This window comes from Mixophyes fleayi, chromosome 6 (assembly GCF_038048845.1).
Source record: "Mixophyes fleayi isolate aMixFle1 chromosome 6, aMixFle1.hap1, whole genome shotgun sequence".
NCBI lineage: Eukaryota > Metazoa > Chordata > Amphibia > Anura > Limnodynastidae > Mixophyes > Mixophyes fleayi.
In genome coordinates, this window is record NC_134407.1 from 121,332,770 (window position 1) to 121,404,858 (window position 72,089).

The window sequence follows — 72,089 nt, forward strand, 5'->3', positions numbered from 1 at the left end:
CAATCCCTCTCTGCCAAACTCTACATTGGCTCCCTGTGACCTACATATTTACAAAGATCCTACATACAACCAATCCACCCCCTCCTACATCTCTAACCTCATCTCTACCCACACTCCTTCCTTCCTTCCAATGACCACCACCTCCCTACTACACTGATTACCTCTACTACACTGATTACCTCTTCCCACTCTTACCTCCAGAATTTCATCGGGATGCTTCCCACTTGTGGAATGCTCTCACGTTAGGCTCTAGCAAGGCTTCAAGCATTTAAACTCTTCTATTCAAGCCCATCCTTTCTCATTTGCCACGGCTATCATCCACTGCAATCCCCCATCCAGTACCACCCTATTTGTGTCTTTCCCTTTCTTTTAGGATGTAAGCTCTCATGAGCAGGGCCCTCTTTCCTTGTGTTCTCCTTCTACTATTTCATCACCCTCTGTACATTCAGGCCTTCTTCCCTAGCCCTGTATTCTTGAGTCCAGGACTACTTTACTCTCACTCACTGTCCAATAAATAGGTTGATCTGCATTACTAAGTTATCTGTGTGTGATTTGTTTAATCAGTAGCTCTGGTTTATGTATTATTTTGTTTTCCATGTATTATGTAATGGATCGTCGCTTTCTGTTTATTGTATACTATTTTAAATGTCATGTATGCAGACTTTTTGTGGTGCCTTATGAATTAAAGATAATAATAATAAATGTGAAGCAGCAGTTGTTTGAAACAGGAAGGAAACAGAGTTGTGTGGCAGATGTGATCATTACACAGATCATCACACTTTCTCCTGTCCCGTGAACGTAAAAAAATGTGATATCAGCAAAATATGTTTCATAAAAGCAAGGCAAAAAAGTAATGTTCTTAAAATAACGAGAGTGGTAAGAGAAAATACTGACTTAAGCAGAGAGAGGGCAGCTTGAAAAGCGGAATGAGGTATGAGCAGAGAAAGTACAATACTAAAGTAGCTTCAGTAATATAAACAAAAACACTAGTAAGTATATTTGGAAACTTTCAAAAAGGATAAAATACAATATAAAAAGGAAATTGTAAGCTGGATATGAAGGTGCAGATACTAGAATGTTTTGCATGATTAATTCACAGACTTTAGATGTTATATTATTACATTGCATTTCTGTGTGTGTTCGTTTTAGATGTAGTTATAGCTAACATAATTTTCTATAAGACAGACTGTGCTTGTATTTAACTTGAAGATTGATAATTAACATTGTTTTATATCTATAGATATAGGGTAGTATATCTTATTTTGGATGCTTTTTTTAGGTCACTGTTTATGTATAGATGTGTATGTGTCTCTGAAAAGTTATATTGGATTCATTGTAATAGGTGAGGGCCAATGTGCTCCATATAGTAAATGTTTCTCTCTGAGTTAATCAGCAAGGTAGAGTTTAATTAAAATATGAATTAAACATGAATACATGGACACAAATATTTATTTACTGTTTTGCTTTTGTGTTTCTTAAGCCCTGGAGAATCTGTGGGAAGAAGAGCCAGTCAATTTACTGAACAGGTTTAGATTTTATCCTTTTCAGTTATATTATTGTTATTATTATTATTATTATTATTATTATTATTATTATTAATGTACTTATCATACAATCCCTTCTCATGTACCTGTTCTGTTTTTCAATATATTGAACTCAAAACATTTTCTGCTTGATATTTGTTCTAATAAAGTATCTTTCACCTCCACATAGATGCGCTGCCAGCGTGTGCTGACCCTGATCACTGGGTTTATAGAATGCATTTGCTTTGCGGGGGTCACCTTCGGATGGGCATCCCTTGTGTTTGTGCTAAAGGAAGAAAGGTATTTTCAGAATCTGTGTCCGGACACTAGAAATCAAACTAGAAATGCTACTGCTGGTGAGTATTGTTAATTATAAATAGCTTTACTGGTAAAGTAGACATAGAAACTGTGTTGAGCACCCACTGTTATATTGTTTTTACTGAGGGGTCTTGGGGATTTCAAGTAAAGGGTTCACAGCCTTCTCAACACTATGGGCCTGATTTATTAAGGAAAGTAAGAAAGAAAATAGGAGTCACTTTTCTCATGGACAAAACATGTTACAATGCAAGTGGCAAAAAGTAGTTTATTATTTTGCACATAAATGAAATGCTGGCTGTTACTTCATACAGCACATGAATACTTGATAGCTTTATTCTTACACTGAAACATAAAGTTGATCTAGGACATGCATACCCCAACTATAAATCTATCATCAAATTTGAAATTTACCTCCCTCCAGGGGCGGGCTGGGCCGGGGGGCAGGGGGGCAGCTCAGTCCAACCACTGTTAGGGCCGGCCAATCGCCCCCCCCCCCCCCCGCCCCCAGAGGCAATATTACTTATTCACTACCTTCGGCCGCATCGCCATGTGATGCGGCCGCCTGTGCGCCCCCCAGGCTTAAACTTGCCAGCCCGCGCCTGCTTCCCTCTCAAATGCAACATGGTTTTGCCAAGGTGCAAAGTTACTCTTTTTTGCTTTACTTTTCTTAATGAATCAGGCCCTATGGCTATAAGTAATAAACCAGTGTTGGGACAACTTTTTCTGTTAAAGTCTAAAATTATAATTGTAAAATATACCTGTTAATAGTTTTTAAAAAATAAATACATATTTGGAACTTAGCAAAAAAAACGAGTTTTGGTCATAAGGAAAGCATTTTTCCCCGTGTATATGAAGCTTCCATCAGTAATTCTACTGAAGAACACAGAGCTTTAAAGACACAAAAGCGTATTTCTTTCCTGTGCAACTGACTAATTTTAAAAATGGTAGAAAATACTAATGCACAATAACTGTTACAGGGAGTGGTAAGTGTATGAGCTACAATAATAGGGTGTCCTCCATATAATATATCTGTTCATAGCCGTGGTGCTCAGGGCCGCTGAGGTAGGTGGAGCTGATACTAATTACCAAGGCCCGGACATGCCAAGGGGCCTAGCCCGGGCCCTCACTGCCAATATTTTTTTTATCTTTTTTTGTTTTTAATCTAATCCGATTTATATATTTTCTTATCTTTTTTTTTTTAGTAGTTTGTGCGGGTGTGGGGTGTGTAGCAGGCTATTTAAAAAAAAAACGGGAAAAAAAACAAAACACATACCCACATGATGACGACGCCGGTGTCTCTCCTCCTTCCTCTCTGGTCCGTTCGCACTGAATGTCGGGCGTGCTGTCTTCACGTCACGCCCGACATTCAGTGAGGAATGGTGTAGAGAGGACCCAGGCAAGACAGAAGATAGAAGATGAAAGAAGCCAATACAAAGGTAAGTAAAGGAATGGAGACAAAGGGAGGAAAACAGAGCAACAAAGCACCGAGTTATGAAGGAGAGAGGATGGGAGCAGCATGGCACAGTGATGGAGAGGGGGGAGCAGCATGGCACAAGGATGAAAAAGAGGGGGGCAGCATGGCACAGTGATGGAGAGGTGGAGGGGAGCAGCATAGCACAGTGATGGAAAGGAAGGGAGCAGTATGGCGCAGTGATGGAAAGGGGGGCAGCATGGCACAGTGATGGAGAGGGGGGGACAGCATGGCACAGTGATGAAGGAGAAGGGGTAGCAGCATGACACAGAGATGAAGGAGAGGGGGGAGCAGCATGGTACAGTGATGAAGGAGAAAGGGCTGAAGCAGCATGGCACAGTGATGAAAGAGGAGGAGGAGCAGCATGGCACAGTGATGAAGGAGAGGGGGGGCAGCATGGCAAAGTGATGAAGGAGAGGGGGAGCAGCCTGGCATAGTGATGAAGGAGGGGGGGAGCAGCATGGCACAGTAATGAAGGAGAGGGGGGGAGCAGCATGGCACAGTGATGAAGGAGAGGGGGAGGAGCATTGCACAGCGATGAAGGAGGGGAGGGGAGCAGCATGGCACAGTGATGAAGGAGAAGGGGGGAACAGCATGGTATAGAGTGATGAAGGGGGGGCAGCATGGAACAGAGTGATGAAGGGGTGCCAGGTGAAGGGGGGGAAACATGGAGGGCGCAGTGTGATCATAAGAGGGCACAGCATAGTTGTGATGAAGTGGCACAGTCTGATGTTGAAGAGGCACAGTGTGATCATAAGGAGGTACAGCGTTGCGATGAGGAAAGGGCACAGTAATGTGTGTTTGTGTGTTGGCACAGGGGGCTTGTGGTAGTGTGTGTGTGATGGCACAGGGGGATTTTGGTAGTGTGTGTAATGGCACAGGGGTCTTGTGGTAGTGTGTGTGTGATGGCACAGGGGGCTTGTGGTATTGTGTGTGTGTGTGTGTGATGGCACAGGGGTCTTGTGGTAGTGTGTGTGTGATGGCACAGGGGGCTTGTGGCAATGTAGTATGTATGATGGTACAGGGGGCTTGTGGCAATGTAGTGTGTGGGAGGTAGGTGGTGGCTAATTAATGGGTGCTCTTTTGTTTGTGGGGTGATGGTGGGACAATTTAATAGTGGGCACTATTAATTTAAGATGGGGTGGTTTGGGGGCTATTGAATGTGGGGGTGAGTTTGGGGAGAATGAGGTCTCTTTATAAAATGTGACTATGAATTATTTAATGGCAGTGATGGTTGCGGGAAATAGGTATATTTATGAAATGTAAATACTATTAATTTATTGCTGGGGCTGTTTGCAGGGAGGGAAATAGGTTTATTTATTAAATAGGTATACTATTATTTTAATGTTGGGGCTGGAGAAAGGCTAAATTATTACTCGTGAGTGCTATTGATTTAACGCTGGGGCTGGTTGGAATTTTCTAAATGTACCCATTTTTTTTCCAGATAGGGCCCCAAACATTCCAGACAAGCCGCAACTAAAGAAACCAGCAGCCACAGGTGGTGAAAGTGACAAAAACAGGTAGGAGAGAGCAGGACAGTCTGTCAAATGTTGTCATTCTAGTGGGACAATCCCAATTTTTGGTGACTGTTCTGCCCAATGTAAGGTGCAGGCCAAGACTGTGAACTCTTTATGTACACACTTCATTCCTTATGTTACTATGCTTGCACCCTGCTTACTATGCATTAGATGTCCATTGTTTTTTCTTCCTGTCCCATAGTCACCTTATATTAAGTGTTACAAAGGTTGATCATAGCTTGCAGTGAGGTAGAGAGCTAGCTAACATATGTCAAATATTTTTATATAGGGACATTTAAGTATGTAGTAAATTTGTATAGATTAGACTACGGGCTAGATTTACTAAACTGCGGGTTTGAAAAAGTGAGGATGTTGCCTTTAGCAACCAATCAGATTCTAGCTTTCATTTGTTTAGTACCTTCTACAAAATGATAGCTAGAATCTGATTGGTTGCTATAGGCAACATCCCCACTTTTTCAAACCCGCAGCTTAGTAAATCTAGCCCTATGACTTTTCATTTGTAAAGGTTATGTAAATTTATTGTATGTAAGGTTATAAAGTAAAATTATAAAATGCTTATGTATTCTTAAGGACACATACACATTCACCATGACAGACATCTGCTCCATTCACCATTAGGTACACAATGGAACACAGCGATTATCCCAGTTTTCTTCTGAACAGAATAACCTATTCCAAAAAAAAACACTGATCATTTATATAATAATAAGGATTTATAAATAAATAAAAATTTAAAAGGAAAAAGGCTAAGCACTATGGGCCCGATTCATTAAGGGATGTAAACTGTGAATTTGTGCGTTTAATCCATACACTTACTCTGTGCATGTCCAGAACCGGAAAGAACGCAGCAACATCCAATTCATCTTTGAGGACACTTACAACAGCCTACTATTTCAGGGAGAGAACGGGGCAGGGAAGGGCCATTTTCCCGTAGTCAATGTACAGTAAGGGCGTGCCAATCTCGAGCGCACACAACAGCGTCCGATTCAAGCTCTGGGCATCTCAAAGGTCCTTGCATTTTAGCTGTATCTCTTGCTCCAGCTGCAGGTCTAGTCTAACTGACAATTACTAGTGATGACGGCTGTGTATGTATGCTTGGACATGTGTTCGCAATCAGGAGCAACTGTAAAAATGTATTTTAAGTAAAGTAGACATTAATTACATCGTAAGAAATGTATTTCATGGAAAAAACTAAGAAACAAAACACTTTTTTAATTTTTATAATATGTTGACATTAATGACTGTCTTATTAATATGGAACATTATTGCATAGTTTTTTAAAATTTTCTGTGCATTCTTTTTTGAGTTTATATTCTTCATATGTATCGTATGTATTCTGCAGTGTCTAGTAGAGCAGAGCAGACTTACACCCGTACTCATCATAACACATATTTTCACATCTGCTCCTTGTTGAAGTCGGTCGTGCGTATAACTGATTCACATGCGTTTAAAAAGAAACAAACGCACATTGCATTCAGTATGCGTGTCTTAATGAATCAGGCCCTATATGTTTCTCTGTGGAATTTGAACAATTTATTAAATATTTAATATATAAGTAAAAGTTGTCAGTGAGCACAACTGGAATACACATTAATTAAAAGTGAATGTATTTTTTTTTCCAGTTCATGACACCAATTGGATGATTTCCAAGTTGTTATTTATCTATTTATCCTGTCGTCTGATAGAAGTAAAGCAGATGTTAACATTGTGTTTGAGAATTAAGAACTCCACCAAGTTCCCATACATTTTCATTATAAGTTGGCAAGCATCCATGATTAATGTTAGGAAAGATACTGTGGCATAATTCTTTACGGAGCCAAGTTTGAAAAAATTGAGCACAAAGCAGCAGAAAAATATAAAGGCCCACTCAATAGAAAACTAATATGTATACCCTGGTTTTACAAGCTGATATCGTTATCTTTATTGTTTACAAATGGGCAAAAATCTTAGCTTTAAGATTAAACAAGGTTATAGTCAAAATTTTTCATTCGGGCCAGACAGGGTCTATGAAATCTACCAATATCAACATTAGACAACCCTTTACATAGCCACAATTATCGCACAGGGCACATTCAGAAACGGTGGTGGTGTCCAAAGCTTTTTATTCTGTAGAATGGAAATATCTTTGAGAAAAATCGTATTCTGCTTTGTGATGGGTTCTAATCTTTGAAGATGCTAAAACTAATATATTCTGCTTTTTTTTGTTAGAATTTGCATCAATATCTCTTGAAAAGTCTTCCATTGGAGAGGGGAACTCGTCAAGGCTGTCCGCCATCTCCCTCTCTCTTTGCTTTACTTATAGAATGTTTAGCATGCCTAATTAGAAATAACTATTAGGGTTTTGGAGGGGAAGGGAGGGAGTCATTGCAGTGTATGCTGATGATATACTGTTATTCCTTGCAGAATTAAACAATTAATTACGTACCTTATTGCAGTTGGTTGAGAGATGGTTTATATTATTATTATTAAAATCAAATGGAGCAAATCTAGCATTTTTGCTATTAGGGGAGACTCAAAATACTCCACTAGGGCACTCTCTCCAATGAAACACTGAATTTAAATATTTATGTGCTTCATGTTATAATAATGATTACATTTTGTATAACATTCACCCCTGATTTATATATTAAAGATTAAAACTCACATTTGTAAAACATTGCCCCTGACTATGATGGGCAGGGATAAGTTTAAATGTTTGTACAACCTAAATTATTATATGTGCTTCAACATTCTCCTATACCTGAATATATTTTTAGGAGTATCGTCCAGCATTTATCTTTGTCTTGGTCTTGGTGGAAAAAAGATCCAGAAATAAATTAAATGTTTTGAGTGAACCTTAAAAATTTGGTGGTTTGGCTATTAAGCTTTACTACTATACCTAGCAGATCACTCATATTGGTCCATGGTTATGAAGTCCTCATGATAATAATTTGCACAATATACTAATTAAAAAAAATTGATATTGGAAAAACAATGATACAGACTTTATTGGAAGGTAATTTCAGAAGTAAGGGCCCTGATTGCGCAGGAAGATCATATATGGAATACATGTATTTCAGATTACAGCAGGAAGATATAGACACAGATACCCCTCACTGGTACAGTGGAAAATTCCCTAGACTTTCAATTTTGGAGGACAGAAATTTTTTTGTACAACAAATAATGTTTTACAGTGGGACAACTCTATGATAAGAATTATATAAAATCCTTTGAGCAAATTTGTAATGAACTTGACATTCTTAACTCTGTGCCGCCTCTGCTAGATGCCCCTATGAAACCGCATCTTCTATCATTAGGCCTAGAAAGTTAATCTTTTCCATTACAGTACAACTCTCAAAATGGGAAGTGGATCTAGCAGTTTTAACGAATAAAGAATGGATTTACTGTTTCAGCCATAAAGGGGGAGCTACTCTCTCGGCTAAATATCAACAAACACAACTAACCCTATGTAGTCTACATACTACATAGGGTTTATATTACCTCTGTTAGATTGGGGACATTTTGTTTAGCTGCTGCTAAAACCTGCCAAAAATGTGCTGGGTAGGAAACTATCTTCCAGGCTTTTGTTACATATACATAGCACTGTTATTTCTATTTCTTGCTATTTTTTTAAGTTCCCTAAAATCGCTATGTTTGCATTAACACTGTCCACATTGTTAGATAAATCTAGGCAACATGAAATTAACCTTACTACGTTGGTCAAAGTTTGTATTGCTTGAACTTGGCTTTCTCAGGCCCTCTGTTTAGAGTCTGGGTACATTTAATGAATGCGACTGTTGATCATAAGTGTTTTAGTTACACAAGTGTTTGGTTTAGATGAACTAAATCAATTTTTGTAATAGATGGAAAAATTAGTACACAATCCAGCTCCTGCATTTTTATTTAATTTATGCTTCATATTGTCGTCATCCTTACACCTATTCTTAATTTACTTTTGAATGAGAAACTTACAAATTTTATTTGTCTTTTTCTTTATGGAGACATCTTGCCTTTTCTCAATTGCAACTTTGTCTTTTATTTAAAAAAATACACTTGATAGTAAAAAATGAATGTGTAATTTATAATAATAACATTAACTGATTCTGGATTATAGTGTTCCTGCAGAATAGGTATCCTAATCAAAGACCTCTTTGCCTTTTAATGTCCCACATTTGTTTTTTTGTAGGTTGCTCTTCTCAGGATGAACAATTCTCAATTGTATTCACTGTGGCTGCTTTCACAAACAGTTTTATAGCTCTTCTATGTGGTTATATTTTTGATCGTCTTGGAACTGCAGTGACGCGCTCTCTTGCCATGTGAGTAAGAATCTTTTATGTTGTCTGTTTATATTAGCATTAGTGGGGCACAAAAAGGACAACTAAACACCAAAAATTAAATTGTCATAGTTTCATAATTCATGAAAGCAAAATATTTTATATGAAAGTTGTTGAAGTTTTTCAGTGTTAGGTTACCAACCATAAACTTATTTTACTGTGAAAATTTAACATCTCGGGTAGCCTGAGACTTTTGGGGGGCAGCTGAGGTCTGTGAGATTGGTCCCTGAACAATCAGGAAACATCTGAACTAATGTGTAATGTGTATGCATGCCTGACAGACTTGAGTATAATCCAATCAGTTACTTCAGGTGTATTACTTAGCCCAGTAATATACAAGCTTTTACAAAGTATTGTCCAAAAGTAACTAAACTTGGTTTTTAAATTATCATTCATTACACTGCTGTCCCACATGTAATGTTTGTTATAGAGTTAATGACACAGTTTAGTACATATTTATATGTGCTAGATGCATTTTTATTTAGTTTATAGTTTTTCGAAAAATATAGAAAATATAGCAAAAAATCAAGCTCAACATAAAATAAAATTATAGAAAGATAAAAGTGCTATAAAATATGTTATCATCTTCTATCATGTAATTGCTTAAACTTAATGACTTATGGATAAAGTGCTTAAACATATCTAATTTTTTAACTATTCCCACTCTGCTAATTCCCTAGACTGTTTTATACAACTGCCACCATTCTTATTGCGCTGTCTACAGCAGGTAAGTCTGCTTTTAAAGAACTGAGTGTAACATTCCAATGATATCATTGTGTACGTTATATTTGTTTCTGTTTTGCTATTTTACTGCATCATGTGCTTCTGACCCACTGTACTCTCTCCTAAAGTAACCTTATACTTCCTCACTTACCCTTTCATCACAATCCCATTTGCAGTAATAATACAAAACATGGTCACATTTCTATTGTGAATCACCATGGGCCTATTAATCACCAGGACTTGGAGGACTGGTGGCTAAGCCTGGACTTTGAGTTATAGGTCTATTAACTAAGCAACAAGAAAAGACATCTCTTAAAGGAGATGAAAACTTTTTTTACATTTGTAAATTTTAAAAAGCTCAGCTTTTCTGCAGCACTAAGTGTTAACTGTTTTCCAGAGAGCTGCAGCAATATACAAACTAGCATTAGTGTTCTATGGTAGGGTCAGAAACATCTTTAATAAGTACTTATTCTACTAACATAAAGCAACAGAAATGTTATTTTTATATTATTGTAGATACTTTTATTTTGATGGCAACTTGAAAACCGTAGGTGACTTAAATCAAACTAAAAGTAAAAAATGAATAAATAAAAAAGTAAAAAAAATAAAATAACCACTCACTCCTAGTTATCCCTCCCTCCCACCAGCAGTTATTCATCACCCCACACCCCTAGTCATTTATTGCTGCCACCCATGGTTGGCCAACCTCTCTCCCATTTGTTATTCATTACCCCCACCCATGGTTAATCATCACTCCCTCCCCAGTTATTCATCACTCCTCATGATCCCCCACTGTTTCTCTTACACAGTGGAAGCAGCTCTTATAGTAGCTGAAGTCTCATTACATGATGATGGTGCAGCTCCCAGACATCATCACCGCAGCACCACAATCTCAGCCTATCAAAGGGCATCATTATCATCATCATATGATTAGATACAGGGACTCCATATCTTACCACTGCTACTTTGTAAAATAACAGAAGGGGTCGAGACGTCCACTGCTGAGCAGGAAAATAGATTGGCACCGGCGGAGCTCTGCTCACGCAACACCTCTGGCCTTGTGTGTAATTAAAATCAAAATTTTCCCCATAAATCAAATCCTTAATAAAGGTGAGGTCTTAAAGTGTTAGGAGGTTGGACTTCGACATTTCACCATACCAGTGCCACAAAGCTAGATGGAATATAATTTTGTAAGAGGACTGAGAAGTTGACATGCACTTTGAAAGGCACACTTTTAGGTATATAATTATTATTATGTGTGTATATATATGAAGACTCAGATTCCGTTAGCAGTTTAGTATCCACAAATGCAAGCCAAGGTTGGGGCATCTGTGTTGTTGTAAAGGGGGCAATGGAAGGAGATTAGCAGTTCTAGGATGTTCCTTAGCAACTGCGGATTAGGTCTACAAGTGCGTCTTGTTTTCCACTAAAGTGCAGAAAAGTGATTTCATTTTGCAGTAAGGAAAATTCGATAAAGGGGTGAATATGGCCCATTTACAGATGCCTTCTCTGTTTTGCAGGAGGGCATGCAACATTTTCCTCCCTGCAAAAAACCATTAATTCTCAAGTCCCTTCATTTATAGTAAGAAACACTTTTACCCTTCCACTTGCAATTATACTTCAAAGCATATTTCTAGGCTCACTTCAACCAATATAATAAAATTCTTCAAACACACAATTGTAACACATGTAATAAACAAAGTCTCTGTGTCCCCTCACTCTCCTGATTAATTTAAGACATAGATGAAGCTAAACCAATCAATATAAGAAAAATGTTAAAGCTGATATTAATGAAGGGGGTGATACTAAACTTGTAGTAGGTTGAACTTTGACATTTCAATTTTCTGCTGTTTCCACCATGCGCATTTTCAGATGCATCCACCAATCTACAGGGTTTTTTAAAAGACCATGAAGTGGGTCTGCACCTCAAAATGTGCTTTGTGGACAAGTAGTAGCACTTTCTCACATAAAGAAGCTTTGCAAGACTGCAGATTTTGTGGTTCATAAATGATCTCTATCGTCAAGAGTGTACTGTGAAGGCAAACAATATGAGGTGGCAAATATAGCAATTTACTTGCCGAGTTTCAATGCTTTTGAGCACTAAATGTAGTGAGTATCCACATGTAAGAGACTCTGCATCTACCACCTGTCATTTGTTTTCATGGTGCTGCTGGTCCTCTCATGATCCTGTCTGCTACACCATCTTCAAATGGCAACCTAATTACTATTGAGCACTGCTTCACAAGAAGTAGTAAAGGTCAATTGAGTACATGACACCCACTATCAAGTCTGGGAGTGCTGGGTAGAGCAGTAGGACCTGACATTGAAGAAAGTGCAGAGTTAAGTAACAATATTCCTTATAGTAAGCATAGCAATTATTACTGCTGTGCTTATTGTTAGGCATAGTACATTTCTTGCTACTGCTGGGCAATGTTGGCATATCATCATTGGCATACTACTGGGCATTATCACTGGAATATTAGTGAGCATTAACACTGTTGGCTTATTACTAGGCATTAATGTTTGCATTTACTAGGATGCTACTTCTGGCGTATGATTACTTCGTTTTCATGTCTGCATTTATTTTGTCGATAAATTAGCATATCAATGTTATTTTAATGTTGGCATATTATTGCCATATCGTATTTCTACAGCTGGCATTCCTGAACATTAATGTTAGCACAGTGCTGGACATTATTATTAGGATACTAATAGATGTTTCTACAGCAGGTATATTAGGCATTACTCCTAGCAAATTACTGGTCTTTAATGTTGGCAGATTATTGAGCATTACTGCTGGCATATTACTGTTGGCATACTACCAGGATTTATTACTGCTGGCATATTATTATTGTGCTTATTTCTGTTTAGATATTACTGGACATAATTACTGATATGTTTATTCCTGGACTTAATTACAATTGTCCTTATAACATGGGCATATGTCTAAGCATGCAACTACTACTAATGGGCATAGTACTGGGATTATTACAGCCTTTGCGGATATATTGGAATGTTACAATGCCTGGGTATGATATTATTTATTGTATATGTCAAAAGAAACAACGGTCCCATCCTATTTTAAATATATGCTCACCAATCTTAAAGAATCTGTCAACTCAGGTTCTATTTCCAACTACAGCCCTATTTTTCTCTTACATTTTGCCCCCAACTATTGAGCAGCTTGTGTTCAATCGCCTTACTCACTTTCTCTTTTTCTCTCTTCTCACTCCTTCTGCTCTACTCACTCTCTGCAATCACATCTGCTCCCAACATTCCATTTAGATTGCCCTTACAAAAGTGATCATTGATTCACTTACAGCAAAGTCTAAGGTCTAGATTTACTTAGAATCGAGTTTGAAACCGCCACACATCGCTGGTGTTTTAGTGGTCCAAACCGCCGCATTTACTATAGGGCGATTTGAGGCTGCAATTTGAAATGGCTGGCAATGTGTGGCGGTATGGAGACAGCAAACCATCGTCAATTTGGTTAAAACCGTCATCAAAACCCCCATCCAAAAGAAAGGTTGTTAAATACCTGCCTATGATTGGCAACTTGCATGCTGTTTGACCTATTTTGCCATTCAGAACATAAGAGGAAGCATCAATCATATATAAATTATTGAGGCAATCATTATTTATTGATTAAGGTGCAAAATGAATTTAAAATGTACATTTTTTTAAAAAAAAAATTACGGGGCAAAATTATTGAATTATCATCATCATCACCATTTATTTATATAGCGTCACTAGTTCAGCAGCGCTGTACAGAGAACTCACTCACATCAGTCCCTGCCCCATTGGGGCTTACAGTCTAAATTCCCTAACACACACACACAGACTAGGGTCAATTTGTTAGCAGCCAATTAACCTACCAGTATGTTTTTGGAGTGTGGGAGGAAACCGGAGCACCCGGAGGAAACCCACGCAAACACGGGGAGAACATACAAACTCCTCACAGATAAAACCATGGTCAGGAATCAAACTCATGACCCCAGTGCTGTAAGGCACTAACCACTTAGCCACCGTGCTGCCCATTATATTAATCTGGCACTATGCAATGCCAAATTTTGCCAAAACAATAATATTCACCAGTAGCAATCACTTAATATTATTAATAATATTATATTTGTTGCACAATTTGTCATTACATAGTGCCAGAAAAATGTAATGATTAAAAAAAAAATCCCACTTAAAATTAAAAAAAAATCAATTTTTGTCATAAGTAAATTATAAATTAAGTTTGCACCTTAATAAATAAATAATGATTGCCTCAATAATTTATATATGATTTATGCCTCCTCTTATGTTCTGGATGGCAAAATAGCTCAAACAGCAGCAGTTTGAGCAATCTCGCCACTCACAACCACCTCTTTCACTTTGGCTGTTTGGATGGCTGTTTTGTGGCGGTTTTGAAAACCCTAGCTTAGCAAATCTGGTGGTTTACAAAGTGGCGGTTTTGATAAATGGGAATTCTGGCGGTTTAAACGGTGGTTTGAGGTTTAGTAAAACCGCCGGAAAAATAGCTAAAAACTGGTGGTTTGACCAAACTGCCCTTTAGTAAATCTAGCCCTAAGTGCTATATTTACTAAACTGCGGGTTTGAAAAACTGGAGATGTTGCCTATAGCAATCAGATTCTAGCTGTCATTTTGTAGAATCTACTAAATAAATGAAAGCTAGAATCTGATTGGTTGCTATAGGTAACATCTCCAGTTTTTCAAACCCGCAGTTTAGTAAATATACCCCTAAGAGTCACTTCTCTATACTCATCCTCCTGGACCTCACTAATGCTTTCAAGACCATTAATCACCCTCTTCATCTGCACATCATTTACTCAATAATACCACTTTCACACTGCCGCCCGGCAATATCTGGGGTTTATGAACCCATGATATTGTCAAGTGACAATACAGGACACCCCGGCATTTTCTCGGGTAGACCGTGTTGACAATGAACAAGGGTCTTCCCAGAGCTTTGATTGGCTCCTCTTGTGATGTTTTTTTTATAACTTTTCAATAGGTTTCGGTTCAGACTGGAGGTTACCCAGGTCGAACCTGGAAATAACCCTCCATCTGACCCGGGTACATGCCCCTGGACCTGTTCACACTGAGCTTCGACCCGATTCGTCGGGGCTTGCCCCTGCAATAACCCAGGTTTTTGAGGCAGTGTGAACGGGGTATTAGACTTTGTAGCACAGTTATCGTCTGGCTTGCTTCCTACCTATCCAACTGCTCCATCAGTATCTCTACATTTGGCACATACTCCACTCCCACAATCTGTTGGGTTCCCTCTTTTCTTTCTGTACACCTCTTCTTTTGGTAAAATAAGTCACTCATACAGCCTCCACCTCTACACTGATTACACCCGAATCTACCTATCCTCCCCTAACCTCTTCTCTACTATCTCATGTGATCAACTGCTTTTGTGTTATTTCAACATGTCCCAAAGCTACGTAAATCTAAACGTGTCTACAAGAGATATTATCACCCTGTCTCTTCCAACAGACATCACCATCCATCAAATCTGCCATAGTGTCATCAACACCACAATTTCCTCATATATATTCATATCCTGCAGCATACAATTCAAATTACTCACCTTCACATACCAAGCACTCAGCAAAACTACCCTTTTATACATATCAAACCTCATCTCAAAATAAACTGCCTAATGTTCTCTGACTTGCCTCAGCTCTGATTTCAAGCTGCTGGCCACCTACCTATAGAATTCCTACCACACCTGAACAGAGTCTCCTCAGCCTCCATAACTTTAAACACTTTCGGAAGACCCACTTCCTACTCTCACCTGTAACACTCACACTGATACTTCCCTGCTGATGTTCCAATCTATACCCTGAGTCACAGCTGCTTCTCTTTTCTCAGCTCTACTTTTTTTCTACTAGACTGTAAGCTCTCTCATGAACAGGGCCCTTCCTACCCTTTTAATTTTTCATGTCTGCTTTTAATATGCTGACTTTATATGTCCCTGTATTATGAATGTGTTGATTTCCCCACCGTCCAGCACTGTGGAGCACTGTGTCGTCTTACAAATCAACAACATTAATAATTATAATAATTGCATGATATGTGTTAAGTGATAATGTGCACAATTATTATTATGTATTTTACTATTATCATTTCTGTTTTCCTTTTCCGATATGTGCTAAAATAAAATGTAAATGATTCCTTAGATAAATAAAAATAAAATAGAGATAAGTATTTGATTTCATTAAATTAAACATTGTTAACTTTAAAGAAAGCATACCAAGCAAAGATTATTATATATTGTCATTATGCTGCTTTGTGTGTTTTGAGTATTTTGCATCCTATTTTGTAATACACTGCACTGTACTGCCAACCATATATATTTTACCTTGATGCTTTTTTTACATGTATGATATTATGTATTTATTTTACTAGATAGTGCAGTGCTTCTGTATCCTGCTATGTCTTTGCTGGCAACAGGCGGAGTTCTTTTTATTTTGACTAATATGCAGGTTAGTATGTGTATATTTTGCCGGACACTGCACAACAGACATGTCAAACTCAAAACCCCAATTTGGCCAAATAATCAAAGTCTAAGATTGTGTTGCCTGCAAGATAACTAAAAAGAAATAAATAACCATCAACAGCACAACTGTGCAATACATTTGGTAAACAATCGACAAACTGTAATAGAAACGTACTTAGACACCAACTTACCAAACGAATAATGATGATGTTTTGAGCACAAACAGTCAAAGATTTTCAAGTACTAAGCAATTCACTTAAAGTACTGTTCTGTGTGCTACAACATTTAGCGTGGGTGGAGGGAGACGAGCGGAATCGGTGCCGCATGTGTCACGTTATACTGACGGGGAATGGTGACTGAACTCACGCAAACTGTTATGTCCATCAGTGAATTTTTACGTCATTTAACCGAATAAAATTAAATATGGGCCACACATTACACTTGTTTTCCCATAGTAATGCATAGTCGCAAAAAATATGTGTTTGGGCTGCATGCAGCCCGCGGGCCATGAGTTTGACACTCCTGCTGTACAACAATCTCGACTTTAGGAGTGAATTAAAGTAAAAGAAACTGTCTGTTGATGTTATAAGATGGGTTATCAAAAAACACTTGTCTAAAAAAAATGTCAAATTCTTTAATCGATCAGATAAAACTGTCCCGGATCACAAAAGGGTTATGGGCCTAACAAGCATTGCCTGACAAGCTATTAAGTCTGTGAGACACTTATTAGCAATTAATTGACATGAGAGTCCAGAATACAAAGATTGGGTGTTGTCAGTCCACATTTATCTTGTGAAATTTGGCTTGGATTCTCTACTGTTATTATTTAACCAGACACATGTTATTTGAAGAACACAACATTTGTGGTACTAGACATTTGTAGGCAACTTGCACTGAATTGTAAGGGCCTACTTATTTATAGTAAATTAAAAAATCTTAGCCACCTAAGTATATATCAGGTGTAATACCGGTGTCGTTTCTCTTTCTGATGCCATCAAGTCAAATCAATGTAATCAAGATTAAGTAAATGGAGCACATACTTTCAATTAATCAATGTATTGAAGGCTCCCATACAGTAAACAACATGTTCTACACCGTTGGGGGTATATTTACTAAACTGTGGGTTTGAAAAAGTGGAGATGTTGCCAATAGCAACAAATCAGTTTATAGTTATCATCTATGTAGTACATTCTACAAAATGACATATAGAATTCTGAGGTTTCTTTACTGTGTGTGCGCATTTGATATCTCAGTATGTGTGTACACCTGAGGATACACCTCTCTGTGTGTGCACACCTAATGTTACAGAACTGTAATGGGAATCTTCAATATATATTGGCAACCAGAAAATGTGTCCTCCATATAATGAGGTAACAAAAGTGACCTATTTGCTAAATGGAGTTAATTTATTATTCAAAGACTATTACAAATAGTGCTACTATTTGGGTTGATGCCCTTGCAAATGATTTCTATTTTAATTTATGATAAACAAATAATTATTATTCTTTTTAATATTGCTTGCAATGTGGAATGTTTGCTTCCTCCTGAGCAGTGTGGCCCTAGCATATACATGGTGAGAGCTTCATATATATTGCATAGATATGCTCACAGGACACGTTATCAAAAATCAGAGATTGTTTGCACCTTAATGATCAGACCAATTTACTGCATATGACACTTTTTTCTGGAATAGCTTTTTGCCAGTTGAAACCTTAAAAGAAATGGGGAACTCTTGTAGTCAGGACTAATAGATCCAATATAACCATATATAGTATCTGATTTAGCAGCTAATATATTTTACAGCATACATATTATACTGAATGTTGTGCTTTGAATGCCAGGCCCCCTCAGATTCATTTGCCTGTAACTTTAGAATCCCTTGTAATATCACATAGTGATGACAAGGGAGTGTCCTTTAAAATTGTGTAAGAGCCTAGCTTAGAACAGTATGGGGTGTATGCACTAAGGCAAATACGGAAATGCGTAATTCTTTCCTTGCATATTTGCCTTAGCCCCCAATGCACATAACCCCCGTCCCCAATGTTCCCACTGTCTCTTTCTGCTACTTTGTGAGGCCGTCCCTTGCGGGGAAGGGGGGGGGGGTTCTTGTGGAAGAGTCGTAGAGGAGCTAAAGCGCATACATATGTTAATGATATTAATCATTACCATACAGCATGTGTGCCACTACTTCCTCTCCTCCATGCACCAAAATCTTTGCATGTAAGAAACAATTCTTACATACAACGCCACTGGAGCACTACATTATTACTTTGATCTCTATGTTTATTGATGAAAGGGACAGAAACTAGACATTTGTGTCATTGACAGCGCCACTCTAGTAACATGCTTAAAAGAACTCGGTCACCATGGTTAACATGACATTTACAAAGGTCATGCTATAGAGTGAAGCTACAAAATAGGACATTTAAAAACACCATACTATTAATTGGCATAAACATATGCAATCATTAAAATAGTTAAAGTTTGTATGCATTGATGGTTTGTGTATATGTATGTGTGTAAAAATCTGTCGAGTGAACAATCTCTACAACATGTTCAATATATAATAGAATAATGTTCTTCTCCATAGGTGGGAAATCTGTTTGGTTCTCAGCGTTCCACAATCATAACTTTTTACAATGGGGCATTTGACTCTTCTTCCGTTATATTTCTAATTGTTAAGGTAATGAATTCAACAGTGAGATCAAGGTTTCTCCAACTCCTATTTTATTGCATCATACATATTTGTGATTATTTATCTACATTAATACTACATTATAATCTACACTTAATGTAATTGAATCATAACATTTTAATATGAAGAAAGGCTTTATTTAATAAAATAAAGACTTTCTTCAAATATTCTGCCCTGCTTTTGCCATCCTTACTAAAAAGGCTTCCTCATGCAGGCGATAGCTAATACCGGCCAGGTGGTTTTAATAAGGAGTTAGAATCCCTAGAATCCCTAGAATCTTAAATAAAGCTCTAAATCATACCTCCCAACCATCCAAATTTAGATGGCACAGTCTCAATTTGTGGGCTCTGACCTACCATACCGATCAGGACAGATTTGTTTCACAGGTGGGAAAGTTGAGAAGTATTTTCTGTTCACTGCTGCTTTGCATGGCAGAGCAGCGGTGAACGGGTGCCGTGAGTATGCCAATGAAGGTGTTTGAAGGGGAGGGGAGGAGAGAATGTTGCAGCCTAGCTCAGCCTAGCTCTTCAAAAGCACTAGGCACCCCGGGTGTGGCTATACTGCCATCTTGGTGTGACCACACCCCTCTCATGCCATTGCCAAACCCCGTTCCCATGCCGCCTACCCAAATGTTGGGAGGTATGTCTACATGATAATGTTAATATGAGAAATACAATGTAACCATGTACACAATCCTGTGTTTGAAAGACTTCACTGTGGTATTACAACCCACTGTAAATGCACATAGTGCAGGCACGAGAACTCTTTAGAATTTTTTCCCTTTTTCACAAATACAATAGAAGTTACCCTGATCTAGACTAACATGTAGATTCCTATATATCTCTAGGTTCTGTACCAAAATGGAATCTCATTGAGGATTCAGTTCCTGTTCATTTCAAGCTGTAGTGTCTGTCACATTTTAAGGACAATTTTTCTGATGCCAAAGACACATATCCCATTTCCGCTTCCGCAGGAGTACAACTATGGGTATGTACAAAATATTTCTTTCACCAGAGCTAAACAAACCAATTGTACTGAAAGAGCTGTCTTGATTAACTCTTTTAAGCCTGGGAATACCATTTTGGACATAATTGCCAATTTCCTTTCTTTCCCTTTATACTTTTTTTGTGTGTCACATATGTGTGTGTGTGTGTGTGTGTGTGTGTTTCTGCATATTTACCCCAAGCCTGCTATTGATATTACCGACATGGCATAGTCAGTGCTGTAATTAGTGCACTCATTTATTAAAGTTTTGACACTATTGTGGATAAAAGTGCAATTCAGAAGTCTGAATGTTATGTAAACAATTATTATGAGGCAAAGATTAACAGAGTTGAACGTTAGGGAAAACTGGAACACATGACATAGAACACCACAAGGACAATTTTGCCTTCTGTTTATATTGGAAATCAAGTGAAACTCTCTTTACTTTCCCAGTTTGAGCTGTGCAAAACAGGACCCGAACACATCCAAATCAAAGCAACAATTTACACGATCTGATGCACAGACAGACACAAATTACCATTCTACAGACCATTCTGTGACCAGTGTCATAAAGCATGGTGAGTAATACAAGGGTTCTCTCATAGAACATTAAGGGTCAGATTCAGAGTGGAAGACACTCTTAAGCATAACTTGCGATTGAGAAAATCACACACAAGTGTATGTGTAGCTATGCCATAATCAGAGTTGAAGATGCATCCAGGTCTGACTGAGTAGCAGATGCGTCCACTTGACAACAGGCACACCCTCTGACATTTATGTCCAACTTGCTGACACGTACACAGGGGTGGCAGAACAGGTAAGCCCGATAAGCATGTCAGGAAGGCGTCATGCTTATCGGCACCTTCCTGTCGTGTTTACAACAGGTTCCGGGACAAATCATTAGCAGAACTCTAATTACAACTGGTTCACTAGTATGGGTGTTTGTTATCATCATCATCTGTTACTAATACCTGCCCTGAACAGCTGCAATTTAAACGGCTTTATCAGACGTACCTATGACTATGTACTGTCTTAATCCGTACACAATTGCTCAAACACATCCCACTATAATTTGGCTACGTTAGAACACCCCTTCCCTCCCCCCATCATTACTCATCAAGCTTAAGGAGTCATAATTACCAAAACTTTGCAGGTCTTGATAGCCAACCATTGTGTACATTCACTTTCTGAGCATGCGTCCACTTCATTGAATCAGGGCCCAAATACGCACCTCACACCATTATTTCTCAGTTTGTAGCCCTAATACAAAAAGTTTTCTTAAAACATAGATCAAATGTAATCATATTATGATCACTATTGCCTAAATGCAATCTTACTTAATACTAAGTCCAATGCTCTCCCTCTTTAGTTAATTATTCCACCAGAGGGATCTTGTTATATTTTTATATGGATGAAATTCTGCTTCATTTAACAGAATTACTACATTCAGTGCCCTAATTTCGGTAGTTAAAGTTCAGGTAATTCTAGGTGGTTATAATCCCCCTTAATTTAAACACCATTGTGCTTCACTGCTTTTCCCATCTGGATTAATAATTCACTCTCTATGCACTCTTTTGTTATTTGGTGCCTTTTATGACTGCCTGTAAGCTCAGCCCTCCATTGTCAATGACAATCAGAAGGTATGGTGGTGGGACACATTTTGGGTTCTAAACACACAATTACTTTGAACAATATTTGTTAAATTCTGAAATTAACAAATGTAAGTTAACAAATTCTTGGCGTTTTCCAAACAAAATAGGTGAACTAATGATGGAACAAACTGATCATACAGCAAATATTACTGGTATTTGAATGGATAAGAATAATTACAGTGCATTGAATTTAAAAGGATATAGCATGTTTATAAAGGACAATTAAAAATGTGTAAAGATGAGGGATATATATAATCTCTTAGTTTCCTTGCTGCACTGAAAATTATTTACAATAAATGTATAAATAATTCCCTGCAAATAAGCCATAAAAAATAAATAAAGTCCAAAGCCAAATAGCAACTCCCTTCTTCTAAACATCTAGGATCAAAAAACATAGGTAGTAAGGGTACTCATGGTGAAATAATTAATGTACAATGAAACTATTGAATGAAAGCAGCGTACATTTTTCAAATAAAGATAAAGTTTATCTGTTAAATGCTTGATACATGTACTACAGACAGAAGCCTCAGCTCTCACTTGTAATCACTTAATTATCTGTGAAGGGAGTACACATTAATAAGACAACTGCTTATCTGAGTCCACTGTGATGTTAATAACAAGGAGGAACACTTGAATCTGTCCGGATCAGCAGGTGTAACTGTTCCACAAATATCACACTGGCAGTAAAAAATCACTCTAAAAAATGACTCTTAAAAAATAACAATATAGTGAGGACAAATCCCTACATGTTTTTGTTCTCTTGATCAATACATGGACAAAAGGAAAGCAGTAAAGTTCTCGTTGGGGTGTGTTATAAGCCACCTATCATAAACTCAACTGTACTGAAATTCAAATACCATTACAAATTGAAAGGGCTTCAAAGAAAATATGCTCTCATGGGTGTTTTTAACTACTTAGAAATAAATTAAGACAAAGAAACTAGTGGTTTTGACAAAGGAAGTCAAATTTTATTTATTTTAGTAGAAAACTACCTTTCTCAAGTGGTATACTATCTAATAGAACATATATTATAATTAATGTACAGGTCACTTAGGGAATAGTATTCAAACATTTTAACATTTGACATGAGCACCAATAAAATATTTTGTAAATGAGCATGAATTTTAGAAGGTCAAATTTTAATCAGCTCTGAGCAGCTTTTTGTACAGTAGGAAAGCGTAGTGCACAGAAACCATATATGATTTTTTTTTAAATATTCCATATAAATACTGTTGAAAGCCACAAAAATTCTAGGAATAGATGGCAACGAATGTTGTTAAGTTAAAAAATATTGGAAGTGAAACAGTGAAAAATAGAGCATTTAAATTGTTGATACTAGAAGGGACATTAAATTATTTCTGAAAATGAAAGAAATTTAGTACCATATGTAAGAAGAAAATCAGGCTAGCAAAGGTGAAGTTGAAAAATGGATTGCTAGATGGAAAATCTAATCCCAAAACATTTTACAGATAGATAAACAAAGAGTTAAAATAAAGCTGATATTATTGGGCCACTAAAAGATAAACTAGAAAAAACAATGTGTAAAATATAGAAAGAACTGATCTTTTAAATATATATATTTGTATAATAAATATGTATTTTCAAAAAAGTTGTGTAGAAATAACTTATGCAGACTTGAATTCTACCAATATAGCAATAGGTACAGTTGTGCCTAAACAAGACCTGGCCCAGATGGCATCCAACCATGAGTGCTAAAGGAACTAAGTTCAGTAACTAATGGATCGTTATTTCTTATATTTACACCTTGATAATCGCCAATGCACAAGATTTACAGACAGTATATGTGGTACCAATCATTAAAAAGGGCATAAAATTGGTACCAGGAAATTACAGTCCTGTGAGCCTCACTTCAGTTGTGGTAAAGAAGAGATTCTGAGGAATGTAATTCTGAAATATATTATAGAAAATAATTTGATAACAAAGTGTTAACATAGTTTCATGAAGCATTGATCATGTCAAATACATATGATCAGTTTTATGCTGCGGTTAAGCTTCACATTGGATATTGGCAGTGCAATTAATGCTATATATTTGGATTTTGAAAAAGTGTTCAACATTGTTCCACATAACAGTCTGGTACATGAAATGACTAGATAAAAGGTAAGAAATGTGTAATGGGGAGAGGAGAGAACTGGTTTAAAAATAGAAAACAAAGAAAAGTTATAAATGGAACATATTTGGACTGGGATTACATTTTTAGGATGTGCCAGTATTAGGCCCTGTTCTTTTCAATCTTTTTATTAATGAGCCAAAAAAGTAAGATGTCCATGTTTGTTGATGAAACTAAGCTATGTAGGGTTATTAACACAGAGCATCAAAGTAACTTGTTACAAAAAGATTGAAACAAAATCGCAAACGAGGCCATACAATGGCAAATCAAATGTAATGTAGCTAAATGTAGAGTTATGTACCAAGCGTTATGTATCTGCTTACACATTAAATAGCATACAATTTTGGAAATATCACACTCCAGGCCTGCAATTGGGTCCTGGCATACTAACCTACTCCTAGCAGGAGTTTCTCCCAGCGCTGAGCACCACTTCTGTCCGATGGTTGCAGCTACCTTGGATTCGGGCATGCACATGCAAAGACCCAATCTCATTTTAAACCCCCTCCTTCCCTGCTACTGGTGCTCCATTCACCACCAAGATATTTAAGGCACCTGACCCTGCAGTGAGGTGTCTGTTCTTTGTGTGTCAAACCCTCACAGTGTTAAGATGTGGCTCCCTTTGCTCCTGCTTGTTCAGCTTACTGTTCCAGTTTTCCTCGGTTGCTGTTCAGTGCCACCTCCGCAATTAACACCTTCAGCTCGCTGTACCAGTGATTCCTTTTTTGCTGTTTAGTGCCACTCATCCACAACTATCACCTCCTCGGGGTAAATGTATCAAGCTGAAAGTTTTCCGGCGGGTTTGAAAAGTGGAGATGTTGCCCATAGCCGCCAATCAGATTCTAGCTATCATTTTGTAGAATGTACTAAATAAATGATAGCAAAAATCTGATTGTTTTTTCAAACCCGGCGACAAAAATCTCAGCTTGATACATTTACCCCCTCGTGTTTTGCTTGCTATCTTCTGCTCAGGTCCGCCCTGCAACTCTGCTGTATCTCTCTACGAGTTTCTCCTGTTCCTCTACTCTCCACACAGGTGTCGTCTAATACTCTCTAAGAGAGCTGTGACCTGCTGGGCAGTGGCTGCAACGCCCATACCTCCTTGCGAGGGTTCCTGGTGAAGACAACCTGTCTCCATAGGCAAACCGAGAGGGGGTTACCCAGTGCCTGACACCCCCCCCCCAAGCCTGGGGTACTGTATAATTGAGGTGTCTGGACCCTGTCCTCGCTTCACACTGCTCTGCTCGAAAAGAGAGCTGCATGCACCAAATAGTAGTGCACGCAGCATAGCCCATGTAGATTATGGGGATAGGAAGAGATGGAGAGCAGTCAAGCACTCTCTAAAATTATAGCTACGCTCCCATGCATGCTGGTCACACCCACTGGCGGCTTGGTGTGGAAACCCCCTCTATAAATCCTGTGTTTGCCCCTGTGTCCCGTTAGACTCCATGCCTCTGAGTAGAGTACTGCTAAGTTAGGTAGATATTTTTTTATCTGACCGTGACAGGAAAACTGCTGATAAAACATAGTAATGCTAGTTCGCAGAATGCTGAGTAGCGAGACACCGTGCCAGGCAGCAGCTGCAAAAACAAATAGATGCCTCGGGTGCTAAGATGAATAAATGCATGTAATCCAAACATAATATTATCACTGTATGGGGCATATTCAATTGTCGGCGGGTTATTACGGTAATCGTGCGTGGAAAAACAGTTAATACGGTAATTTACTCGCTGGATTTCAGCTCGCAGCTCCCTGAGCCGCGAGTTGAAATCCAGCTAGATTTTACCGTGTTACTTGTAGTAGTTATAACGCTGCGGGATTTTTTAACAATTGAATATGCCCCTATAAGCATAGCCGGATTAAGGGGGGGCACGTGCCCCGGGCCCCCCTCTCTCCAAGGGCCCAATGCCGCTGCACGAACTCTCCTGCAGCAACCGCTCCGGGCCCCCCTCTCTCCGCGGCTCCCCCCCCCCCGTCGCCCGTATGACCTAACCTGCTCCTGCTGTCAGTTGCTGTCTGACAGCTCTGCCCATAATTTTTTTTTGTTATATGTGGTGCGGTGGAGCGGCGGTGCGGGAGGGGGGGTCGGGGGGTTTGCGGGCGGGTTCTGGGCTGCTCCTCTTCGTTGGTGGGGGGGAGCAGGGGAGCAAAAAAAAATAAAAATAGAGATTTACTCACCTGATCACGGCCGCGCCGGCGTCCCTCCTTCCTCTCTGCTCTGTTAACACTGAATGACAGGCGTGACGTCATCAAGTCACGCCTGTCATTCAGTGAGAAGCAGCGCGGAGAGGAAGCAAGAAGACAGAAGACTGAAAAGGGGAGAAGAAAAGAAAAGCTAATAGAAAGGTAAGTGAAAAAAGGGAATTAAGCAGAAAGGCAAACTATGAGGAAAAAGGAGATGAGAGAGGCACAGTAAGGAATAAGGGGAGAGAGGCACAGTAAGGAATAAGGGGGGAGAGGCACAGTAAGGAATAAGGAGAGAGGCACAGTAAGGAAAGAGGAGAGAGGCACAGTAAGGAATAAGGAGAGAGGCACAGTAAGGAATAAGGAGAGAGGCACAGTAAGGAATAAGGAGAGAGGCACAGTAAGGAAAAAGGGGAGAGAGGCACAGTAAGGAAAAAGGGGAGAGAGGCACAGTAAGGAAAAAGGGGAGAGAGGCACAGTAAGGAAAAAGGGGAGAGAGGCACAGTAAGGTAAAAGGGGAGAGAGGCACTGTAAGAAAAAAGGGGAGAGAGGCACAGTAAGGAATAAGGAGAGAGGCACAGTAAGGAATAAGGGGAGAGAGGCACAATAAGGAATAAGGGGAGAGGCACAGTAAGGAATAAGGGGAGAGAGGCACAGTAAGGAATAAGGGGGGGAGAGAGGCACAGCATGAGAAAAAAGGGGGGAGAGGCACAGATTGAGGAAAAATGGAGAGACAGGCACAGTATGAGTGAAAAGTGCGGGAGAGAGGCACAGTATAAGGAAAAGGTGCGGGAGAGAGGCACAATAGTGGGGACTATTAATTTAAGATGGGGTGGTTTGGGGAGAATGAGGTCTCTATTAAATGTGCCTATGAATTATTTAATGGCAGTGACAGGTTCGGGAAATAGGTATATTTCTGAAATGCAAATACTATTCATTTATTGCTGGACCTGTTTGTAGGGAGGGAAATAGGTTTATTTATTAAATATGAATACTAATATTTTAATGTTGGGGCTGGAGGAAGGCTTAATTATTAATCGTGGGTGGTATTGATTTAACGCCGGGGCTGGCTGTAATTTTCTAAATGTACCCTTTTTTTCCCCAAATAGGTCCTCCAACATTCCAGGATCCAGACAAGCCGCAACTAACGAAACCTGCAGCACAGGTGGTGAAAGTGAGAAGAACAGGTAGGAGAGAGCAGCAGAGTCTGTGAAATGTTGTGATTCTAGTGGGACAATCCTAATTTTTGGTGACCATTCAATGGTGTAGAAAACAATGCAGGTTTTTTTGTCTGTAGGAGGGTGCATCAACACACCCAATAGCAATTTTGAATAAATATTGAATAAAATTGTAGTATATATATATATATATATATATATATATAATGTCAAAATTGGTGTTATGTTATCAATGTTTATTTTTTTATGTTAATTTTAGTATGCTGTATCATTGCTAGTTTTAGTGTGCGGTATAGTTGTATTTTTAATGTGTGGTGTCAATGCCCATTTTAATGTGGGGGTTTTGATGATTGTTTTAATGTGAAGTGTTTTAGTTTGTGGAAGTAATGACTTTTCTTGTGCAGACAAGCTAGACGAGCCCTCTGGGAGAGCTGTAAATGTCGTACTGCGGGCTATAGGTGTCGTAATGCAGAATGTGTCAATGCTTACAGCCTTATACCCAATGAAGACACTATGCTCTTAATTTTAGATTTTAGGGGCCCCCCTGTCTTAAGTGCCCCGGGCCCCCCAAAGCCTTAATCCAGCTCTGCCTATAAGTCACTAGTTACATCATTGAATATGGTGTATGGTTCGGGGTATCTCACTGTAAGAAGGGAATAGGAGAAATCAAGAAAGATCAGCAGTGGTCAACCTTATTATTAAATTGAATGAAAGGGTTAAATTATAAGCAAAGCTTGGAAAAACTAGGTTTGTTTACCTTGCAATAAAGGTGCAGAGGTGTCCTAATTAATGTGTGTATCCACATACAACTGTCACACTGGGGGGTTTGTATGACTTTCCTCTAGATCAACACAATTACCATTCATGGTCCTGTGCCTTTTTTAAACTTTACTATGTAACAGTGTAAAAAAATCAACACAACAAATTGCTGTTCATGTTAACAATCACCATTTTGCTATTCTGCAGAGAAGAATGCTGACGTTTCATTCATGAGTTGTGTCTGCTCATCACTTTTTATCTGGCATTTGGTATGGCTGTCTCTCATGCAACTTAGACATTATCTGTTCATTGGCACCCTGAACCCCGTCATCACCCGACTGAGTGGAGGAGACCCAGATATAGGTTTGTACAATACTGCAGTGTGCTGGTGCAGGGTTTTTACTCATTTAGAATAGGTGTATGTGCATTGATACTCATGTCTTCTCTGTACAGTTTTATGTATCACATGACATTTTCTGAACATCACGAATAGTCTCCCAATTGTCCTGTATCTGGTGAGTGTTTTACATGCATGAGAATAATTTTATTTTTATCATTTTTGTTACAGTAAGTAAATATACAAATGTCTTTGCGGTGTCTCAGTTCTTTGGTGTTTTGTGCGCTCCTTGGAATGGACTAATAATGGACAGACACAAAGGGAAACAGAAAGGTAATAGCCATAGGAAGAGCAATAAAAAGAGCAGTATTATTATACTTTTATTTATTATCATAGTTTATTTATGTAGTGTCACCATATTATGCAGCACAGTGCAGAGTATGTTTAATCATTTACATCAGTCCCTGCAACTTTAAAACTTACAGTCTAAATTACCTTCCACACATGCACACTAGTGACATTTTGTCAGCTTCCAATTAACTTAGCAGTATGTATGAAACCCATGCAATCACAGGGAGAACATACCACCACCACCACACTGATAGGGCCCTGTTCAGAATGAAACTAATGGCCCCAGTGCTGTGAGGCAGTGATGGTAACCACTGTACTGTCCATGTGCCCAGTTTGAGACCTATTCACCACGCACTGTTGCCATCAATACGATTTGTCAAACAATATACATGAAATTGTCCGAAACACTGGTCATGCGTCAGCCACCACAAGCCCTCACTTCCACACCCACATATCATTACACATGGCTGTTTTTTTTGAGGACAAGTTATTCCTTCTTGAAGTTATTTTCCTGGACTTCAGATTAATTTAGATTAAGAATATTTGATAAAAAGATTATTGTAAAGATGGCCTTTTTTCAGCATTTATATCCAAAAACACAAGGTTTAGGAACAGTGACATAGTTGAGATACACTTTTTGCAACTGGCATATCACCAACTCGGCATCTTTTGCACTTATAATAAGCCTTTCTAAACAGTACTGTATCCTGTGGATGCATGTTTTCATCACAATTATTAAATATCTATATATAAATCAGTAAAAAAAAAAAACTTTAAATCTAGTTAAGATGTTCTTGCAGTTGTAGCTTTTGATACATGTCCAAGCTTGACGTAAGAGCAACTGACATGACATTCTGGGACTTGTAGTTTGACTGCAGCTAGTTTATATATATATATACATGAATTACTTTGGACTTTGGATGCCTTGTGGAAACCTATGTATCCACAGTTCACAGTAATCTATATACAAGAGGACTTTGGATCATGGACAATTTATGAATGTAGTGGACCTGTGGGCATTGCTGGATCTCATAGCAAAATTTGGGGAAGGGCCTGGAGATGCAAGTCTACGCTCCCAAGGCCTCCCCTCTGCTCTTTTGAGCATGTATGGAAGAAGATGCCACTGCTCTGCTCTTTGGAGTATATGCAGACAAGTAAATGTACAAACTCAGGAGATCAGAACATGGGCTTTGAGAAGGTGGACTCGCATTTCCCAGTCTACAAAGACTCATAGGTGACAGACCCCCTCAAAGCCCATAGTAATTCAGCCACTTTGCTTGTCTTCCCCCTATATGTGATAATGGGAGAATGGTGTGGGAGCTTATATGCTCTGCTCTACTTTGACACCTATGCTACAGTTTCCCAAAATTGGCACTGCCTCACCAGAATCAGGAGAGTTGCCAGACTGTGCTGCTCTCTCCTATCTGTTCTTGTATCTTTGACTACCTCCTAGAGCTGCTGCTGCTATGGCTCTGTTGCTGCTTGCCTGCATTGTAGAATGTTGGGGCCTTATTTGGAAAAGATATAGTTACTATTCACCACATACAAAGTTAACAAAACATGCCTTCCTTCCCCAAGAAGCCCCAACATTAAATCAATAACATCCACATTAAATAAAAAAATAGGCCTCATTCTTTCCAGCTAGCCATGTCATTAAATTATTAGCTCTCATCAACCCCACATTATGCACATAGAGACCACATTTAAATAAAGAGACACCATATTAAATTATAACTTCTACCTGCTGCTACATTTTATGAATTGCCCTGGAATTAAATAAATAGCCCTCACATTACAGAAATAACCATGACATTTAATAAAAAGATACCCCATTCAATTAGTTATCATACATTTTGGTATTCTATCATGTCTGTGCAGTTGTATAAAATGTTCTTAAAGTTTAAAGTTGTGAAATAACAGTTCAGCAGTTAAAAGCTGCCTACATCAGTCACATAAAGCTTTCTGCTTAGTATTACAGAAACAAATTTAATAATTTGTACACATCAACTTTGATTACAATTTGTATCCTATTTTTCTCAGATACAGACAGGCTTGATGACATCCATTCCTCAATCCTATCTTTGTCACTGACGACTGTGCTGGGTGTGCTCTTCTCTGTGTGCGCCTCAATTCCCACACTCCCAGCACTGTATCCAACTTTCATCTTTCAAGTGATAAATCGTTCATTCCTTTATGGAGGAAATGCTGCATTCCTGTCTATTGTGTAAGAAGCAATATTTGAAAAACTAAATAAATGTGTTAAAAATACATTAATATTTTTACAAGAAATGTAACAAAGGATGGTATTTGGTGACTCTAGGAGGAGGGATAAATAACAAGGGAGGCATTTAGCTGGTAATATGCAGAGAAAGGATGCAAATAGATTTACACATTTGTACAGCGGTTTACCTAGTTTAAAGACAAACAGGTGAAAGATAGATGTGTGACAAAATAATAGTTTAAAGTCCTGGTTTAACTTACATGGTTTGATATGTGTTTTCCCACAGCAGGCTGACAGGGTGTGTCTGAAGTCAGGGCAAACAGAGCAGTTGATAAGAGCTCCCTTAGAAAGGGAAGGTGGGAGTGTCACCTAACCTTCAAGATAGGACTATGGGAGGAGTGTCAGGTATAAAAGCCTGTTTGTGTCTCTGTTCAGTGTGACCGATGCTAGAGAAGTTGGCCAGTGGATAGAGAGCTGGTCTCTGTTTAGCTTGTGTTTCAGATCACAAGAAACTGTGTAGAATATTTATATTATCAAGTACCTTTACCATCCTGATATTAAAACGAAGTAAAAGGCAAGAAGTTGTTTGTGTGTGTTTCACCAGAAGGATATATTTTAAATGTGTTAATGTTCAAGGTATACTCCATCAAAACTGGGTATACTGTAATTAATGTTTATGTGCAAATATGCTGCAGTTATGTTTAGTTACAGTGGTCATACAAGCCAATGACCTCTATGACCAGCTATATATTATATGTGCTATTTCTGTAACTGCACCATTGATAAACTTCAACGTGAGAATATGTCTATTTTTCTATAACTAGCATTTTGTACACAAGTACATATTTTATATCATTACTATTTTATTATTGGTGATATTCCTGCAGCTGTTATCAGCTCTAACTGCTTGCCAATTTTTAATATGTTGCAAAGCATCATGTAGATGTGTTATCTCTAATGAGCTGTCAGTAAAGGTCCATTACGAATCAGTAAAAAGTTGGGCAACAGCGCAAATGATGATTTGTGATATCATTTAAATTTTTCTGCATGGATAACCATATCAGGGGCAGCCTTAAGGGCATTTCCAGTTGCTAAGTAACCCCATACCTCCCAATTTAGGCAGGACAATCCCGATTTAAGATCTTTGTCCCGTCATCCCGATGGGTACAGCTTTGTTATGTGAAAAAGTTGGGAAGTATCTAATGTTCACTGCTGTTCTGCATGGCACCAGTGAGCACAGCAATCAATGTTTTTGGAGGGGAGGGGGGGGGGGGGGGGGTGGTGAAGGAGAAGAAAGGGCAGCCTAGCATTAGGGGCATCTAAAAGTTGGCAAGTATGTTTATATTATTATTACAGCAAGCGTCTTTTTTGCTTTTCTTCTGAAAACAAGCATTTGAAAAACTCCTTCTAGAACTTCTGCATTTGCCTCTGTCTGTTTACATAGGGATTTTTGGGCCAAGGTATTGGCATCTGCAGAGGTGCAAAATGTAGAGTTTAAGATGGGAGACGAGAGGCGGTTGGGGCATTTTTTGCTGTATATGTGTTATGTACACTTGTATTGTTGTGCAATATATATTTAAATGTGGTTTAAGGGATATATAATATAATTGGCTGGTCACTTTGAGGTGGCAGGCTGTTATTCTGCACTCTGCGACACCATAGCCAAAGCAAGTTTTAATATAAGTAATTATCACATGCATACATACATGTTCAAACTGTATTCTCTAATCTAATTTATATTTTCTGCCTGTTGGATATGATATTAGTATTTATAAGGTATATTAGCATTGAAATAGGTATTTACAAATGCACATTGGGGTATCTCTTTTTCGTGATTTCTCATATTATGCATATATGGATAAACAAACAAATACACTGTAATGAATCTCTTATTCCGGGGTCTATGCATCAATTATATGTGGTGCAACTAAATATGCATCGCTGCACAATGCATCATGCTGGGGCTACTCTGGGAGCCCCGGTAAAATGACCTCTATCCTGTGATCTCATTTTCCAGCTAACTAGCAGCTTAGCGCTGCCAGAGACAGAAAGAAGTGCTGTGCGAATGCGCACAGCATGGATTCTGCGAAGCTGAATAGGCTTCAGCAGAATCCCATAGAAAATGACAGGTAACGCCATCCTGTGATGGTGTTACCTGTCTGCGCAATGCAAAGCTTATCAAAGCTTGATGCATTGCGGAACATCGCAGTACCCATAGTGATCTATGGGGATGCAATGCTGAACGGTAATCGCCTAAACGGAGGAGATTTCTGTGAAATCTCCTCCGCTAGGCAGTTCTTGCATAAGAAACATACTTAAAAGATACGGAAACAGTGTTAATTCAGCTTGATGCATAGACCCCTCTGTATGCTGAATACCTTTTTATTATCGGTTTCATTCTGTATAACTGGATGACGACACTACTGTTGTTACTATTGTAGCTACTGGGGTAGTTTTTATTTATAATAATAATAATATAATGGTGACCCTTTTTCTTAATTTATATTCATTCAATCTAAACTTGACTAAAATTGTATTACTGTTGAGCAAAACTGCATCCGAACATGGCATGAATTGCATTTCCCAGTGGGAGAGGCCGAGGTGTAAATGTCCAGTGATACAAGTTACACTTTTCCTTCACCATTTCATGACATGACATTCCTCTTTGTATATGTAAACTCCACATTCCAGTGAATTTATAGTCTATAAATCGAGCTGTGACAGTGTCAATTCATTCTGACAGTTTTGACAATTTTGCTCATCTCTAAGAGACATATGCAGTGTCCACCTGATTAAAAAAAAGAATCCAATCCTAATCAATGTCTCACTACATATTTTTGATTTGCAAAACATTTAGGTGCATCATATTAGATGCATCTTACAGTGTTTTCATGCATATACCAGATAGTACTTATTCCAAGTGCATTGTAACACATAAACTTACATACTGCATGGGAAAGGATTTCAAAGCAATACAGGTGTTATTTTTTATTGTATTCTTTGTTCATGTATTGTTTTTGAAAACCCTCAATATTTTCCTAACAGTTGGCATTACATTTCCGAAGAGCTATTTCTTTAAAAATCTTTAAAAAACCTAAAACTGACATGTAACAAAATTTGAAAAGCTGACCTGGCATCCAGAGTGGCAGCATTTTCCAAACCATGGATCCTCAAAGGGGTAATTCAAGCTGATATTGGAGCTTGCTGTCTCTTTCTCTAGATGGCGACACGTGCTGTCCTTATTATTATTTTTTGTGTTTTAGATTTCCACCCAGATACTTTGGAAAGCTGTATGGACTGGTGATGGCTCTTTCCGCACTGATATCTACTCTGCAATATGCAGCATTTTATATCATACGGACACATCTGGGTGGTGACCCCTTCTATGTATGTAACCAGATATGTGGGTCCTGCAGTGTTTGGGGTGTTTACCTTTAGTGAGAATGAGATGTGTTACTGATGACTGTATCTTCATGTTTTTTTAAGGTCAACATCTTTCTCCTGATCCTGATGCTACTGACATTTGCCCACCCAATCAATATTTTCCATATTTGGAAGCAAGAGAAAAAAGCAAAGGAGACACCAGCACGAAAATATGGATTGTAATCAATGTAGCCTCCCAGTACCTCTGAATGCTATCACAGATCAATATTTAGTATTTAGGGAAATATTGCACCATGACACACTATACAGCACAGTATTATGAGAGAACAAATGTACAAAGAGCAGTGCAATATTTTTTTACTCAAGTGCATACCTCCAAAAGGTCCAAATTTATATGGGACAGCCCCAATATGAGGGTTCTGTTCCGCACTCCCATCCTTCTGATTCATTGCCCAATGGTCAAAATATTGCAAGGTATAACCCATTCACCATTGCTCTGACCAGCAGAGCAGCTGTAAAACATGTCCCGATTGCAGATTTTGAAAAGTTGGGAGATATGCAAATGAAGAGAGAGCATAATAATAAAATTTGGCACAGGGCAGCAAAAAGTAACTACATAGTATGCTGAAAGTTACATATTGTGATCTATTTATTAATTAGAGAAAAGACCTATCTCATGGTGTTTTCACTGGAGGCTGGGCTTCCCCCTATCAAAGGCGAAACAAAGTATGAGAAAGCCAAGTTAGCAAAATTCGGGTCCGTCACCACAATCCCCCTTCGTTATAGTCCTATCAGGATCGTAACTGCAGGATATTTTGAAAGTAGCCCTCTTTCTGCCCCCTCATTTTTCTGTAGTCTTCTCTTTGTGCCCCCCAGTTTTTCTGTAGCCCTCTCTTTCTGCCCCCTCATTTTTCTGTAGCCCTCTCTTTCTGCCCCCTCATTTTTCTGTAGCCCTCTCTTTCTGCCCCTCTCATTTTTCTGTAGCCCTCTCTTTTTGCTCCCTAATTTTTCTGTAGCCCTCGCTTTCTACCCCCCTTGTTTTTATGTAGCCCTCTCTTTCTGCCCCCTCATTTTTCTGTAGCCCTCTCTTTCTGCCCCCCTCATTTTTCCGTAACCCTCTCTTTCTGCTCCCTAATTTTTCTGTAGCCCTCTCTTTTTCAACCCCCCTTGTTTTTGTGTAGCCCTCTTTTTCTGCCCCCTCATTTTTCTGTAGCCCTCTCTTTCTACCCCCCTTGTTTTTATGTAGCCCTCTCTTTCTGCCCCCTCATTTTTCTGTGGCCCTCTCTTTCTGCCCCCCTCATTTTTGTGTAGCCCTCTCTTTCTGTCCCTTCATTTGTCTGTTGTAGCCCTCTCTTTCTGCCCCCTTCATTTTTCTGTAGCCCTCTCTTTCTGTCCCCCTCGTAGTCTGTTCTTACCTTCTTTTCTCACTTCTCTACTTGATCGCGGCTCCGGCAACATCGTGACATCATGCCGCCGCCAGTGAGAAGAGCCAGTGACTATTGTAATTTCCTCCTTACTACTCTTCCCAAAATCAGACTTGAGCCCCTTCAATCTATTTTGCATGCAGTAGCTAGATTGATTTTCCTTGCAAATCGTTTTTCATCTGCTGAGTCACTCTGTCAGTCTCTACATTGGTTGCCTGTTTTTCAAAGAATCCAATATAAAATTCTTCTACTAACATACAAGGTCATCAACATAATTGCACCAACATACATCTCTTCACTTGTCCAAAATATCTCCCAACTCGACACATCAATTCTGCACAAGATCTGTGACTCTCTTCCACTCTCATCACTTGCTCTCATTCTCAGTTATACAACTTTTTCGGGCTTCACTCACTTTATGGAATTCACTCCCTCATACCAGGAGACTTTCCTCTAGTCTTTAAACCTTCAAGCGTTCTCTGCAAACTCACCACTTCAGACAAGCTTATAATATTCCTCTACCATCCTCTTAATCTCCCTAGGTTACCCTATTACCATCCTCTACACAGCTAACACAAGACAACAACCCTCTGACCAACATTGCTGTGTGACTGATTATATAGCACACTCAATACTTTCTACCTTTGCATTCTTGCTGGACCAATATGCAATATGATGCAGCACTTACCCTTGTGTATCAATCTTCCATTGTCCCATAGATTGTAAGCTTGCGAGCAGGGCCTTACCTCTGTATATGTATGTATTTCCCAGTATTGTATTATTACTGTTTGTTCCCAATTGTAAAGCACTATGGAATCTGCTGCCGCTATATAAATAAATGATGATGATGATGCTTTTCGGAAGAGGATCAGATTTGGCTGCTGTTCGTCAGTAACTTAAACACGTATCTAGCAGTGTGTTTGGAGATCAACACTTAACTGAGAGCTGCGGCTTCTTTGAAGATTCCACCGATGAATACAATGGAATTAGGATCTGCATTTGGAATTAATTTCCTACGATTGTGCTTATTATTTTTCTCTAAACAATTCTCCAGAATATTGCTCATGGTGATCAGGTACGGACATCAAATTCTGTATTTGAGGATGAATAGATACAATACTTTATAAGACCTCCATTTGAGAAACTTAGAACGTGTGAGACTTTTTTATGGTGTGAAACACATTGTTACAATATAATAGAGATGGGCGGGTCCGGTTCCCCGAGAACCGAACCCACCCGAACTTTGGGTATCCGAGTACCGAGCTGAGTAGCTCGGTACTCTCCCACCCGTTCCGAATCCAAATCAAGGCCGAACGTCATTGTGACGTCGTCGGATCTCGGGGCTCGGTTCTCGCGATACTTCAACATTATAAATACATGCCTCCACAGCAATCCATCGCCATTTGACAGAGGGAGAGAGCAGGGTGTAATCACAGGCTGATTAGAGCAGGGACAGAGAATACAATATTCTTCTTGCAATTGCTCTAACAAAAATCGCTAGAGAAGAGAGGAGGATAGAGGTTTATTATTTTTTTTTAACACTTGGCACTCCCCAGTGCTTTTGGGGTGTCCTCCCTAATTGTGCATAAATATTTCTGGCTGTCAAAAGTCATATCTGTCAGCAGTATCTACCAACTAATTTTTAGCACTACAAGTGCTTTGCGCTCAGAATGGATTCAAAGCAGTCCACAAATACCAGAATTAGCAACCAGGTTCTGTCACCAGTCCTGATTTTAGTGTTCCCAGTACGTCATCTGGCCAAGGCGATGTCAAACAACAGAGTGTTTCCAAATCAGTGCAAAAAACAAAACACCCAAAAAAATGTACTGTATTGAAGCGAAAAAGAAGTGTTACTGAGCAAAAGTTAAGTGCCGATAAAAAAAAAATTGCAAACATGCCATTCTACACACGCAGTGGTAAAGAGAGAATGAGATCTTCACCTTTGCCTATTAGTGGCAGATCCCAAAAAGTTACCGAGCCTACAATTGGTGCACAACTACTGTTACGCGTCAAAGCCGAGCTGCAAGATAACAGGAAGGCATTAGAGGAGAAAGTTTGCTCTGATTCACAAATGACAACAATCCCTGTGGAGAGTCCATCCAACAGTGGGATGTCTAATCATGAGCATTCTGCTGATGTGTGCCTTAATAGCCCGAGTGCAGCCGGTGATACCCAAATTGAGGATGCCACTTTGGAATTAGAAGAGGATGAGGGGGAGATTTGTGTAGGCGACGAGGGCGCTAATGAGGATGTTGATGAGGATGAGGTTGTTTGTGTAAGTCCTGCACCAGTGGCAGCAGTTCTGGCACGTGACAAGAAAAAGGCCATTGTCATGCCTGGGCATAAAACAAAAAAATCCACTTCTTATGTGTGGAATTATTTCTACCCAAATCCAGACAACAATTGTATAGCCATTTGTAGTGTATGTCAAGCCACAGTCAGTCGAGGGAGGGACCTTAACCATCTTGGAACCTCGTCTATGTTACGCCATTTAACGAAAGTTTATGGCAAAGTGTTGGGAAAGCACTCCATCGTCAGCTAAGACCCTCTGCTCACAGACTTCCCGACGGCTACAAAATACACCCACCACACCATCCTCATCAATATCCTCAGTAGCGCTCGGAGTTAGCCCGGCATCCCACTTAAGGCTGGATGACTCCTGCACTATTATTGATTCCTCTGAAGAAAGCGTTAGTCCCACTGCTGCTGCTGTTGCTGCTGCTGGGGGTGAATCGTCATCCCAGAGGCAGGTCAAGAAAATGAGCAGTCCTACATTTCAGCAATTAACTGTGAAACAATTATTTGCGAGAGGAAGCAAATATGACAGCAGTCACCCAGTCGCCAAGCGAATCATAGAGGCCATGGCTGCAATGTTAGTGTTAGATCTGCGTCCAATCTCCACAATAAACGCAGCTGGTTTTTCACAGTTAATTGAGGTTTTGTGTCCGCGTTACAGAATTCCATCGCGACACCATTTCTCCCGTAAAGCAATTCCACAACAATACCAAAAAGTGTGTAAAAATGTAGAGATTGCGCTGAAAAATGACATTCTGCCCACTGTCCACTTAACCACAGATATGTGGACAAGTGGAAGTGGCCAAACCAAAGACTATATGACTGTGACAGCCCACTGGGTTGGTCATTCAACTTCACCAGCAGGAACAGCAGCAGCATATACACCACTACGTAACATTTGTCACAGGCCACTCTTTGTATCACCGGCTTCACTAACAGGCATACGGCTGACAATTTGTTACGCAAACTGAGAAATATGATTGATGCATGGCTTATACCACACGGACTCTCCCCAGGGTATGTCATTTCTGATAACGCCAACAATATAGTGCGATCATTACAGCTGGGTGATTTCCAACATATTCCCTGTTTTGCTCACAGCATCAACTTGGTGGTGCAGAGCTTCCTACGAAATAACCGTGAGGTGCAGGAGATGCTTTCGGTGGCCCGTAAAATTTCAGGCCATTTCAGGCATTCAGCCACAGCATGTAGGAGGTTACAGCAGCTCCAGGAGCAGTTTAACTTGCCCTGCCACCAACTTAAGCAAGAGGTGGTAACTAGGTGGAATTCCACCCTATACATGCTTCAGAGGATGGAGGAACAGCGCAAAGCCATCCAAGCATATTGCACAAGCCATGACATTGGGAAAGGAGGGGGGATGTATTTCACTCTTGCAGAGTGGGGAATCCTTTCAGTCCTGTGCAAGGTGCTGAAACCATTTGAAGTTGTGACGTGTGAGGTGAGTGCAGACTCTGCTAGTTTGAGCCAAGTCATTCCTTTAATTAGACTATTGGAAAAGCAGCTTGAGAAAATGAAGGAGGAGCTGAAAGCAAGCAATTCAGCAAAGTATGTTGGCCTTGTCGATCAAGTACCTAATTGGCTTCACAATGATCCTCGAGTTATTAAGATCTTGAACTCGGATCAGTACGTTTTGGCCACTGTGCTTGATCCAAGGTTTAAAACCTACATTTAGTCTTTACTTGTAAATGAGCGAGATGTTAACTTTTGCAAGGAGCTATTGCTCAGCAAGTTGTCCGCTGAACTGGACCTCGGCTTGACGACATGTCCTCCTTCACTTTCTCAAGCTGCTACTGCTCGTAAAAAATGAAATTTTCAAAAAAGAAGCAGGGAAGATGCAGGGGGCAGACCAGAACAATTTAACATCTGGGCTGGTTTGAAGGATTTTTCAAAAAAATGTGTCACTTTGCCCATAACTCCATCTAATACGAGTAAAAAACATGCAAAGGATGGTGGAGGATTACTTTCAAGAGGTAGTTGATATGGAAATGTCAGACAGTCCCTTTCCTTACTGGGAAGAAAAGCAGGCCATTTGGAAACCCATGTACAAACTTGCTTTGCAATACCTAAGCTGCCCACCCTCCAGTGTGTACTCAGAACGAGTGTTCAGCACAGCAGGGAACTTAGTCAGTGATCGCCGTAGAAGGTTACTTCCCAAAAATGTGGAGAAAATGATGTTTATAAAAATGAACTACATCTTCCACGAGGAAGGCCTTCACCATCCAAGACATCCAAACACTGACTGTTCTCTAATGGCGGATTCAAGCGGCGATGAATTGATAGTATGTGATGATGACGTACACACTGATGAGGGTGAGGATGAAGCTGAAGATGATGACGATAACATATTTTTAAAACTTTCTATGTAAGTGTAGGGTGCAATCTACCCCCAAAGAGGAAAGGGACTTGTGGCATTTCCATATCACGTACCGTCTTGAAAGGCTGCTGTTTGGGCAATTTCTCCTTAAGGGTAGGGTGTCATAGACAGAGTGACCCCAAACTGCCTTTGTCCCATTTCTATTAATATTGTACAGTCTATAACGACTGCATTTTTTTGTATTTTATACAAGTGGAGGGGAGCCTAGAGAGACAGAAACCAAACTGGCTTTCTCCATGTCAATTAATATTGTACAGTCTATAACGGCTGAATTTTTTGGTATTTTATACAAGTGGAGGGGAGCCTAGAGAGACAGAAACCAAACTGGCTTTCTCCGTGTCAATTAATATTGTACAGTCTATAACGGCTGAATTTTTTGGTTTTTTAAACAAGTGGAGGGGAGCCTATAGAGACAGAAAGCAAACTGCCTTTTTCCATTTCTTTACATATTTAACTATAAGTGTAGGGTGTAATATACATCCAAAGACGATGGCTGCATTGCCAATATGCATAGATGGAGAGGAAGACAATCTGTTTTGTGTGTAGAATAAATGAAGGCCTACCAACGAAGAATTAAACTGTTTTTTGGATGATTTATTACCTCTACAATTAGATTACTTATCTCTAAAACAGTTGGAGCACTAAATTGGGTTATTTTATGCCCAAAAACATTGATTTTCCAACAAAATAGCAAAACAAAACCAAACAAAACCAAAACACGCAATGGCGGTTTTGCAAAACCAAAACCAAAACACGACGGTAATCCAGATCCAAAACCGAATCCAAAACCAAAACACGGGGGTCAGTGACCATCTCTACAATATAACACCATTTAACTTGCGGCCATTTCTAATTTATTGGTCTATTCATCAAATATGTTACTAATTCAAATTTTGAAATAGCAAGATTGAGACATTGATATTACAAACTGTGCCCATTTGCAAAAATGGGTGTGTAAATTTTTATCAGAACAATACTAAATTATCAATTACGTTTAGATAGCGTTCACTTAAGATGCCAATTAAGATTCAGTAGATAAGTTGTGTTATAGGATTCTCTATTTTTATAGGTACTGGTGGATTCATTATATGTTTTAGAATTGTTTTAATAAAATATGTATTTTTAACTAAATATTTTCATGAACTCATTTATACACGAGTAGTTGGCAATTCAGTTTTCAGCGCTGTGATTTGTGTTTCACACTGGGAAACAGGTCTGACCAGCAGACTTGCATAAGGTTGGGCCTGTAAGAAAGTTAAACAGTGTGACCACGTCATGCCTGTCCCTGGCTTGTTGGAAAGAAGTCTTCTCGTTCCAAGCCCCATATCAGTCCAGAGAGTGAAGGGATAGGCAGCCACTCCATTTTGAAAGTTAGGGTTACTAAGCAAAGGTATTTGAACAGATAGCTATGGATTCAATTTTTGCCTATGTCACAATATGTGCCATAACTTTCTAGCTGTAATTAAAAGGGGATTATCAAGCACTTCCTCAGGTAACTCATGAGTATGCATGTGGAGGAAAGCCGTCTGTTTGAGAAATGTGAGAAAATTCTGTTCCAAAGAGGTTTTAGCATGATTGTCGGATCCCCATGAACAATCCCTCAGAGAGTTGGACAGCGGAGTTGGACAGCCTGATTATAAATTTCTATATTGGGGAGTTTAATGCCACCATTGGTCTTAGGCTGCTGGAGTCTAAACAATCTAATTCTAGGTTTAATTTTACTCCAAATAAAGTTGCGAAAAACTTTTTTAATATCAGCAATATCCTTGCAAGTCAATAACAGTGGCAAAGACTGGAGTGGGTAGAGGACTCTAGGGAAGGATACTATTTTAACCATATTGGCCCTACCCATAAAGGAGAAAAGAAGATGATACCAGCCCACTTCCTCCTTAGACTGGGTACACACTACAGTGTTTTCAGCTGATTATCGGGCCAATCAGACGATAAATGACCAGTTGGTCCGATATCACATTAGTTTGCTGCAACAATAAACAATTAACCAATGATCGTTCCCCACACTGGTATTTTTAAGATGAGCCAGGGCTAAACAAGCTCTAAGAATTTTAGGTCGTCTATAAACGATCTAAAGTTTGGCAGGCAGGCAGTTTTATCTAATCATTTGCCTGCCAAACTGCAGATCGTTTATAGACAACCTAAAACTCTTAAGGCTTTAGTTAACTCCCATAAAAGGTTTTTATCCATGTGGTCACTGCAAAGCATGTAAACAGGTGCATTGAGACCACAAAACTTTTTCGGATACATCTGCTCAAAAAACCTGGAATATAAAGTCTTACATGAATAGTTAGTTGTACTACACACATGGTTTACCTTCTTGAATGTAATTGTGGAAAGAAATATGTAGGAGAAACTAAGACCATTAAAAGTGCGCATATTTGAACATTTGAGGAATATTCGTCATAAGGTTGAAAATCACATTATCCCCAGACATTTCTCTACATGTCATAGTGCAGATCCTGGATCTTTACAGTCTAAGAAATTGAACAATAGAACACATAGAGGTTGATAAAAGAGGGGGAGACTGTCTTTTGAAATTAGTACAAAGGGAAACATATTGGATATATACTTTAAATACCTTTGTCCCCTCTGGATTGAATGAGGGATGCAAAATTACCCCTTTCCTGTGATGATAGAGATTGTTTATTATATTTGCTGCCATCAAATACTGTATCATTCGATATGAAGGATAAACAATGCCTTGTCCATATTAGCAACTTGGAAATAATATATGGATTTATGTGAAGTGATAGATCTTATAAAAGAACAACATTGCAATATGACAAGTAGTACGCTTATGTAGCACCTAAAAGTGCACTATGTATTTGATATTGAGAGAAGCATTTTGAAAAATTTTTAACATTTTAAACATATGTATGCATTTATATCAATGTTTTATATGAATGTTTATTTTATTTTTATTAAATTATCATGTAATATTTGTATAACGATCTGACCTTAAAGGATGTTATTAACTATTTGATAACAAAGGGTTAATATAACCTATTGGATACCAGTAGAACATGGCCCTATAAAATAGAGATGGGCGGGCTCGGTTCCCGGATAACCGAACCCACCCAAATTTTGCCTCTCCGAGTACCGCCCGCTCGGAATCCAAATCGAGGCCGAACGTCATAGTGACGTCGTCGGATCTCGGGGCTCGGTTCTCGCGATACTTGAAGATTATAAATACCTGCCTCCACAGCAATCCATCGCCATTTGACAGAGGGAGAGAGCAGGGTGTAGTCACAGGCTGATTAGAGCAGGGACAGAGAATACAATATTCTGATTCCAATTGTGCTAACAAAAATCGCTAGAGAAGAGAGTAGGATAGAGGAATTTTTTTTTCAATATTTGGCACTCAAAGTGCTTTTTGGGTGTCCCCCATTATTTTGCCTAAATATTTCTGGCTGTCAAAATTACTATCTGTCAGCAGTATCTACCAAAAAATTTTTAGCACTCCTCAGTGCTTTTGGGGTGTCCCCCATAATTGTGCATAAACATTTCTGGCTGTCAAAAGTCATATTTGTCAGTAGTATCTACCAAATAATTTTTAGCACTCCCAAGTGCTTTTTGGGTGTCCCCCATTCTTTTGTATTAATATTTCTGGCTGTCTAAAGTATTATCTGTCAGCAGACTTCAAATATAATTTTTAGCACTCCCAAGTGCTTTTGGGGTGTCCCCCATTCTTTTGCATTAATTTTTGTGGCTCTCAAAAGCCATATTTGTCAGCAGTATCTAAAACAATTTGTAGCACTACAAGTGCGTTGGGCTCACAATGGATTCTAAGCAGTCCACATATGAGCAAAATCAGCAACCAGGTTCTGTCACCAGTCCTGATGGTAGTGTTCCCAGTGCAAAAGAGGGGGAACCGCACTAGGTTATAGACCAAATATCCTACTTTAAATTGTGTAATAAAGTCTATCCAGTATTCCAAAGATTAGGTTGGGTGGTGCACCCTGTAACCCAAAATATGTAGATAACAGAAAAAGGGACAGGAAAGAGGTTACATAACGGGGCACTCTAGGATAAGTGGTCAAAACGATTGGGTAATATATAAAATGTAAATTTTTATTGGTATGTATTAAAATGGAAACATCCTAACAAGAAAAGGCTACGCGAAATATTAAAAACAAAAAAGAAACAAAAATGTGAAATAAAATTGCAGATCAACCGCAAGGAGCTCTGTGGTCCAAACTTAAGGAATAAGGAACCCTGTAGTATAAATAAATGGATCAGTGGGCAGGTGTATGGACCAAATAGGATTTTTAGGTTAGAGAAATGATTAGATTGCAAAACACCTAATAAGGATTGTAAGCAAAAGTAGTGATATGTCTCATAGGCATGATATCCTTCTAAAAATGACTCATTCAGACGGATATATGTAATGATATAGTCAGTTTGAACTAGGCAGAACCACTAATATAGGATTGAGCTCAGAACGTGTGTAGCGACTGCGGGGAACAGGACAGACGCAACACAAACTTACCCTTTAAACGATGGTCACCTCCAGTCCGCCTCCGATATCCCAGCTGCGACCCGATCCCAGCAGATCCGCAGCCGCAACCCTTGTCACCTCCAACCACGTCCATCTAAGAAAGAGACAGAGATTACGGCCGTGCCTACCAGGTAAGGGCTGTCCGAGAATACGGCAATGAACAAGGACACTCTCAGTCCAAGCCCCCTTGCCGCCTCCTCACATTGCTCTTGCCAAGGCACGGGGGACTACAGACACATGAGACCATAACTAGTCCTGCCTCAAGAACCTCGCACACCACCCGGTGAGGGCCTATCAGAAAGGGGGAATCGAGCGTGATACTCACCGGGACACTCCCACTTACGATCCGGTTCTCCTGCACCTCCCCGACACCTGCGGATGACAAGGAACACACAGCCTCCCTCTGCGCTCTCAGTAAGACTAAGATGGGCACCCACAAAACTAAACTGACTACAACAGCTACCCGACCCTAACAACGCTCTAATGGTCGGCAACGCAACTAAGTCAAACAACTATGACTAACTAGGTGTAGTGCACTAACGGAACTGCTCACTAACCACTACAGGGAACACCAGCCGGAGGGCGGTTCCTAACCCCCTCACCCAGGCTGTACCAAGAAGCTGCCTTCTTGCTATGGGGTCACTCACGGATCCTAAGGACCGGTTGCACCAGGCCCGACTGAGGCTCACTGGAACAGCACACTTACCTGCGTACAGACTGCCGCCCGGAACAACCGATCGAAACTGAACAGCCCGATTGCCTGCACCCAGATATCGAACACGTATCCCACTCCGGAACTGCCAGGGAACCTGCACGGAACTGAGGACTGGGACACTCAACCTGAACCACGGGACACCCCCTGGAACTGCGTTGAGCTGTGCTGCACTGCCACTGACTCACTCAGTCATCCCCTCTAGAAACCAGTGTGACCCCAGGGACCTAAGGGACGGGGAAACTATGTATGTTCTTCCCTTGACTATGTGTAAGCTGGTAACTACACTTGTCCCCACAGCACGGGTTAGTACAGGAAAACACAGGGAACAAGAGCCTACCTTTAATGGGGGCCGGACGTCTTGCCCCTGGACACAATTATGTAGCACACCCAAAGTTATAGTAATACAGACAATACTCGCTGCACAGACAGAATACAGTAATACAGTACTTTGTACGCTACTCACCAGAGCACACCGCTGCTAGCCAACCAGCCGGTTGCTACAGCACCACAGGAGCCTCCGCTCTACTGTACCTCCTAACTCCGTGTGCTCACCTCACACAGGACCGTGCCTATACTCACAAGGCTCTCACGCCTCTAACACACCACCAGGGCTTTCTGCCCTTCACACGATGGGCCTCCGCCCAGCTACTGACAGAGCCTTGTGCTCTACTTACGGGCCTTAGCCCCCTCTCTAACTCAGGGCTCTGAGCCCACTAACTAGGGCCTTGTGCCCTGCTAATTAGGGGCTCTAGCCCCTGCCTACTCAGGCCTTGTGGCCTCCCTAACTCTCTACTCGGGCCTTGTGACCTTCTAAGTCTATGGGCTTTCAGCCCCCTAACCAGGCCCTGTGGCCTTTCCTATAGCCTCTAGGCCACTAGCTACCTAAGGGCCTTGTGCTCTTGCACCTGGGGCCCTCACGCCCCCTACCTAGCTTACTAACAGGGCCTTGTGCCCTTTATCAATATGGCCTACTGGCCCACTACTTTATAGGGGCCTAGTGCCCAGTTCCCTGGGCCTTCTGCCCCTAATACATGTCCCACGGGCCTTATGCCCGACCGTGGCCACGGGCCTAGTGCCCGACCTAACGTTGAGGCTACATACCTGCTCCGCGCAGGATACTCAACTTGCCACGCCGTCTTCTGCCTTCATTTCCGGGTCTTCCTGACCCTCCAGCTGGCGGAGCCTCTTCTCCGGTTCGGCACTGACTCCTCTGCTGCTACTTCTAAGGCGGGGGCGTCCACAGCCCTGACAAGTACTCCCCGCCGACGATCACTGCTCTGGCGGCTTGATTGGAGTCTTCGGGCGGCAGGGTAGCTCACGGCCCTTACAAGGGCCCGCTGCCATGGCTGCCGCTGATCCTGTTGCAGGACGTCTGGTCGAGACGTCCTTCTTCCTCTCCGCCGTCGGACTACTGACAAAATGGCGCCGCCCGGCGACTTATACAGTCGCCGGCGCGACGTCATCAGCAGGCGCCGCCACCGCGAGCGCTGATTGGCTCGCCGCGGCGCCAATCTTTCAAACGGCCGGGCGCGTTTAAAGCATTATTAGAATTATAAAAATGCAGAGTAGCTATTGTAGTCATTCAAACCATGTGGTGACATACTCCCCATCAGAAAGATTTTTTTAGTTTCTTTCCGTAATAATTGTCCCTGTATGTCTCCCCATCTATGTGTTTTTTTCCATAGCAAAAGCTTTAACCTGCTTGGGATAACTGTTATGAAAAATCATGAAATGTCTTGCTGCGGTTGTCAAGGTTTTGAAATTACGTTGATCTTTTAGAGCATTTTTAATATTACCAATGTGTTCAAGTAGCCATTTTTTAAAAGGCCGGCTAGTCATGCCTATGTAATTTAATCCACATGGACAGGTCAATCAGTAAATAACTCCACAGGAATTGCAATTCAAAAATTCCAGATTTTCCCATATTTATCCACATAATGTTTTGTGGGAATGGTAAATTGACAGGCCTTACATAAGCCACAACTAAAAAATCCCTTAGGTGTAGTATCTTCTCTTTTCGGGTTTTGTAAGTGGCTATGTGTAAGTCTGTCTTTGAGATTTCTGGCTCTCCTCTCCAACTGTAAGCTACTTTATTATGTAGTTCTTTATTTAGATCCTCGTCTGTGCGTAACACGTGCCAATGTTTCTGAAAAATAGTGGATAAATGGCGCCACTCAGCGTAAAAAGTGCCAACCATCCTGATTTTAGATTGTTCCTTGGTTGAATTGAGAATAGGGTATATTAATATATCTCTATTTCTATGATCAGCAAAGTTTCTTGCTCTTCGTATCGTATTTTTACCATATCCTCTTTTTCTCAGACGTTCAGTCAGTTCTTGTGATCTTATTTGATATGTTTCCATGTCAGAACAATTGCGTTTCATACGCAAAAATTCACCCTATGGAACTCCTCTAAGGACTGGTGGGAAATGCGCACTAGAATGGTGAAGGATACTATTAGTTGCTGTGGGTTTTTTGTAAGTATCAGTGCTGAGAGAACCATTTGATGTTTTACGGATAGAGAGATCCAGAAAATTGATGGAGGTATAATTAATCTCAGATGTTAATTTGAGATTTAAATTATTCCTATTTAGGACTTTAGTAAAGTTATGAAAAAGTTCTTCTTCTCCCTCCCATAAAATGAGGACATCGTCGATGTATCTTAGCCACATGATAATGTGGCTAGTATATGCCTCATATCCTTCAATGAAAACCACTTCTCTCTCCCACAAGCCAAGGAAAATGTTGGCATAGGTGGGGGCACAGCATGTCCCCATCGCTGTGCCCCTCACCTGTAGCTAGAATTTTTCATCAAAAACAAAGTAGTTTTTAGTAAGAAAAAAGCGTAACAATGATAGTAAAAAGTCACTAAATTCCATCTGGGTGTCCATGCTTAAAAAGTATTTAGCTGCAGCCAAACCCTGATTGTGGTCAATATTAGTATACAGTGACTCCACATCGTATGATGCCAGCCACGTTTTATCATTAGTCATAATTCCTTGAATTTTTGATAATACGTCCAACGTATCTCTCGTGTATGAGGGTAGGCTAACAACGAATTTGCGTAAATGTGTGTCAACAAAAGTGCTTGCTTTCTCGGTAAGTCCCCCAATTTCCGAGACTATGGGTCGTCCCGGGAAATTACATTCACACTTATGAATTTTTGGTAGGATGTATATAGTAGGGCTTTTTTTGATTTTCCACTTTTAAATACTCAAAATCCTGTTTAGAAATGACGCCATCCTTGTATGCTGTATCAATCAAATTCTTGTGCATAAGATGTGGGATTAAAAATGAGGCGTTTGTAGCACGTGATGTCATTTAGTTGACGATATATCTCTTTCTTGTAATAGTCCCTTGTCATTAGGACAATATTTCCTCCCTTGTCCGAAGGTTTAATTACGATATCTGTCCATCCCTCAATGTCCTTTAGTGCTTGAATTTCATTTTTATCAAGATTTGATGTTAGTCTAGGATATTTTGATAATTCGATATAGAATTGATCCAGATCCCTGGAAACAAGATCTATATAGACCTTGACTTGTGGGCAGATATTAATATCCGGCATGAATGATGATTTCTTCTTGAGAGTAGATCTCGGGTTGAGAGGGACTCCTGTAGAGTATTGAGAAGAGACTGTTTGCAATTCTTCCAGAATTGCAAGTGCATTCGCATCAGCCTCAGCATCAAGTGCTACATGGGGAGTTGTTGTATCCTGAGAAGATATAGGTGACTGTATATTGCTCTGGTCGTGAGTAACAATATCTGTCGTGTCTGTTCCAGTTTTAATACAAAATATTTTTTTAAGTAGTAGTTTTGTGGCAAAAGGGAGAGGTCCTTTTCCCACTCAAATCTATCCATAGATTGCATTGGGGAAAAGTATAGACCCTTACTCAAGAGACGTATATGATGGGGGGTCAGCTCTAAATCTGTAAGATTGATAACTCTGAGATTCTGTTCTAGAATCTCTGTCTCCTTTGACTCCGGCAGTAAGGAGTCTCCTCCTGCTCTGATAGTGGGACATTTCGATAGTTTCCCCTTCCCCCTTCGCGTCTTCTTGAATTTTGGCCGCCCCTTTCTATTTTGGAAGTACCTCATCCTAAAAAATCTTTATACGAGAGGTTTCTAATATTGGACATGTTTCTAGGTGTTTCTCCTTCAGAGGAGTCTGCTTCCGAAGTACTGTATAAGATGGTGGGACGTCTTGTTGGACGATTGTCCCATTTAAAGATTTTATTTTGAGCATAATCTTGCTTATCACGATTAAATTTAGTTATTTTTTTCCTCAATAATTATCACCCACTGTTACCCTCATCGGAGGCTGCTCCATGAGCCATTTTTCCCGCCACCCTATCTTTAAATCTCTGTAGATTTCTATTAGTCCTCCTGATGCTACCTATATCGGTGACCATTTCAAACTGGTCAATTAAAAAAATTATTCATGGGTGCAGAAAGAGAGGAAAAAAAAGTTTTTGGCATTTAATTCCCCGAGGGGGAGACATACAGGGACAATTATTACGGAAAGAAACTAAAAAAATCTTTCTGATGGGGAGTATGTCACCACATGGTTTGAATGACTACAATAGCTACTCTGCATTTTTATAATTCTAATAATGCTTTAATTAGATAACTCATATACTTTCTTTTTTATGACCTTAATTAGTATTCAATTTTCACTAGTCCTATGACTTATCCATATTCAATAGATATACTATTGAATAGAAGACCCTTAATCACCCTTTATTCACTCACTATTATTGGGTTTCTTACCCCCTAATTTTTATTCATGCACACTGTATTTTATTTAAGCACTCACAATTTTCACCCCATACACATATATTTTTTCACTAACTTTCAACATTAATACTTACCAACTCTCTTATTATAATTTTACACCAACCTTATTCACAGTTTCATTTACACTTCATTGCATCTCTTTTGGTCATTAACAGAGTAAATTATCACAAGCCCATTAGAAATCGTTATGCCATCTCTATGAGCCACTACTAGGTTGACTTACCTTACAATATCGATAGTTAGGCTTACAATGCATTTAGCATATTTATGAGTCATCTATACTTAATGACAGATTATCCTTGTCATGTATCTTTATTATATTCCCCCTGCAATTTTACAGAATACACTTATTTAGTTTGGCAGTCTTTGTTTTTGTAATTCTCTGTATGGATTATTCTGACCAATCACGCTACCACGAGGTGGAACTAACTCCAGCCTCATATCTTACTACTGGAGTATCTAGACGCCAATCACTGTCAACTGAGTGATGACGGGATTGGTCCAGATTATCACATAATCGGCAGTCTTTGTTTTTGTAATTCTCTGTATTGATTATTCTGACCAATCACGCTACCACGGGGGTGGAACTAACTCCAGCCTCATGTCTTACTACTGGAGTATCTAGACGCCAATCACTGTCAACTGAGTGATGATGCGATTGGTCCAGATTATCACATGATCGGTAGGGGCTGGCTTTACTGACTATTTAAGGCTGATTACATGAACATTCTGGTTTGCCTTGAAAAAGCTAATTAAGCGAAACACGCGTTGGCGTTCGCTCTGTGGGTGCCTAAACTTAATTATGTAGACAGCGCTCTATATATCTTGGTCTCCATTCATTAATAATCATGCTACAAATATATCTACGAGTGGGGACTTTGTATATGAACAGCGATTAGCGCTCCTGCATAATAAGGATCAGAAGGGCTTTTGATACATATTATACAGACAGATACCCTGCTGCCAATTATTAGTAGTGATGGGTAGTTCACGAATGATTTGTTAAAATTAACTAATCTTCAAAGTGAACTAAATCATTTAGTTCACAGCTCTGACAAAGATTAGTTCACCAGGAACTAAAACAAGTGGGAGGAGTTAGAGATAAAGCCGAGCAGCTCCAGCAGCCTCACTCACTGTCTCATGTACACTGGCTCTTTTGTTTCTATTCAGCTCTCTCATTTAATACTCATGAGTCAGTACCTCTAAACTACCAAAGGTGGCACTGCTGTGCTCAGACATTGTGTGAGACTCTGGAGCTGATCACTGACTATGAGTCATGAGTCATTCTCTCAGGAGTTCATTAGTTCATTTCACTCAGTGACTCATACGAGTCTTCAAATCATTCCACTCTTTCAAATCATTCCACTCTTTCGAATCTTTCCACTTTTTCGAATCTTTTCAGTCATTCAGATCATTTAGCTCATGAGTCACAGGATAGATTCACTTCCCTGTCAGCTCAAGACACACTGCACTACTGAGTGCTGCATGTTATATACTGTAGTTCTGTTTACTGCACCATATATACAGGGGAGATGTATTAAACATTCAAGAGAGATAAAGTGGAAGCGTTGCCTATAGCAACTAATCAGTTTCTGTCATTTTATAGACTCTGCTAGATAAATGACAGAAGCTGATTAGTCATAATTGCCAACATTATATTGTTTACGTCTGGGAGTTCCTGGAGCGGGGTATTGGTGTAGGGGACGGAGCTTCATGAATTGTGCCATTTTGCCCCGCCCCCAGTGACTTGATGCCTATTTGGGGTCTTTTTACAGCTGTAAAAATTCTCCCCTAAAGTTTGATAAATCTCCCCTATATCCTGATTGCACTGATCTCAATTTTAAAAGCAAAAAAGTGACACTTTATAATACTCTGAATTTGGGTCTTTTCATTTGCATACTATGGAAATAAAAAATAATAATGAAAATGTAATTAACTTTGCAGAGCACAACATGCCACTACTAGTTTTTGTATTAGTGATTGCCCTCTTTAAAATATTAAAAATGATCTGACATATTAATCTTATCTGATCATTTTAACAGGACTATAACTCATCTAATGCATACTTGCCAACATTTCATTTTTTTTTTCCAGGAGCTGCTAGTAGGAGGTAGGCGTGTAGGGGGCGGGGCCCCGGTGAATCGCGGCGTTTGAACCGTATTCTGCCCACTTCTGGGCAGATCAGGGAAATTGCCACACTTTCTCGGGAGTCCGGGAGACTCACGCAAAATGCGGGAGTCTCCCGGACATTCCGGGAGAGTTGGCAAGTATGATCTAATGAGATGTAGTATATATGCCTACAGTATGTGTAATAGACTAGATCTATGTCTCCAATCACTTCTCTCAGCAGTGTTCCAGAGCCAGTGATCTAACTGAACTAACTGAGCTAAATGAACTAAATGAACTACTGAGTCAAATGAGTGAAATGAACTACTGAGTGAAATGAGTGAAATTAACTACTGAGGGAAATGAGTGAAATGAACTAATCTTTTGAACTAATCTTTTCTGTGAACTAGATCAGAATGAACTAATCTTAAAAATGAACTAGGTTTCCCATCACTAATTATTAGGTTCTGAAGTGAATCTGCTATATATCAGATGGTAAAGAACTGGAAGTTGCTCAAATCAATTTATAGGCTATAACAGGTGCATGAAAGGGTGGGGTTATCCTAAAAGGAAATAACACAGACATATTCCCCCAGCACACTGCTATAGCCAGCAACAGATCTGCTATTTCTACTGTAGATAAAAATGCAAAAATCTTGGTTGCACACATTTGCAAATGTATGTTGAAGCCACCCACCACTCCACTGTGCTTTTGCTAATAGGGTGGTCCTACTCTAAACAATGAGAGTCCCATATATTTGGGCCATACATGTGTGTTTTTAAATTGAGAGCTAACTTACCAAAGAGGTACCCCAGAAACCTCCAAATAGCAATCCAATGTCAGTACTCCCCCTCAGCTACTGACACCAACATGCCTCTCAGACAAATAAAGAACTGGAAGTTGCTCAAATCAATTTATAGGCTATAACAGGTGCATGAAAGGGTGGGGTTATCCTAAAAGGAAATAACACAGACAAATTCTCCCAGCACACTGCTATAGCCAGCAACAGATCTGCTATTTTTACTGTAGATAAAAATGCAAAAGTCTTGGTTGCACACATTTGCAAATGTATGTTGAAGCCACCCACCATTCCACTGTGATTTTGCTAATAGGGTGGTCCTACTCTAAACAATGAGAGTCCCATATATTTGGGCCATACATATGTGTTTTTAAATTGAGAGCTAACTTACCAAAAAGGTACCCCAGAAACCTCCAAATAGCAATCCAATGTCAGTACTCCCCCTCAGCTACTGACACCAACATGCCTCTCAGACAAATAAAGAACTGGAAGTTGCTCAAATCAATTTATAGGCTATAACAGGTGCATGAAAGGGTGGAGTTATCCTAAAAGGAAATAACACAGACAAATTCCCCCAGCACACTGCTATAGCCAGCAACAGATCTGCTATTTCTACAGTAGATAAAAATGCAAAAGTCTGGGTTGCACACATTTGCAAATGTATGTTGAAGCCACCCACCACTCCACTGTGATTTTGCTAATAGGGTGGTCCTACTCTAAACAATGAGAGTCCCATATATTTGGGCCATACATATGTGTTTTTAAATTGAGAGCTAACTTACCAAAAAGGTACCCCAGAAACCTACAAATAGCAATCCAATGTCAGTACTCCCCCTCAGCTACTGACACCAACATGCCTCTCAGACAAATAAAGAACTGGAAGTTGCTCAAATCAATTTATAGGCTATAACAGGTGCATGAAAGGGTGGGGTTATCCTAAAAGGAAATAACACAGACAAATTCCCCCAGCACACTGCTATAGCCAGCAACAGATCTGCTATTTTTACTGTAGATAAAAATGCAAAAGTCTTGGTTGCACATATTTGCAAATGTATGTTGAAGCCACCCACCACTCCATGGTGCTTTTGCTAATAGGGTGGTCCTACTCTAAACAATGAGAATCCCATATATTTGGGCCATACATATGTATATTTAAATTGAGAGCTAACTTACCAAAGAGGTACCCCAGAAACCTCCAAATAGCAATCCAATGTCAGTACTCCCCCTCAGCTACTGACACCAACATGCCTCTCAGACAAATAAAGAACTGGAAGTTGCTCAAATCAATTTATAGGCTATAACAGGTGCATGAAAGGGTGGGGTTATCCTAAAAGGAAATAACACAGACAAATTCCCCCAGCACACTGCTCTAGCCAGCAACAGATCTGCTATTTCTACTGTAGATAAAAATGCAAAAGTCTTCGTTGCACACATTTGCAAATGTATGTTGAAGCCACCCACCACTCCACGGTGCTTTTGCTAATAGGGTGGTCCTACTCTAAACAATGAGAGTCCCATATATTTGGGCCATACATATGTGTTTTTAAATTGAGAGGTAACTTACCAAATGTACCCCAGAAACCTCCAAATAGCAATCCAATGTAAGTACTCCCCCTCAGCTACTGACACCAACATGCCTCTCAGGTAAATAAAGAACTGGAAGTTGCTCAAATCAATTTATAGGCTATAACAGGTGCATGAAAGGGTGGGGTTATCCTAAAAGGAAATAACACAGACAAATTCTCCCAGCACACTGCTATAGCCAGCAACAGATCTGCTATTTTTACTGTAGATAAAAATGCAAAAGTCTTGGTTGCACATATTTGCAAATGTATGTTGAAGCCACCCACCACTCCACGGTGCTTTTGCTAATAGGGTGATCCTACTCTAAACAATGAGAATCCCATATATTTGGGCCATACATATGTGTTTTTAATTTGAGAGCTAACTTACCAAAGAGGTACCCCAGAAACCTCCAAATAGCAATCCAATGTCAGTACTCCCCCTCAGCTATTGACACCAACATGCCTCTCAGACAAATAAAGAACTGGAAGTTGCTCAAATCAATTTATAGGCTATAACAGGTGCATGAAAGGGTGGGGTTATCCTAAAAGGAAATAACACAGACAAATTCTCCCAGCACACTGCTATAGCCAGCAACAGATCTGCTATTTTTACTGTAGATAAAAATGCAAAAGTCTTGGTTGCACACATTTGCAAATGTATGTTGAAGCCACCCACCACTCCACTGTGCTTTTGCTAATAGGGTGGTCCTACTCTAAACAATGAGAGTCCCATGTATTTGGGCCATACATATGTGTTTTTAAATTGAGAGCTAACTTACCAAAGAGGTACCCCAGAAACCTCCAAATAGCAATCCAATGTCAGTACTCCCCCTCAGCTACTGACACCAACATGCCTCTCAGATAAATAAAGAACTGGAAGTTGCTTAAATCAATTTATAGGCTATAACAGGTGCATGAAAGGGTGGGGTATCCTAAAAGGAAATAACACAGACAAATTTCCCCAGCACACTGCTATAGCCAGCAACAGATCTGCTATTTCTACTGTAGATAAAAATGCAAAAGTCTTGGTTGCACACATTTGCAAATGTATGTTGAAGCCACCCACCACTCCACGGTGCTTTTGCTAATAGGGTGGTCCTACTCTAAACAATGAGAATCCCATATATTTGGGCCATACATATGTGTTTTTAAATTGAGAGCTAACTTACCAAAGAGGTACCCCAGAAACCTCCAAATAGCAATCCAATGTCAGTACTTCCCTTCAGCTACTGACACCAACATGCCTCTCAGACAAATAAAGAACTGGAAGTTGCTCAAATCAATTTATAGGCTATAACAGGTGCATGAAAGGGTGGGGTTATCCTAAAAGGAAATAACACAGACAAATTCCCCCAGCACACTGCTATAGCCAGCAACAGATCTGCTATTTCTACTGTAGATAAAAATGCAAAAGTCTTGGTTGCACACATTTGCAAATGTATGTTGAAGCCACCCACCACTCCATGGTGCTTTTGCTAATAGGGTGGTCCTACTCTAAACAATGAGAATCCCATATATTTGGGCCATACATATGTGTTTTTAAATTGAGAGCTAACTTACCAAAGAGGTACCCCAGAAACCTCCAAATAGCAATCCAATGTCAGTACTCCCCCTCAGCTACTGACACCAACATGCCTCTCAGACAAATAAAGAACTGGAAGTTGCTCAAATCAATTTATAGGCTATAACAGGTGCATGAAAGGGTGGGGTTATCCTAAAAGGAAATAACACAGACAAATCTCCCCAGCACACTGCTATAGCCAGCAACAGATCTGCTATTTCTACTGTAGATAAAAATGCAAAAGTCTGGGTTGCACACATTTGCAAATGTATGTTGAAGCCACCCACCACTCCACGGTGATTTTGCTAATAGGGTGGTCCTATTTTAAACAATGAGGTCCCATATATTTGGGCCATACATATGTGTTTTTAAATTGAGAGCTAACTTACCAAAGAGGTACCCCAGAAACCTCCAAATAGCAATCCAATGTCAGTACTCCCCCTCAGCTACTGACACCAACATGCCTCTCAGACAAATAAAGAACTGGAAGTTGCTCAAATCAATTTATAGGCTATAACAGGTGCATGAAAGGGTGGGGTTATCCTAAAAGGAAATAACACAGACAAATTTCCCCAGCACACTGCTATAGCCAGCAACAGATCTGCTATTTCTACTGTAGATAAAAATGCAAAAGTCTGGGTTGCACACATTTGCAAATGTATGTTGAAGCCACCCACCACTCCACGGTGATTTTGCTAATAGGGTGGTCCTACTCTAAACAATGAGAATCCCATATATTTGGGCCATACATATGTGTTTTTAAATTGAGAGCTAACTTACCAAAGAGGTACCCCAGAAACCTCCAAATAGCAATCCAATGTCAGTACTCCCCCTCAGCTACTGACACCAACATGCCTCTCAGACAAATAAAGAACTGGAAGTTGCTCAAATCAATTTATAGGCTATAACAGGTGCATGAAAGGGTGGGGTTATCCTAAAAGGAAATAACACAGACAAATTTCCCCAGCACACTGCTATAGCCAGCAACAGATCTGCTATTTCTACTGTAGATAAAAATGCAAAAGTCTGGGTTGCACACATTTGCAAATGTATGTTGAAGCCACCCACCACTCCACGGTGATTTTGCTAATAGGGTGGTCCTATTTTAAACAATGAGGTCCCATATATTTGGGCCATACATATGTGTTTTTAAATTGAGAGCTAACTTACCAAAGAAGTACCCCAGAAACCTCCAAATAGCAATTCAATGTCAGTACTCCCCCTCAGCTACTGACACCAACATGCCTCTCAGACAAATAAAAAACTGGAAGTTGCTCAAATCAATTTATAGGCTATAACAGGTGCATGATATGGTGGGTCTATCCTAAAAGAAAATAACACAGACAAATTCCCCCAGCACACTGCTATAGCCAGCATATCTGCTATATATCAGATGGTGTATCTTAGCAAGTCAGACTATATGCAAACCATTTAATTGCGATTTATGTCCATATAGACAGAAATAAATATACCACTCAACTAATTTACCGATTGATTTATCAAATACAAATAGGAGATTTATGATCTTAATAACTTTAATACACGTTCTGAGCTCAATCCAATATTAGTGGTTCTGCCTAGTTCAAACTGACTATATCATTACATATATCCGTCTGAATGAGTCATTTTTAGAAGGATATCATGCCTATAAGACATATCGCTACTTTTGCTTACAATCCTTATTAGGTGTTTGCGATCTAATCATTTCTCTAACCTAAGAATCCTATTTCGTACATACACCTGCCCACTGATCCATTTATTTTTACTACAGGTTTCCTTATTCCTTAAGTTTGGACCACAGAGCTCCTTGCGGTTGATCTGCAATTTTATTTCACATTTTTGTTTCTTTTTTTGTTTTTAATATTTCGTGTAGCCTTTTCTTGTTAGGATGTTTCCATTTTAATACATACCAATAAAGATTGACATTTTATATATTACCCAATCGTTTTGACCACTTATCCTAGAGTGCCCCATTATGTAACCTCTTTCCTGTCCCTTTTTCAGTGTTCCCAGTGCGTCATCTGGGAAAGGGGATGTGAAACTACACAGTCTTTTGAAATCAGTCAAAAAAACACACACCAAATTTTTTTTTACAGTGTTGAAGCGAAAAAGAAGTGTAACTGAGGAAAAGTTAAGTGCCGATAAAAAAAAAATTGCCAACATGCCATTCTACACACGCAGTGGCAAAGAGAGAATGAGGACTTCACCTTTGTCTACTAGTGGCAGATCAAAAAATGTTACCGAGCCTACAAGTGGTGCACAAGTACTGTTACGCGTGAAAGCCGAGCTGCAAGAAACAGTAAGACATTAGAGGATAATGTTTGCTCTGAATCAGAAATGACACCAATCCCTGGGGAGAGTCCATCCACCAGTGGTATGTCTAATCGTGAGCATTCTGTTAGTGACTGTGTACCCATAAAGAAGGTTCCTTTCAGCAGTTCTGCTGATGTGTGACTTAACGCCCGAGTGTAGTCGGTGATACACCAATTGAGGATGCCACTTTTGAATTAGAAGAGGATGAGGGGGAGATTTGTGTAGGCGACGAGGGCACTAATGATGATGTTGATGATTATGATCCATACAGATACCAAATTGCTTTTCTCAATTTCTATTTATATTCTAGACTCTATAACGGCTGAATAGTTTACTATTTTACTCCTATTGGATAGGGGGTCTGATGCAGACAGATACCAAACTACCGTGGTCCATTTATTTTTACTTTCTAATTCCACAGTCTATGCAGGCTGCTTTTTTCTATTCAACTACAAGTGGAGGGCGGGGGGGGCATAGATAGCCACCAAACTACCGTGGTCCATTTATTTTTACTTTCTAATTCCACAGTCTATGCAGGCTGTTTGTTTTCTATTCAACTACAAGTGGAGGGTGGGGGGGGGGGGGCATAGATAGACACCAAACTACTGTGGTCCATTTATTTTTACTTTCTAGTTCCACAGTCTATGCAGGATGCTTTTTTTCTATTCAACTACAAGTGGAAGGTGTAATATACACCCAAAGACGATGGCTGCATTGCCAATAGGCAAAGATGAAGAGGAAGACAATCAGGTTTGTGCGGAGAATTAAGGATGGCCTACCAGGGATTAAACTGTTTTCTTCCTAATGTATTAGCTTTAAAATTACCTTACTTATCCAAGAAACAGGTGGAGCACTAAATTAGGTTATTTTATGTACAAATACATTGATTTTTAAACAAAATTGCAAAACAAAACCAAACAAAACCAAAACCAAAACACGCAAGGGCGGTTTTGCAAAACCAAAACACGAAGGTAATCCAGATCTGTGACGAAATGAGTTTGATAACCCTGTGAGCATGTCTCATTTCTCACATAATGTGGATTATTGTCACGGGCACTAGGAGTCTTTGCCCAGGATATCATCAGATGATGGACTTACCAGAGTAATATAGTTGGTACTATGGTTCTCTGGTAGCAGGGTGACAACGGAACAGGAGAAACAGCAGATGGTGAGAGAATGCTCGAGGAAAGTCTATGACTAGCAGCAACTGGTAATGAGTAGATGCATGTACACGAGGAACCAGATGGACAAGGGAACGTAAGGAAAGTCAGTGGTCTGCGTATAGCAAGTTGTTCCACTGCTATAGTGAGGAGGAATGTCCAGGAGTAGCGAGGAGGTAGTGAGAGTCAGCGGTCTGCGTATAGCAAGTTGTACCGCTGTCTATAGTGAAGGAATGGAATCCAGGTGAAAGTAGGTAACGGGGAAGTCAGTGGTCTGCGTATAGCAAGTTGTACCACTGCTTATGTGAGAGGATACTTGAAACTGGTGTCACAGGGAACAGGAGTCAGTGGTCTGCGTCAGCAAGTTGTACCACTGCTATATATATGTGAGGAGGGGCACGAGGAGATAAATGTAAAGCAGAGTATACACGGGGCACACAGAACTTGATCCCACGATGATATCCATAATACAATGATAACTGACAAGCACTGCTTGAGGTATACAAAGTCACAATAGCTATCCAGGCAATAGGAAACAAAGTCAATGGTAACAATAGCTTCAGTGGATAGGAGGCTCCGGAGGAGAACACAACTCAGTCCAGATGGATATGCAATACACAAGCAAAGTCAATGGAAAGTATGCATACCGCGGTTCAGGAGAGCAGGCTGACAGAGAGACGTGCAGGGATACCTGAACGGCTGAAGGCCGGCAGGAGGAGAGACCACTGGAGGGTGGAAGCGGTAATCAGGTTGGTGCAGCGCACGGCAGGTAATCCAGAATCAACAAAGCAATACTCAGGAAGCAGTAGTAAGTGGAACTGGAAACATGAAGAACACGGGAGAGTTGAGGCTGTCTGGTATCCAGTAGTAGAGGTGGAGGCAGCGGAGAGCTGACACGATAAACCCAGGAGAGTTGAGACGATCAGGAACTCTGTAGTAGTAACAGAGGCAGCGGATAGGAATCAACTGAGTGCAGGCACGATGAACACAGGAGAGTTGAGACGAACAGGAACTCTGTAGTGGTAACGGAAGCAGCGGATAGGAATCAGCTGAGTGCAGGCACGATGAACACAGGAGAGTTGAAGTGAACAGAAACTCTGTAGTAGTAACGGAGGCAGCGGATAGGAATCAGCTGAGTGCAGGCACGATGAAAACAGGAGAGTTGAAGTGAACAGGAACTCTGTAGTAGTAACGGAGGCAGCGGATAGGAATCAGCTGAGTGCAGGCACGAGGAACACAGGAGAGTTGAAGTGGTCTGGAAACCACAATAGCAGCAAACAGGAATCAGCAGGAGCTGAATACACGAGGAACACAGAAGAGTTGAAGTGGTCTGGAAACCACAATAGTAGTAAACAAGAATCAGCAGGAGCTGAATACACGAGGAACACAGGAACACCTTCAGAGGCTCATGGGGAATGAGACTCCAAGATTAGGCAACCAGGTAATGATCGCAGGTGGTTTAAATAGGGAGGGTTGCCTGATCATCCAATCAATTAAAAGCAACAGGTACTGAAGGCTTGATAAGGGCTGCACATGCGCAGACCCTCAGGATGGCGGACGGCCACGGTTCCTGAACACACGGGAAATGGCACTCACAGTCCGGTGAGTGACAGTACGCCCCCTTTTAAAGGTGGGCACAGAACACCTGGAACCGGGTTTGTCCGGAAACTTGGAATAAAACTTCTTAAGAAGAGCTGGAGCATTGAGATCTTCTGCTTTGATCCATGACCGCTCTTCAGGACCAAAGACCTTCCAATGAACGAGGAAACGAAGAACTCCTCGCGAAATTTTTGCATCCAATATGTGAGTAATCTCAAAGTCCTCCTCTTGATGAATTTGAACTGGCCGAGGTGCTGAAGGAGGGACCGAGAAACGGTTGATGATAAGAGGTTTGAGCAAAGACACATGGAAGGCATTGGAAATACGAAGGTTATTAGGTAGTAGAAGTTTGAAACAAACTGGATTTATCACTTGAATGATCCTATACGGACCAATAAAACGAGGACCGAACTTCATAGATGGGACCTTCAAACGAATATTTTTGGTTGATAACCAAACACGATCTCCGATTTTCAGTGGTGGAATAGCCCGTCTCTTTTTATCTGCAAAAGACTTATATCTGGCAGATGTCTTCTTTAAACAGGTTTTGACCTGAGACCAAATATTTTTGAAGGTCTGCCAAACAGTCTTTACAGCAGGAACTTGGGTGGGAGAGAGGGCAGGAAATTCCGTAAAAGACGGATGGTGACCGTAAACCACAAAGAATGGAGTTTTAGAAGATGACTCATGATACATGTTGTTATGAGCGAATTCAGCCCATGGAAGCAAATCTACCCAGTTGTCTTGGTTGGCTGAAGAGAACATCCTTATAAAAGTCTCAAGATCTTGATTGACCCTTTCGGTTTGTCCGTTTGATTGAGGATGGTAGGAGAATGAGAGTGATACTCGGATACCCAAGGTCTTTCAGAGGGCCCGCCAGAATCTGGAAACGAATTGTACTCCTCTATCTGAAACAATCTCGGTAGGACATCCATGAATACGGAAGATTTCTTTGATGAAATAATCAGCCAGAGTAGATGAAGAAGGTAAACCGGTCAAAGGAACGAAATGTGCCATCTTCGAAAATCTGTCCACCACTACCCAAATAGTATTGCAGTTTTTACTAGGAGGAAGATCAGTAACAAAGTCCATACTAATATGGGTCCACGGCTTGGAAGGAATGGGTAGTGGTTGAAGCAAACCCGCTGGAGTTCTGCGGGGAGTCTTGAACTGGGAACACAATTCACACGCAGCCACAAAATCTTTGACATCTTTCCTCATAGAAGGCCACCAGTAACTTCGAGAAAGAATTTCAAAGGTCTTGCGTTCACCAGAGTGTCCAGAAAAACGAGAAGAGTGAAACCACGAAAGGATTTTCTTCCTAAGAGCAGGAGGCACGAGGGTTCTCCCAAATGGTAGCACCTTAGTGGAAGAAGCAGCCAGAGAAACGCATTTGGGGTCTAATATAGAGTGGTTGGGACCATCTTCAACGTCTGAGGACGTCACAAAAGCTCGAGATAGAGCGTCTGCTTTTTTATTTTTTGCAGCTGGTTTGAAGGTTATGATTAGTTCAAAACGAGAAAAGAAAAGAGACCATCTTGCTTGACGAGGATTCAAACATTGAGCAGACTGTAACTATGACAAATTTTTATGATCAGTAAAAATTGTCACAGGATGACGAGCTCCCTCCAACAAATATCTCCATTCCTCTAATGCTACTTTTATAGCCAGCAACTCCTTGTCCCCGATGGTATAATTCTTCTCCGCAGGCAGAAGACCCCGAGAGTAAAAGGCACAAGGATGGAATTTTTGTTGCTCCGATCTTTGGGAGAGAATGGCTCCTAAACCAACATTAGAGGCATCTACCTCTAGGAAGAAGGGAAGCATCACATCAGGCTGTCGAAGAACAGGAGCAGAGGAGAAGGACTCTTTGAGAAACTGGAAGGCTTGAAGAGCCTCAGAGGACCATTGTTTAGTATTGGCCCCTATACGAGTTAGGGCCACAATAGGAGATGCAATCGAGGAAAAATCTTGAATGAAGCGTCTATAGTAATTGGCAAAACCTAAAAAACGCTGAATTGCACGAAGAGTAGTTGGCTGAGGCCAATGTAACACAGCATTCACCTTTTCTGGATCCATCTGAAGACCAACTCCGGAGACAATATATCCCAGAAATGGAATCTGGGGCAACTCGAATGAACATTTTTCTAACTTGCAGAATAATGAATTTTTCCGGAGTCTGGAAAGGACCTCTGCCACATGTTGATGATGAGAAGGCAGGTCCTGCGAAAAGATCAATATGTCGTCCAGATAGACGACGACACAAACATATAACAAGTCCCGGAAGATCTCATTAATGAAACCCTGGAAAACAGCGGGGGCATTACATAACCCGAAGGGCATTACTAAATATTCATAATGCCCATCTCTGGTGTTGAAAGCTGTCTTCCATTCGTCACCGGACCTGATTCGAATTAAATTGTAGGCACCACAAAGATCCAACTCTGTAAAGATCCGGGCTCCCTTGATACGATCAAATAACTCAGTAATTAATGGAATGGGATACCGATTTTTGATAGTTATGGCGTTAAGTCCACGGAAATCTATGCAGGGGCGTAATGACCCATCCTTCTTTTTTATGAAGAAAAACCCTGCTCCAGCGGGAGAGGTAGAAGGTCGAATAAATCCTCGCTGGAGATTCTCTTGGATGTATTCAGATGTAGCTTGAGTTTCAGGTAACGAAAGTGGATACACACGTCACCTGGGAGGAGTCTTGCCAGGTTGAAGATCAATCGGACAGTCCCACGAACGATGAGGAGGAAGACGTTCAGACTGAGTTTTATCAAATACATCGGCAAAAGAAGCATACTGAGGAGAAAGTCCCGGTGAACAAGGTGAAATGGAGGATTGCTGTATTTTGAGAGGAACGACTTGAGAGAGGCAACGATGATGACATTCAAGCCCCCAAGACGTAACTTGAGGAGTGTGCCAGTCAATCTGAGGAGAGTGACGTTGAAGCCATGGAAGGCCTAATACAATAGGACTGGTAGTAACAGGAAGAATTAAAAATGAAATTTCTTCCTGATGTAATACCCCAATTTGAAGGGTTACTGGAGACGTACTCTGGGTGATGAGACCATTAATAATGCGTGATCCATCGATAGCAGTCACAGTAATAGGTATTTTCAAAGTAATCACTGGTAGGGACCATTGATTCACGAGGGATTTAGAAATAAAATTTCCTGCAGCTCCAGAGTCAATAAGTGCTTGGGACTTAAAGGATTTGGTAGCAAAGGAAACTGTAACATCAAAAGCACAAACTTTTAATTTCGTAGAACATGGAGAGGACTCCAGGGACCCTAACTTCACCTCTCCAGAACTGGTTAGGGCCTGGCATTTCCCGATTTTTTAGGGCATGAATTGAGCATATGAGTAGAATCAGCACAATAGATACAAAGTCTATTTTTTACTCTTCGGTCCCTCTCCTCTGAAGTTAATTTGGAGCGACCTATCTCCATAGGTATCACCGGAGATGAAACTGGGCGAACTTGAGGGCTTGAGCGAAGAGGTGCTTTAAATGAAGTTGTTTTTTCAGACTCTCTTTCACAAAATCTCATGTCTACATGGTGGCAAAGAGAAATCAAATCTTCTAGAGAAGTAGGTAATTCTTGAGTAGTCAGTGCATCTTTAATTTTATCAGAAAGCCCCTGCCAGAAGGCGGCAATTAACGCTTCAGTGTTCCACTGAAGTTCAGAGGCTAATATCCGAAATTGAATGACGTACTGGCCTACAGTACGAGAACCCTGACGTAGACGGAGGATGCTGGATGCAGCGGAAATAACACGACCAGGTTCATCAAATATACTTCGAAACGTGGAAATAAATTTGGCACTATCTTGTAATAATGGATCATTTCTTTTCCAAAGAGGGGAAGCCCATGCGAGAGCTTGTCCGGAAAACAAGGAAAAGAGATAGGCCACTCTGGAACGATGAGTAGAGAAATTGTGAGGTTGAAGCTTAAAATGAACTGAGCATTGATTTAGAAAACCCCTGCATGTTTTGGGGTCTCCATCATATTTTGATGGAGTAGGCAGGTGAAGCGTGGAAGCAGTAGACACCTGGGATGGCACTGGGGAAACGGAGGAAGGCGCAGGAGCATCAACAGTAGCTGTGATATTTTGCTCAGACGTTCTTTGGGAGGCTAACGCCTGGTAACATTGCAGCAAATGTTGTTGGCGAACATCCTGTTGTTCAATATGGGTAACCAAATGCTGCAGCATCTCTTTAGCTGTAGGTTCCGCACCTGGGTCTGTCATGGCCTGATCTTACTGTCAGGGGCTCTAGGAGTCTTTGCCCAGGATTTCACCAGATGATGGACTTACCAGAGTAATATAGTTGGTACTATGGTTCTCTGGTAGCAGGGTGACAAAGAAACAGGAGAAACAGCAGATGGTGAGAGAATGCTCGAGGAAAGTCTATGACTAGCAGCAACTGGTAATGAGTAGATGAATGTACACGAGGAACCAGATGGACAAGGGAACGTGAGGAAAGTCAGTGGTCTGCGTATAGCAAGTTGTTCCACTGCTATAGTGAGGAGGAATGTCCAGGAGTAGCGAGGAGGTAGTGAGAGTCAGCGGTCTGCGTATAGCAAGTTGTACCGCTGTCTATAGTGAAGGAATGGAATCCAGGTGAAAGTAGGTAACGGGGAAGTCAGTGGTCTGCGTATAGCAAGTTGTACCACTGCTTATGTGAGAGGATACTTGAAACTGGTGTCACAGGGAACAGGAGTCAGTGGTCTGCGTCAGCAAGTTGTACCACTGCTATATATATGTGAGGAGGGGCATGAGGAGATGAATGTAAAGCAGAGTATACACGGGGCACACAGAACTTGATCCCACGATGATATCCACAATACAATGATAACTGACAAGCACTGCTTGAGGTATACAAAGTCACAATAGCTATCCAGGCAATGGGAAACAAAGTCAATGATAACAATAGCTTCAGTGGATAGGAGGCTCCGGAGGAGAACACAACTCAGTCCAGATGGATATGCAATACACAAGCAAAGTCAATGGAAAGTATGCATACCGCGGTTCAGGAGAGCAGGCTGACAGAGAGACGTGCAGTGATACCTGATAGGCTGAAGGCCGGCAGGAGGAGAGACCACTGGAGGGTGGAAGCGGTAATCAGGTTGGTGCAGCGCACGGCAGGTAATCCAGAATCAACGAAGCAATACTCAGGAAGCAGTAGTAAGTGGAACTGGAAACATGAAGAACACGGGAGAGTTGAGGCTGTCTGGTATCCAGTAGTAGAGGTGGAGGCAGCGGAGAGCTGACACGATAAACCCAGGAGAGTTGAGACGATTAGGAACTCTGTAGTAGTAACGGAGGCAGCGGATAGGAATCAGCTGAGTGCAGGCACGATGAACACAGGAGAGTTGAGACGAACAGGAACTCTGTAGTGGTAACGGAAGCAGCGGATAGGAATTAGCTGAGTGCAGGCACGATGAACACAGGAGAGTTGAAGTGAACAGGAACTCTGTAGTAGTTAACGGAGGCAGCGGATAGGAATCAGCTGAGTGCAGGCACGATGAACACAGGAGAGTTGAAGTGAACAGGAACTCTGTAGTAGTAACGGAGGCAGCGGATAGGAATCAGCTGAGTGCAGGCACGAGGAACACAGGAGAGTTGAAGTGGTCTGGAAACCACAATAGCAGCAAACAGGAATCAGCAGGAGCTGAATACACGAGGAACACAGGAGAGTTGAAGTGGTCTGGAAACCACAATAGTAGTAAACAAGAATCAGCAGGAGCTGAATACACGAGGAACACAGGAACACCTTCAGAGGCTCATGGGATATGAGACTCCAAGATCAGGCAACCAGGTAATGATCTCAGGTGGTTTAAATAGGGAGGGTTGCCTGATCATCCAATCAATTAAAAGCAACAGGTACTGAAGGCTTGATAAGGGCTGCACATGCGCAGACCCTCAGGATGGCGGACGGCTACGGTTCCTGAACACACGGGAAATGGCACTCACAGTCCGGTGAGTGACAATTATAGTACTTTTTATAGCCCATGCAGTTTGTTCCCCAGCTCACCAGACTACAACTGCATTGTCCAATAACATGTGGCTAAGGGGACATTGTAGTTCAGTGTACATATGTATATTGTTTATTGTATATTGATAACTTGAAGTAAGGTTGCTATTCATTGTCTTTAAAGTGAAGCCAGGGGGATTATGGGAAGGGATCAGGTTGCCATGTGCCTGAGTAGGAAAACTAATTAGTGTCCATTGTTCTCACCAGGCTAGTCCAGACAGGCCATCTAACAGGAGAGGTTCTCTGAAAGGACAGCTCATCTTCACTCCCCTGTCCAACCCCCCCCCCCCCCCCCTAGTCCAGCACTGACCAATGGTTAAGTAGAATAGACGCAGGGGTTTGCCCAGGGAGGGGAAAGACTATGGAAATTAGACCTGTGATATATAAGGAACAACTCCAGGGGGGAGGGGTGTTCATGCTTGGATTTCATTCAGGAAGGTGCAAGATGGAGTTTTGAATTGTCGTTTTCTAACTCGAGTCTATATATGCAGCTGAGAATGATCCATGGGTCATGAAGTCTGGACAGCAGGTGACTATATCTCCTTAAGTTATTGGGGTAAGGGACAGATGATGTGGTAAATCTGCCTGGCATTTATTTACGGTGTGTACATAATATTCTAGTGTTGTTTGTATGACAATAAATATACTGTTGTATTTTTATAACTGCATTTTGCCTGAGTGACCATACGAATCCTAGAAGGTACTGGGTAGCACTGGGCCAGATAAACCCGGTATCTTCACATTTTTGGTGGCAAGCAGTGGGGTCACTCAGTCCCAGGTCTTCTCTGGGTAGAGCTGCAGGGGAACTGTTTCGTGATACATTCCAGGGCTCTGCAAAGCAGTTAGCACTAGAAACCAGTTACCACATTATCCTGAACTTACTCCTAAAGGCTTTAAGGTAGAAAGTATCACAAAAAGCGTTGTGGGCTTTAGGCGAGGGAAGATGCCGCCTAAGTGCCGATTTGATAAGGGGAAGTGCATCCCGCCAGAGGAGAGCGGAAGATGGATCCGTGTCTCAAAGAGAGGAAATCACAGTGAGGTGATCCCTGGAAGTAAAATGGGTGTGAGCTCTAGGAACAAAAGAGCAGATCACAGCCCAGTGTTGAAAAAGTTCCCAAAGGAAGGGATGAAGCAGTCCAGTACAACCAGGAGAAAGGTGTACTGGGATGAAGGACTGTGGGAGTGTCTGCAGGATGGGGATATGGATGTGTTGCACCACCCCACCACAATGCAGCACATTTTGGATTATTGGGATGAGGAGTGCCCAAAGATTATTATGTGGGAAGGAGCCAGTCTACAGGAGAAATTGGAGAACCTGTTGGATGTGTTCCTAATGTTGAAAGAGGAGGCAAGTGCCTGTAATTTTCAGGATGAACCAGAATGGGATGATTTTACACATGAAGTTATTTGTACTATGCAGAATCTGGCCAAGGGAGAATCTAGATACAACAATAATCAGCAGTACAAACAAGATGGCAATGGACTATTACAGCACAGGGACATGCCTGATGAATCCCCTGCAAATGTACTAATAGAATCTGCCCCATTAGCAGATTCTACAGATCCACTAGAGACAATGAGTATGGAGGAGCTGATAGTGGAATGCCAGATCCAGGGTGTACCTTACCTGTACTGCACGCACAGGGATATCCTCAAACGTCTTTTAAAAGATCAGGAGAATCCCATCAATGCCTTCAGTGTCTATAGGAAATGGATGCTCACTTTAGGTCCCCACATACCTCTCTGGGAACAAATGCAATGTCTGCAACAGAGTTTTGAAGAAGCAGAGGTTGAGGTATAGCGACAAGGATTTACGGACACTGAAATGTGGCAGGATCAGTGTTATCGAGTGAATACTGAAAAATGCCAATTGGAATATCTTTTGTCACACTCTAAAAAAATGGCTGCTCAGTCTATTAATCAGGGGGAGGTCCATCCCAGTGGATTATACACAGTTGCCCAAGCTACTATCTTGGAGGAGACTGGAGAAGAACTGCTTGGTGAGGATGCTGTACCTCTGACTACTCAGAAAGGATTAGGAGAAATCCTTCCATTTGGTGACTTGGATGGAGAAGAGCTACCAAGTAAGTACCATGTAGTAGCATCTTCTGATAATTTGCCAGTGTTATTGGCACCTGAGACTGTGTCTGAGTTAGAACAGAATTTCAGAAAAGACCAGTTATCCACCCCTGTTGTGCCTGAAAATGTTTTATTTAATGAAGTAACGCAGGATACCGTATGTGTGCTCTCCAGTGCAAGTGATGTACAGCTGTACCCAATTGTGGCAGAAGAGAATCATAAACTTGCTCAACATATGATCTCAGCAGAAATCATGATTACAGACTGTATGACAGAATTAATGGGAGAGCATAAAGGAATTGTCATGTCAGAGGCCACTATCATGGGGCCCGGGGAAAACTACACTTATGCCTTCCCCTATGCAGAATTGGCAGATGAGGAGATGTTGACTGAGTGGGTGTCTGAGAGGGCACCAGCACAGCAAGATTCACCAGCCCCACAAGCTTTGAACCATCGCACTCCAGCTCCAAATCTGGGAAACCAGGATCCAATACCAGAGGCCTGCACTGGACCATCCACTTTGTTTTGCTGCCAGGAGGACAAGTCTGTGTCCAATGAGGATTCACACTACCCTGATGCACCAGAGGCGAGGGAAGTAGTGCAACAGTTGGATGTGGTAGCAGGGGAGGGGAGATGCACACCAACATACTTACAGGGGCACCCACATGTGGTTTGGGAGGGGGACAGAGGATTCCCCATAAGCCCCCACGCTTGCCTGCCACTGGGCAGTTGTCTCTTGAGTGTTTGGGGGAGGGGGGATTGGATCTTGGCCACAAACAAACGGACAAAGAGCCAGAAAGTTTGCCTGCCACTTGGCAGTTTTCTCTCGAATATGTGGGGGAAGGGGAGCATGGTCTCCAGAAACAGAGGACAGGCCAAGGGACTATTTGCAGTTGGGCAATTAAGGGTGGATAAGGCACCCAAGGGATGTTGGACTACAATTCTAATACAATGGATGTGTGCACAGGAGTGGCCCAGTTTTATTGTTGTCTCATCTTATGACACAGGGCAGCATAAACCCCCACTCCAGCTGGGTGGGATGATATCCCTGCAGCCATGGGACCCTGGTGGGAGATTGAGGAACTGTGTACTGCTGTCTACCTTGCTATCAGACCCAGGAGAAACCACAGCAGGCCAGATATTTTGGACTTGGGGGAGAAAGGTTTACTTGGAGCAAGGGAGCCACTGGGGAACAAGGGCTAAAAAAGTAGGGGAGGTATATGTGACGAAATGAGTTTGATAACCCTGTGAGCATGTCTCATTTCTCACATAATGTGGATTATAGTACTTTTTATAGCCCATGCTGTTTGTTCCCCAGCTCACCAGACTACAACTGCATTGTCCAATAACATGTGGCTAAGGGGACATTGTAGTTCAGTGTACATATGTATATTGTTTATTGTATATTGATAACTTGAAGTAAGGTTGCTATTCATTGTCTTTAAAGTGAAGTCAGGGGGATTATGGGTAGGGATCAGGTTGCCATGTGCCTGAGTAGGAAAACTAATTAGTGTCCATTGTTCTCACCAGGCTAGTCCAGACAGGCCATCTAACAGGGGAGGTTCTCTGAAAGGACAGCTCATCTTCACTCCCCTGTCCAACCCCCCCGTCCCTAGTCCAGCACTGACCAATGGTTAAGTAGAATAGACGCAGGGGTTTGCCCAGGGAGGGGAAAGACTATGGAAATTAGACCTGTGATATATAAGGAACAACTCCAGGGGGGAGGGGTGTTCATGCTTGGATTTCATTCAGGAAGGTGCAAGATGGAGTTTTGAATTGTCGTTTTCTAACTCGAGTCTATATATGCAGCTGAGAATGATCCATGGGTCATGAAGTCTGGACAGCAGGTGACTATATCTCCTTAAGTTATTGGGGTAAGGGACAGATGATGTGGTAAATCTGCCTGGCATTTATTTACGGTGTGTACATAATATTATAGTGTTGTTTGTATGACAATAAATATACTGTTGTATTTTTATAACTGCATTTTGCCTGAGTGACCATACGAATCCTAGAAGGTACTGGGTAGCACTGGGTCAGATAAACCCGGTATCTTCACAAGATCCAAAACCAAAAACAAAACCAAAACACGGGGGTCAGTGACCATCTCTACTATAAAAGCTGTCTAGTGTGTTGTAGACACACCTCTCCTGATAAAGTCACCTGCGATGAAACATGTAGAGGAAGTAGCTTGATTACAAGTGGGAGAGCTGCTCTGTTCTGAACAGGATGTTTTAGAAGGAAGAGTAAGCTGAATTGTAACCTAATATGCTGGGTAGACTTGTTGTTCTGGTACATGCATGATTTTACGGTTTATGAATAAATCTTTCACCTCTAATAATACACAATGGGAGCACCCCCTTTGTGCTTGATATGTTAAATATTGGCTATTTTTCATGTAGCACACACAAATGTGACAGCTTTATTTTTACAATAAAATTTAAAGTTGATCTAGG

The 72,089-nt window shown here is 40.7% G+C and overlaps 1 protein-coding gene across 2 annotated transcripts; it reads left to right on the top strand.

Moving 5' to 3' along the window:
* The first annotated feature begins 874 nt into the window (after nucleotides 1-874).
* LOC142161526 (equilibrative nucleobase transporter 1-like) lies at nucleotides 875-36,545 on the top strand. Of its 2 annotated transcripts, XM_075217218.1 has the most exons (15): nucleotides 875-931; nucleotides 1,481-1,526; nucleotides 1,714-1,879; nucleotides 9,016-9,145; nucleotides 9,844-9,890; nucleotides 16,307-16,383; nucleotides 18,988-19,080; nucleotides 19,940-20,079; nucleotides 20,530-20,654; nucleotides 27,150-27,227; nucleotides 28,185-28,340; nucleotides 28,546-28,647; nucleotides 30,706-30,889; nucleotides 34,150-34,273; nucleotides 34,373-36,545. In XM_075217218.1, exons 1-15 carry the CDS (start codon nucleotides 927-929, stop codon nucleotides 34,490-34,492), a joined length of 1,593 nt encoding a protein of 530 aa, XP_075073319.1. In that variant the 5' UTR covers nucleotides 875-926; the 3' UTR covers nucleotides 34,493-36,545. The 2 variants fall into 2 exon arrangements, with proteins under 2 accessions (XP_075073319.1, XP_075073320.1); XM_075217219.1 differs by lacking the exon at nucleotides 27,150-27,227.
* Nucleotides 36,546-72,089: the final 35,544 nt, after the last annotated feature.

Coding starts and splice junctions, on each gene's coding strand:
- LOC142161526 (XM_075217218.1), top strand. Junction 9,891..16,306: donor TATTGCGCTGTCTACAGCAG/GTAAGTCTGCTT, acceptor TTATTTTACTAG/ATAGTGCAGTGCTTCTGTAT. Junction 16,384..18,987: donor TTATTTTGACTAATATGCAG/GTTAGTATGTGT, acceptor TCTTCTCCATAG/GTGGGAAATCTGTTTGGTTC.